This window comes from Tympanuchus pallidicinctus, unplaced genomic scaffold, assembly GCF_026119805.1.
Source record: "Tympanuchus pallidicinctus isolate F22 unplaced genomic scaffold, pur_lepc_1.0 scaffold25, whole genome shotgun sequence".
In the NCBI taxonomy this organism is placed as follows: domain Eukaryota; kingdom Metazoa; phylum Chordata; class Aves; order Galliformes; family Phasianidae; genus Tympanuchus; species Tympanuchus pallidicinctus.
In genome coordinates this window covers 9,434,769-9,505,879 of record NW_026294742.1, presented here as the reverse complement: position 1 = coordinate 9,505,879, position 71,111 = coordinate 9,434,769, and the positions used below count along the sequence as shown (strand labels likewise).

General features: G+C 47.5%; 1 long non-coding RNA gene across 2 annotated transcripts; it reads left to right on the top strand.

Annotated features, from left to right (window-relative positions):
• The first annotated feature begins 19,341 nt into the window (after nucleotides 1-19,341).
• On the top strand, nucleotides 19,342-42,809 carry LOC128083938 (uncharacterized). 2 transcript variants are annotated; one of them, XR_008208257.1, is made up of 6 exons: nucleotides 19,342-19,464; nucleotides 19,816-19,948; nucleotides 33,870-33,987; nucleotides 41,004-41,042; nucleotides 41,771-41,884; nucleotides 42,327-42,809. It is a non-coding gene; the product is annotated as an uncharacterized LOC128083938 (long non-coding RNA). The 2 variants fall into 2 exon arrangements; XR_008208256.1 differs by having other exon boundaries at nucleotides 41,771-42,809.
• Nucleotides 42,810-71,111: the final 28,302 nt, after the last annotated feature.

Genomic DNA, 71,111 nt, shown 5'->3' with positions numbered 1-71,111 from the left:
CCTCTGCGCGGACCTGCAGTGCTGGTGAGGAGGCAGAGCAGCTCTCGTGTCACCTGAGCTGTGAGCACTGGGTGCCCTGTGTGCCACCCTTCGCTCCAGGAGCTGTGTCAGCACTGCTGTGCTCCAGCTGGGGAAGCAGCAATGAGGGAGTGCAGGGCTTAAACAAGTGACTGAGGGTTGGAAGGGACCTGTTGGAAATGAAGGATCTGTTAGGATGTGAGTGAGATGCCCAAGGCCCTGCGGAGAGCTGTGAGAGCTGGCGCTGTGTGCTGTGATACGATGGGTGCTCCACAGAGCTGTGCTCCAGAGCTGTGTGACAGAGCTGGCTCTTACAGCAGTTCCTGTTCTTCCTTTCGATTGCTTTCTGCGTAATGGGTGCATCCTTTAATCTTCTTTTATGGTCTATGAGTGTTTGCCCTAACAATATTTCTGTAACTTTTAGCCTCAGAGAGACTAATTGCCTTATTGCATTTCTTTCACTGTGTGTTTCAATATCTACCTCTCAAATTCTTCTTCCTCTGCTCCCTTTTCTGGCACAATGCAGCAGCATGGGCAGCTGTGTGTAGATTAGAGCATCCAGGCTCCCAGAGGTGTGGGATAAGTTTGGTGATGTTTGGTTCAGCTGTGCTGTAGGTTCTGTAAGAAATGGTCTTTACAAAATATTCTGCTTATCAGAAGCTTCCAAAAGGCTTTTTAATTGAGATGGTAAGTAAGACCTGCATGTTTATTATTCTGAGAGGTTAAAAAAATGGATGAATTGTAGTATTCTTTCTTCTCAGTTCATTATACGGTACTCTCTGCTTACTGAGGAGGGAGGCTCTGTCTTTGTCCTCCCTGAGGCTGAAGCCAAAGGATTTTTGCAGTAGGAGCACAGAATGGCATGGCAGTGAATTGTAATAAAGCCCACGCACACCTGTTTGCACACAGTAAATATATTCTGCCCACTTTGTGTATTACGTTTTCTGCTGAGCTCTTATTAAAAATGGGCAGAAATGTAAGGTGCAATGCCCATGGCAGAAAGCATCTTCAAGATCAATCTCGAGTGTTTTTCAGTTGTAGCTGGTGAAACCTGAGTGTTGTCTGAAACTTTACAGCGTGAATTCCAATTTCATAGTTCACCTGTATGGGGGGAGTTAATGTGAAAGCTGAGCAGCGCTGATCTGATCAGCAGTGCAGGTGCTCCTCTGGGAGTGGGCACTGTGTGCAGCACTCAGTGCTGTAGCTCAGCTGTAACAGAGATTTCCCTCATATGCAAGCATTTCTAGCAATGAGTTTTTGAATGGAATATGCCTAGATGTGTGCCTACAAAGACTCAAATGTTACAAGTGAACTGGACAGATCTAAAATAAGCATTTGACTTTTTTAACTCTTCTTGTTCCTGAACCAAATGCAGCCTATGGGGTACCGGCAGCGTGAGGGTGGGATGAGCAGGGGAGGGGATGCTGATGGCTCACTGCTGCCTGACGTCCTCATGTCCTGCCAGGGGAACTGCTGGGCAGTGTGGGAGCACCACGCCTGCTGCAGCACCCTGGGTTCAGTTCCTGTGGCTGTTGGGTGAGAGAGCTCCTGGGAGGGATGCCTGCGGGTTTGTTACCTGTGCCACGATGCACGCAGATGCGTTTTACGCCTCCTGCAAGGGTGCCAGCCCTTACCTCCTGCTCTCCTGTGGTACTCAGATAGGAGAAAGCACACCTTGATTTTGGGGTTTCCACCAGGTGCACTCGGTTCCAGTTTGTCCACGCCTAGCAGCAGATGCAGAATGCCCATTTGCATTTATTTCTCAGACCGCTGCCTTTGTGCTTCCAAGATTTTATCCAATATGACTTCTTCTAACCTTGTAGAAATTGCTGTGATGGAAGATGCTTCAGCAATTTTCGGTCTTATTTCTTTTCCAGTGATTCCTATCAGCTCGCTTAACGGCATAATGAATGAGTTCACAGGTGCCTTTCTGCTATCGTTCAGTTTGAGAGGAGCTGCGTTTTGGTCAATGAGATAGATGATAGAGATGAAAGGTGAACTGAAGTTTACCTTTATTTTGTCTACGTCTAGCAGAATATGACTAAAAGTTAAAATACACAGTTAATTCTGTGGTGTTTACTAGAAGAAATTTTTCTGAGGAGTGGTTGTTATGGAAACAGCAGCCCTCTGTCCTTCCAAATGGAGAAGATTTATTTTAAGGGAGCAAAAATCCCTTAAATATTCAGCGTGTACAAAAAGATGAGATTGTGACATTCCTGGTGTGTGTCCTCTATGGAGCTCCAGAAACTTCAGTGGAACGAGGAGATGGCATCAAGCAGTGAGGAGAAAAGGCCTGCAGCCTATTTCTAATGTGGGGGAGTGGAGGGGGGCTCCTGAAGAAGGGAAAAGGACATTCGTCAAGCAAAGGAGACTGCTCAAATATGGGCAAATCCGATGCAAGTGCTGCTCCTCTCCCAGTGCAGGCAGTAAATTCCACAGTGCAGGGAGCCTGGGGGAAATGGAACAACCAAATAACCAAACACCACCAGAACCCCAAACCTGCTTTCCGTGGGTCTTTGCTCTCACCAGGGCACTGGCATTTGAGGCTGGCTTTCACAGTTGCACCAAGATCAGGGTCTGTTTATAGGGGCTCTGTGGGCCATGGAACTGCACATAATTTACATCTGAACTGGGTCCTTACAGCGTTTTTCTTGTAGAGTACCTGCAGACCCAATCTCTACTGTATGAAAGACATTTTAGGCTCAGCATAGCAGATCTCTGCATACCGGTGGCTCCTGTTGACAAATTAAAATACTCTGATTTGCTGATCAAAGACATGTAAAAAAAAAAATAAGAAAACCTGGAATTAATTGCAAAATAACACAGCCAAAGCTGCAGTATATAGCAGGAAAATTGTTCCCTGAAGTACTTTCGTGTTGAAAATCGCACATCAGCTTCACCGTATTCCTGCTGCTTTCAAAAAGCACTGACAGCTCAAGTATAGAATGAGTGATTTTTATTTTCTCCTTTGAAGATGAATTTTAAATGAATCCCAAATTTGAATTTTCATTTCTTTAATGGTTTTTAGCTACAGAACGCATTTATTGTTTCTGATACTGTCGTCGTAGTATCGCTTTCAATGCTGGATGCTTTCAGGTTGCAGCTCTGACATGGCAGAGTTGGAGTACTACGATGAAGTATTAATATTGCATTCATTTCGTGCTGGAAGAGCAGAGCAGGGCTGCAGAGTGGCTGCAGGCACTGCTGGAGGTGGGGTGGGCAGCACAAGGAGGAAGAGAAGCAACCTGCGGTGAGAAGCACAGGGCTTGGAGTCACGTCCTCCCTGGGGCTGTCACTGAACCTTGGCAGAATAGGTAAAAAATACACGACCTCAGAGGAAAGGAGCTGCCTGGCCTGGAGGGCAGCTGCTTAAATGTGGACCAGCATTGTTTTTGCTGGGTTCCATGTAGTGATGGTGTTTCCATAATCGTGCAGGAAGGGCCTCATGGATGGGTGGACTGTCAGACTTCCAATCAAGATGGTCTGTTTTACTTCTTTTTCGGTGGAGTTTTCACTAATATTGAATTTATATGCCAACTCTAATATTTTCCTATGCAAGCATATTGATTGCAATTAAGTAAGACACTGTTTGCAAACTTTCATCTGAATTTAACTCGCAGTATTTCATTGTATGCCAGAAACAGTTCATTAGGCTTGCAGATCAAACAGGAGCTAACATAGGCAATGGGAAATCAATGCAGTTTTAATTAATCTTTTGTTTTTTGAGGAGGGGAACGTGACGTTCAATGAGGAAAAAATGAAATTAACCCCCTTCCAGAGACGTAACAGCAGGGCTTTGGTAGGTAGTCCAAATACTGCAGGTGCAACAGGAAAAGAATGAATGGTGGCATGTCAGTATCCAGAGTTTCGTAGTCAGGAGTGTGTGTTCTCCCTGCAAAAATCAACACCATTCGCCACAGCAAACAGGGAGTCATGTGGAGCCACTGTGCCGACTGGGGCTGTGTGTTGTTTGCTGTCTCTTTCGTTTGAGTGAAAACTGGGGGTTTGCAGAAATCACTCATAGTGCTCTCTGTCACTTATCTTCTATCTTGCTGCTCCTTTGCAAAGAGTGACTGCCACCCTTTGTACACAAACTCGTAGGCTGGCTGGGGAACGAAGCAAATTTAGTTCTACCTGAGATGCACTGCGTTCTTCCCCTTGGAGGAGTTGTAATGACGTGGTGTTGTCCTTTTAGACCTCACACGAGAGGAAACAGTTTGTGCGATGTTAAGGGTCCGTTCTGTAGTTCCAGCTGCTTTTAACCACAGCCCCTTCTTTTTAGGCTGCATTCCTCTGCCCCCAGCACCAGGCTCAGGCCCGCAGGCAGGCTGCTCCCCGGGGTTCCTGTGCTTCATGGTGGGCTGCTGTGTGCTGGCCATGAGGTGCTGTGTGTTGGCTGTTGGGTGTTGGCCATTGGGTGCCAGGTGCTGGCCATGGACTTCTGGGCCTGGTGGATGCAGGACTGATGGGGACTTGTGTCAGTACTGGTGTGCCTAAAAAAGTGTCTTGGGAGTGGATCTGGAATGTTGTGCCAGTCTAGCCTGCATCCAAACAGATCCATCCAGGAGGAAGCTGTGTGCTGAATTTTGAGTTGCAAGCGGGAAAATATTATTGCAGAGCTTTTCATGAATTTCATTGAGAAACGGGGAAATGAATTGCCAAGGAGACTGTAAGCAGCACAAGGATGCTGAATTTAGACTTTTCCAAAGATGTGCACGACACTAAAACCACAATGAGTCTGGGGCAGGGACAGCCCCCAGGGTGCCCACAGCCACTTGTGAGCTGGCAAGGGCACGGCCTGTGCCAGTGCTGGGCTGGGTGCTGCGTGTTGGAAGTGCTCACACACACAGCCCTGCATGGAGGAAGTGCTCCAGTGGGGAAAAGGGCTGTGAGGAGCTTGCTGCCTTGTGCTGGCAGGAGACCTGGTGCGTGAGGTGCCTGCGGAGGGATGCAGATGGAGGATCAAAGTGGATGCATGCACTGAGAGACCCCAAACTCTTTCAGCCAGCTCTCAGCGACCCACTGCTCATCCTGTGCTGAAACTGGTATTTATCTCCTTTTGCACTTGACTGGTGGGTTCTGGGGAAGGGAAGTTGCAATTAAATAGTTGCCATGAGGAGCTCTGCCTTAAAGAGGTGGCAGATTGCATTTGGACTCTATGCAGGCGGTGTTCAGGGACTGCTGCCCTGGATCATGTTGAGGCTGAGGCTGTATGATGACTCCTGCAAGCTCTAGTGTGGCTTTTGATTGTTCTATTGGCTTTGGGGAGGGAATTTGCCATCACAGGCAATCCCAGAAGTCCTCCTACTGTTGGCAAGCCCTGAAACAGTAAGAGATCCATTTCCACACGTAGTTCTGTTCTTTTAATAGCGCTTCGGATCTACCTCCCTGATTGCCTGGGCTCTCCTCCCCCCTCCCCAGGACCTGCCCCTCTCCTCTGCCAGCATGCCCCTCCGCTGCCTTTTGTTAATGGTTTGGAGTCCTTTTCTTAATGGAGTAGGCAATAATACTCAGAGGTCAACCCATGAACTTTTCCCAGGGCTCTTGAGAAATGCAGAGCTGCTTTGGAGATGCTACAGAGTGAATGACAATTACACCCAGATCTTGATCTCTGAACCCTGCAGGCTCTAATGAGCGTTTCTGGGGAATTGTGCCCTTAACGAAACAGCACTTTCCAAAGGGAAGTGATCCTGAACACATCAATGGATGTGTGTGGGAGCCCTCAAGGAGAGAGTCTGAGCCAAGCACTGAAATATCCTGAGCTCTTTTTTTTCTCTCTGTATCTGAAATGCCAGTGCAGACCTCTAAAGCACCTACGCTCACATTTGTTGCATTTTGCATAGGTGAACTGCATGCTTAAGCATTTATAAAATCTTTATAATGCTATTTTCTGCAATATTTAAAATACATGAAATCTCTCGAGTCCCCAAAAGAACACTGATGATAGGCAGTGAAACGTTTATGTAAGATGCGTCTCAAGCTGAAAGTTTTGGGTCAAGAAAAGCAGCTTTGCATTGAATTAAGTAGGTGAATTTATTGCCTGGATGTTGCTGCCTATTTTCTCTCCTGTATTCCTGTGTGATGACTTGCTCTGCAAAGATAATGGCCTTGGCTGCTGCTGGGGTTGGCTTCTGCAGAGCAGGTTGATCTTCACAGGCGGTCAGCACTGCAAAAGCAAATTCTGCCTCCGGACTCCACTTCTGCAGCATACTGTGAGAATTTTACAGTCCATTTCTTAAACTCCATTTTAGAAACTTGAGAACAAACGGCTTTTGTTTTACATTTTGATTTATTTTACCAAAGGCATCTTCCCAGCCCCCCAGTTTGATGTCCTACCCCAACTCCAGAGAAAGATCCTTACAGAGAACCCCTTTGCGTCAGGAGAAAACACTTAAAAAATAAATCAAGCCAAACCTGCAGAGCAGTGAAATGAAACAAAACTTTAATTGCTGCTACCCACATCCTCTCCGAAACATGTTGAATTTCGAGGTGCATGGGATAGCTATAGCCCTCACTATAGGTGCAGGCCAAGCATAAAAATCATTTCATTCCGTATGTGTACACAATACTTTTTGGTATTTTATGTATCACCCCAGCCCAGTTGTCTTTATGTACACTTAAATATGAAATGAAGTCATCGAGAGATGCTTTAGCTCTTCCAATTAAATTTAATGGGGTGCTACTTTCAACCTGATTGGATCATAGCCTGGGATTTGAAAAGTAGCTGCGCTTCTTAATAAACCCTTACAAATCTTTTTCTAAGTGGTGCACGTGATTTGTCAGACTTGGGCTAAAGAAGAGCTCACTGCATCAATTTATCCTGACAGCGTGTGTCTCTGATGTTTAATTTCATTAATAGAGGAACATTTGCACAGAGCATTCAGAATTGTGTGGGGCTGCTACAGTGGCAGAAAGTTAATAGTCTTGAAATAAATGATTGCTTCAGGGCAATTGAGGAGCGAGGGGGGAGGAGGAGGGTGTTTGGACTGTAAGCAGTGGTCTGTGTGTTGGCTGATCTGCGTGTGGTGAGGAAGCTGTGCTGGGGATGTGGTGCAAAAAAGAAAAAAACCAGGTTTTTTTCTTTCTTCACAAAAGTGGAAATAGCAACAGCCTGTGGGATCCTCAAAGGCAAGGGATGGTATCACAGGGAGACCCAGCTGAGTCAGTTGCTGTTCTGTCCACTGAGAAGAAAGGCTCGGGACCAGCTACGTTGTTTTAGCACCAGAATGGATGCTAAGGGCGCTTTCAACCCGAGCATCTGGCACAGCCCTGTTCAGTTTGAGGTCTGTCAGGAACCCTGCATGAAGTCTGCTGGCTTCATGCAGATGATCAGTGTGAGCGTGGTCTATAATTACTGAAGATGTTTATCGTGCAAATTAATGGAAGCGAAAGCTTTACTTGTACCATTGAGTTGAAGCATGCGGGTGGGTGTTTATGTGCAACGAGTCCCAGTGTTTCATCATGCAGGCACGCATCCCCCCCACACCGATTTGGGTTTGGATCTGGTTGCTGCTGCGATGGAGCGGCGTTCGATTTCCCAGCATCTGTTTTCTGGCGATATAATTACTGCCGCCGTGCTTTGCATCCCACAGGGCTCGTTCCTATCTCCCCGTGCTCCTCGCAGCTCCTGCCACGAAGGCACTGCACACATCTGCTCCAGCCGCCGTGCGGGCAGAGGCAGCGCAGCGCAGCAGACAAAGGCTGTGCGATAAGGAGCCGCCGGGCCGGCGCTGAGCTCTGCTAATCTGCGCTGCAGCTGGCGGGGCTGCCAGGAGAGCAGCACTCCGCAGCTCTTCCATTACTAGATTAAATTTCCAAGGATGCTCAAAGCTATTTTTCTGTTTTATCTATCTTATTTTGTGTCAAAAAGTGGGTGGAGTGGGGGAAGTTCTCCAAAGTTGATGCGTAGGACGTATTTATAATCCGTCCTGATCTGGCACATGCTTTGCCTTGGGCAGTCGGGAGTATTTTATTAATCTTAGGGATTTGTATCCTCCCAGATAAGTGCCTCATGCTGGAAAGGCATCGTCCAAGCGCCCTTCTTGTACCATCATTGTGAATGGTTGTTCCAGAAGAAAATCACAGAATCATAGAAAGGCTTGGGTTGGATGGGACCTTCAAGATCATGTGGTTCCAACCCCTCTGCTGTAGGCAGGGATACCTCCCTCTAGACAAGGCTGCTCAAAATTACTGAAAAAATGAAGCTCAGAATGAAAAAGACAACAGCAGTAGGCTCTCTGATAGGAAAAGAAATAGATATCTATTTTAATTCTACCATTCTGTGATAGTAAAATATGTCCAAATAGAATTTTGACTGTGACTCAGAGAACTGGGAGGAATTCTGAAGCACTGTAAAGACTTGGCTGTTTTGTTGATTTAACGGGAAATGGATTTGGAGGAAAACATTATGGTGGGGTTAGAGGAATCACTCTTAAAAAAACAACTTGAAGCAGAGTTGGGTAAAGAATTCTAAAAATCATTACTGCCTCATCTGCAGCTGGATGTCACACTGCCAGTGCACAAGCAGGTCTCAGCCTTGGACTCTGTAATACATGCAGTAGGGCAGCAAAGAAACCAGCCAGCAGGCAGCAGCATGCAAACGAGCACTGGGAATGTCAGGGGCGATTGTAGCCATGGCCAGGTGCTCACTTCACCACAGCCTTCAGCAGGCAGATAACACACCAGTGCTCTGGGTTTGGGGGTAATGTCGCTGGAGTCCATGGAAAAAGGACAAGGAAAAAAAAGCTGGTGTGGAAAATGAGCACCTTGAGCTTTGAGGTGGTTCTTCTTAGGAAAAGCTGCTTCTCCAAAGTCCAGGCAGTGGGGGATTCGCTGTCTTGGGGGGATTCAGAACATGGGGATTTGGCACGGAGGGACATGATTGGTGGGCTGGGGATCTGAGAGGTCCTTTCCAACCTTAATGGTTCTATGATTCTGCTTCCTAGTGATCTTTTCGTACATCTCTTCCCTCTGCCCTCACCTTCCTCCTTTCCTTTGGTTTTGTTTCCAGTTTCCCTGGTTTTGTGGTGATGGCTGTGCAGCCCCCAGCACACCCATAAATCTGAGTGTGGATAGGGCACGTCTCTGAAAACAATTTTAGTAAGCAGAACAAAGTCCATTTAGTCTTCATTACGTACATTGCATTTCCTGAAGAGACTGTGGCTGGATTTACTGTGTAGTTTAGTGAATTAACTTACATGTTCTTTCCACATACCTGAGCCTGGGGAATCTGAACTCATCCCACAGAAAACTGACTGAAAATCAATCAGCTCAGATAGATGTAAAGAGCTCACTGGGGAAACGCAGTCAGGCAACTCCATCCTGAACTACTTATGGTATGACAACAGCAGCCTGCATTTCCACTAATTCAGTTGTCTCCAGGGCATTCAGTGTAAAGCGGGTCCAGGAAACACATTTTTAATACCGTGGCTGCACAAATGGCTGCAGCAGGAGGCACGGCGAGGGGTGGCTGCTAACTGCGTGCCGGGGGCACTTTGATTCACTGCTGTCCACCCATGCGTGCCGACTTACAACAACACTGAGTGAGGCCGCTGGCACTTTGCAGAAATACAGGAATATTTATCAGTTCTCCAGCCTAAATTGTCTTTTCTTGCATGGTTCCTGAGACAAGGAGCTTTTTCTTCATAAAAAAAGAAAGGGGGGGGGATGTACAGGGGGAGTAGCAACTCCAGTTGTCTCCATCACTTACCTGCTGAAGAGGCCAATTCCAGCAATGAGTTATGGAGCCCCGTGCGCTCGCTCCTTTGCTCTATTCTCAGAAACTATAAATATGCTTTCTGCATTTGACACGAGATGCTCTGCTATTATTTCTGCTCCCCCCTCCTAACCAGACCCCCGCTTTCATTCCCGTTTCGGCTAGCTGAATGCACCACTCAAAGCTGAAGAGGTTTCTGTGCCACCCTCCGCCTTTTCTCCCTACCAGCAGAACTTGCTGTTATGAAATCGGTGACCTGAGGTTACACAGAGTGTGTGATGTGTATCAGGAAAGATCTCAGCTGCAGCGTTGGGAATTGGCGCGCAGCGTTGGTCCTCTGGGTGCAGTTCTGAGTACGCGGGTTTTCCTATTTTCCCTTCTTCCACCTCTCTCATAACCACCTCGCTGTGAAGGAGGTGAGAACTGATATTAAGTCCACCCTGCAGCCGGGTTTATTAATCAGGACTTGGTTTTATGATTCTGAGCAGATACATCCTTCCAGTTTGACCCAAAATTTACACATCTGTGGGTTAACTATGGAAGTGAACAGTGTGGCTGTGAGAGCTGGTGGTTCTGCTCAGATGTGCCAGACTGCAGTCCTGGGAGAGCCATGAAGTTTCTCTTTATTCCTAGCATTCATAAAACAGGCTTGTTTGCAAAATAACCCAGAGGAGCAGAGTTAACGTTTATTTGGGTTGACTGATGCTTTGCAGCCCTGTGGTGAAAATGTGAGCGTGAAAAGCTGCTGTTAGAGGTGGGATGCTGGTCTGCACAGCCAGGGCTTGGGATGGCTCTGTGGGGCTGCTCTGGGCAGCAGCGGGGGGTGAGCATGGATTGCTGGTGGAGGGGACAAAACAGTGGGGGGACGAAGTATAACAGGGAGAGCAGAGCTGAGCTCCTCCAGTGGGTGGGCAGAGCGTGGTGAGGTCAGCATGGTGCTGCCAGGGCTCTGCTGCCTTCAGCTCCTCTGTTACCTCCTGCCCACAGACAAAGCAACAGGCATGAGTTTTATCCTCCCTTCCCTTTGAACATGAGGTCAGGTGATTTCTCTCTAATCAAAAATAGATCCCTCATTCCTGGTAGCGAGGGTCAATAATGAAGGGGTTGAATTTATTTGAAGTAGTACTTCCACACTATGCCATGCAAACTGCTGGTGATCAGAGGTTTAAAATAAGGAGCCTGGGTTTGTGCCAGGGTGCTATTTTTGAATCCCATGTATTTATAAGCACGGTGCAAGCTGTGCAAACTGATGGGCTGTGTCCAATGCCAAGCCTGGATGTGAAGGGAGCTGCTGCAAGGTGCATGATGCAGAAGGAAGTGCAGGAATTGCCTGTAGAGTTGTCCCTAGTTTCCAGCAACCTCACAAACAGAGCGATTTGAAGCTGCAGTTTCCATCTGCCCACACAACTCATAGGCACACTGAGGGGCGTCCACCAAGATGCAGTTATGCAGGACCTGGAGTCCATTCCATGAGCAGCAGGTGGAGGAGCGTGAGCAGACGTGAGCAGGGCTGTGAAACTGGCAGCTCCTGTAGCTTCCCCCAGTGCCTTTGCTGCATTTTAGCAGAGCTGTGGTGCCAGAGTGTTGCAGAAGTCTGTATTTCAGAATGTGTTTTTAGGAGGGAAATTAAGAGGGCAGGAGAGCTGCCAGCCACCCGTGTATGGGAGCTGAGGAGTCACGGCCTCACACACTGATTGAGCACCTGGAGAAAAGACCCAGCCAGCCCTGAGAGTACAGGTGAAGGTAATAGAGCCAGGCTCTACCCCTCCTAGACCTCCTTTAAGGGCTGGCTGCCATTGAGGAATGTTCTCCTGCTGGTGATCTCTCCTTTGTGGAGTTTTTTCTTTGGAGATGGGTGAGTGCTCTTCTTTTTGTAGCATCTTTCCATTACGTTGGTCTTGGTGCTGTTACACACGTGCCATTAGGCAAAGGGACAGGTGAAGGCAGGAATCCATCTTACTGCTGCGAGGCATTGAGCCTATTGGGAAAGGCTGTTTTTTTTCTTCTGGTGGCTTGTCCAGCGGGCTTCTTCCATATTGATTTCTCAGTTATCAGAGAGAGAAACACAAAGCAGACAAACCAACCAAACCTATGCTGAGGCTGAGGAAGCCCTCCCTGCCACGTACCCAGGCAGCTCTTCCACCCTGAGCCCATCCCAAACCCACCCACGTTTCTCTCTAATGATGAAAGACGTTTGTGAGCTGTGATCATTGACCAGCTGACGTGACTGTGTGCTGTAGGGAAGCTGCTTCCTTTTCATTCTTTGCTCCTTCCAAAATTGCCCTTGAGTTAATTTAGGAAGGAGAATGTTGTCAAGACTCTGGAGGTGCAATGGTAGCAGAAGAATAAAGGTTTGATTTTGTTTTTCTTTCTTTTTCTCTGTTATGTGAATGTGCTTTCTGTCTGCTGCTAACTGTGCCTTCAGGAAGGTGAAAGGTTTAAGTTGATCCCATTAATGTATGTAGAAGTAAATCTTTTCTGTGGTGGGTGTTGAGTGAGAAGGAAGAAATTTTTATTTCTTTATGGCAGGCTGCTAGATTGGTAGGTAATATGGGCATGGATCTTTGTGAAATAATGTGGGAAAGCAGTTCTTCACTTTCATCTTCTGCACACAAGTGGGGAATGTTTTCTGTTCCCTCTTCCTTCAGTGCAGCTGCTGCTGAGCTCTGTTGCAACGAACACGCGGGTTATCAGATAGAAGTCAGCTGAGGTGAGGATTCATAAACACTGGAGACCAAAGGCAGAATATGGAAAGCAAGATTTTTATATATACTCGTGTATGTGTAATATGTATTTGTTGTGCTTGGCAGAGGAATCATTTTTAATGGCTTCTTAGTTTTTCCTATTCGGTTTGGTTTTGTTGTGCTCACATTCTTCTATTTTTTTTGCAAATCTACCATGAAATACAGAAAAAGGATGCTTTGGGGTGAGAGAGTATGAAGGTGTCTCGTTGCGGACTTCAAACAAACTCTGCCATGAGTAAATCCATATCAAATTCATGTAAAATTGGGTTGGCTAGCACGCTTTTGATGTTCCTGAATTACTGCACAAAAACGTTCAGCAGAGATTATCTATTAAGATTTTTAGTTCAGTCAAGCATTCCTTTAACCAGACAAAAACACCTCACCCTGGATGAGCGCCGGGCTCACAGCTCTCATCCCACTGGCATCGAACGGATCGGTTGGCGCCTTTCTCGGCGCTGACATTCTGATCGCGTTGTGACCCCGGGCTGCTCCCACATGGCTGCCATGGCAGCGCGCCCTGCACTGCCCCAGGCTCCCAGCTCTGCGATGGGGAGCTCCCTTGCTGCCTGGGTGAGTGCCTGAGTTCATTCTGGCTCTCCAGCAGACAGGTGTGGAGGTGCTGGACTGGCGCGGGGCTTCATCCCGTGGCAAAATGAAGGCGCTGCTGCGTATTTGTGTTCTGGCTGCTTTTTCCTTCTTTCCATGATGTCAGAAGTGTCAGAGTGGGCTTGATCTTCTGTATTTCGAAGGGAAAATCAACACTGCATTCAACAGAATTCTGATAATTTCGGACATAGTATTTCTGCTTTGTTAATTGTAACAGATTGTGATTAACTTCATTTGCTATAGGCATGTGCGTCTCACAGACCTTCTTCCCCCACTGAGGATGGATGGGAGGCCAGTTCAGAGCTGAATTAACACTGTGATGGTGAATGGATGCCCATGAACAAAAACCTGAGCTCCTGCACAATGGGTGGGCACCAATGGGGATTGTGCTGGTGCTGGGTGTCAAACTGGCACAGGCTGTGGGGAGAGGGGGAGCTTTCTCCCCTTTGTAAGGAGAAGTGTCATTCAACCCAACTTCAGCTGACTGAATTTTGTTTATGCTTGGAAGAGAACAGCTCCTAAACCAAACTGTATGAAGCTGAGACGGTTTCAGCCCTGTGGGATGTTTGGGGGCTTGCAAGCAGACAGCTGCAGGGAACAGTCACGCAGCATTGCTGACGCTCTGCTGAGCACGGTGCTGTGCTGTGGGTACACTGGTAGTGCTGCGGGGAGATCAGGGGAGCAGCAGGGCTGGGGCCGTGGAGCCCACAAGCCATGGTGCCTGTGGTTTGTTGTGCCCACAGCTGGGCTGGCCTACTGGCTGCACAGCCACACACAGCCCTGCCTGCTGTCAGAAGTGGCTCAGTGCCTCGAGGGGCTGCAGGAGGAGATGCTGGGGGCTGTGGGTCGTAGGAAGCTGGTAGGAGCTCCCATTGCCCGCAGTCGGTCGGCCATCCCAGGCTGCGTGTGATGGTGCTGGCTGGGGCTCTGAGTGGTGATGGACATCTGCAGCCCCCAGCTGACCCCCAGGGCCCTGTGACTGATGCTCCAGGGGTGCAGGAGATGCTCTGGGAAATGGGGACCTGCTGGACCCCCCTCCTGCTGTGCTCTGTGACATTTGTTTCCATCTGCCTGTGCTGCTCTTGCTCTGTTACATGGTGCCTTGCCTCCAAGCTTGAATTATTGCCTACATGCATGGGTAGAGCCTTTGGAAAACAACTGAGCATGTAATTAAGAGAGTCAGTGTGTTTTATGGGGATAGTGACGAAAGGAAACAGCTTTTCACTTTAGTAATTGTGAGTGCCTGTCAGAAGAGATTTGTGGCAGAGGGAGGTCAGTGGGAAGAGAGCTCCCGCTGCACAGAGTGGGCTTCTTCCTCGAGTGGTGTAGCTGCTCATCACTTATCAGCCTTCCATCCGAATTCATCGGGCTCATTGCAGATGCAGTGTGTATGCATTGGCCGGGTGCTCTCTGGGCACACACAGCCTGCTTTGCAATCTGAGCTCAAAAAGCCCCCAAGCCCCACAGACCTTTCTGGATGGGGGAGTGTCAGAGGGTTGTGCACAGCCCGGAGTGCTGGTGCCAGCTCGCTTCTGTGAGAGCAGATTGCCATTGCTCGGAGGCCTGGGCGCTTTGGGACAGGAAGGGCAAGGGAGGATTTTGCTGATACTTGGATTGTTGCACTCTGCAGATACTTCTAATCAAGCAGCACATTAATGTATCTCTTGTTTTCCAGTAAGTCATTAGTCGCTTAAGTGAAGTTGCTCATGTCAGTTTTCCCTTTCATTAAATATTCATATTTACTAATGGAAATTGTCTTGACAAATTGGTCAAACTGAGCAACTTAGGAATTTATGCCGCAGACTAAAAAAAGTTGTTTGGAACTCCCAGTGAGCAGAAGTAATGCTTGAAATCATTAACACTTCATTGATTTTATAATTAAAAATCCGTAGAGTAAATAAAGCATCCTTTAACTGTGGCATAGCTGTTTATCTCAATGCTTAGTATTAATATTCATTTTTTTTCCCTGCGAGTATCCATGAAGTTCTGAAGGCCCTTTTCCTGTCCCTATGGGTGCTCTTGCAGCTCCTGGTGCTCCCCAGTGAAGGAAAAGGCCCTGTAATGCTGGCTGGCTGAGCTAAGACAGAGCTAGCATTGCTTGAGGCCACAGCAACCAGTATTCATGAATGGATGTCTACCTCCTCTAAGCAAGCTTATGTGGCCGAAGGCTTATGATGAAGTCAGATGGGAGCAATCATTCATGGAGACTAATTCAGCCCACTGACCAATAACTAACAGCCTATAACTAGTTTCACAGGGAATTGTGTTTTTATTTGCTGCCCCAAAGCGTGGCTGCTAGAGAATCTGAAGGAGAGAGAGGAGCTCTGTAACACAGACACTTTTTTAAAAGAATGAGCTTCTTTTGGCAATGACTGTGCTGTTACAAAGACGAAACAAATAGAAGGGATTGAAGTCATTTCTCGGCAGTGAAGCCCTGCGTGCAGAGAGCAGTGACAGGCAGCACAGAAGCACTTGGGAGAACATTAACCTTGGAGCCCAGGACCTGTTGGCCATTGTGGCACACAAAGACCTGGCTGCAGCTGCTCTAACAGGATGGCATGCAACTCCAGTCCACCTGACTGAAAACATCCTATTTTTAGTATCCTTAACTATCAAAGATTTAGGCAGATTTCTGCCTGGTTTCAAAAGCAAATAACAGAGCAGTGCTATTCTCTGCTCACAGAAGAACTCTGCTTCTAATTGTTACTGAACCTGCAGTTTTGTGAATGGAGATGGCAACTCTGGTGTGCTGTGAGTGTGGGGCTGCAGCCAGTGCCTGTGTGCAGTGGGAGCATCTCTGCCCCTGCCTTGCATCCCCGGGGGGAGCACCTGCAGCCCCCTCCCTGCATGCAGGCAATGAACAGGAGTGAGCCGGGAGCCTGGTGTGGCATTTTGCAGTCGGAGCACTCTGCTCCTGTGGCTGGCAGCTCAGGAGGTTTGGCTGTTGGCAGCAGTGCAGGGCTGCAATATAAGATGCCTGAAATCCACGTCTGCACAGCTGTGCAGATGTCCACGGGACTGGCATTTCAACTGAGCAGGAGTTTTTTCTTTAAGGAGTTCACATTTGATGCTGTTTAACATAAGACTGGAGGGCAAAGCATTTAGCAGTGAGATGGATGATTATTGTTTTAAATGAGCTCACAATCATTTGATGAAGTGGAAAACAAAAAATGTGTTTCCGGCATGTGATCTTTTCTGTGTTGTTTTTTTTTCTGCCTGAGCGATGTTTTCTTTCAACACTTCCAAGCACACACGTGCTGCTGTACCACCATTGTGCTCCCGCTGTGCCCAAAGCTGCGCTCCTTCAGGCCAGGGGGCAGCACTGCGGGTGATGCTGAGCGGCTGCGTGCTGCGGGGGCTCCCAGCTGAGGGGGCTGAGCTGTGATGAGAGGAGAGCTCAGGAAATGTTCACTGAAAGAACAGGTCAGCCACGTGCGGCCAAGGCAAAGCAGTTCAGTTCATGGGCTATTAAAAAAGGAGAAGGACTTAAAATTAATCGAGTAAACGTTTCGCTTAATAATTTATGTAAGAACTAATTGGCTTAGTAATGCCTCCTAATGTGCTGTAAAAATTCACAGGATAATGCGTTAGAGGTGAAAAGTGGTTGGATGGTAATTAAGGTCTCTCTTGTTGCCACACTCTTCAGAAATTCTTTGCTTGTCTGCCCTGCTTTGGCCAATAGTAAAGGTGATTTTTGGTTTCATGTATTTGCATCACATTTGAAGTATGTTATAGCACTTCCATTTTGATTTGAGGTAATTTTGTTCCTTGTTTATGTGATTAATACTTCATACTTAATATATTATATACATACTATGCTTTTAATATAAGTAGAAATATAAATAAAACACAAAAAGCTCTTCTCTTTGTGCACTGCAGTGCGCATACCTGGCCCCTCTATGTTGAAGTAAGGTAAAGCACTGGAAAGGTGTTATTGCAAATGGGGCTTTGTGCGCTGCACAAACAATGGGGTGGGAAATACAATGAAGCTGTGGGTTCTCTCATCAGCACGTGTGCTTCCCCACTGCTGAGAACAATACTGGAAACGATGATGTGCCATAGGAACGTGAGCCAGCAATGGGGGGGAGGGAGGGAGCATCGCTGTGGTTGGTAATCTCTCCTGTGTTGTTAGGAGATAACTTCTGGGTCCATAGGGAATGTTAGTTTGCTGCTCTAGAATGCAGAATTGAGTTAATATCCTTAATTAATAGATTTAATTAGAAGCTTTAACATTCTAAGATAACCAGCTACATCTCTGTGTAGATGAGTGTCACATCACTTAAACTGTAGAGCACGCTGATTGGAAAATGATTTTGGCTTTGTCAAAGGATTTGATTTCCCTAACGGTGATGCCCCATGCAGGAGGTGTGTGGGGGCTGTGTTTGCAGAGCTGCCCAGTGTGGGCTTCCACCGATGTTCTGCACTCTGTGTAGGAAGCACTGCTGCCAGGCGTCAGCTGTCTGCGTGCCTTGAGGAGAGCGCTGAGCCTTTGGGGCACCTGGGATGTCGGTGGTTGGATGAGATATTCGGATTTTGTGGGGGAAAGAAAACTTCCTGCGATGTTCTCACCTGTTTTCCAGAACCTCGTGAGCAGTGCATCTCTCTGAGGAAGAGCCCTGCCTCGATACCTGCGTTAAGGGGTAGCAACACACATTGATGGGAACAGAGCTCTGCAGTCTGACAGGAGCGGCCGCAGGGGGATCTGTCCTTCCTGCTGCCCGGAGCTGAAGCTGGGCCTTGTCGCTTGTATCGACTGCAGGTAAGCGAGGTAATGTGGAAATAACAATCTACAGGGCTGAAAAAACCTTAGAGAGAGGCTTTTTCTTGGACAAAAATCATCAGAGATAACAAACAACCTGTAGTGTGTATGCTAAGAGGCGAGGCTGCTATCTTGCTGCAGATAAGTACTGAAAATACCTCTAAAGATCTTCTGTTTCATCTCCTCTAACTGCAGAGCTCTGTCTAACTGTGGGTGAGGATCTAATGGATATTCACTGCTTTGGTGAGATGGTGGCTCTGGCTGTGCAGTGCACTTGGGAGCATTTCCAAGATAAAGATGCCAAAATTAAGTACGATATTAAGCTGTAATTTCTGATACCTTATAACAGGATGCATCAGGATTTAATCTCTTTGATTAAATCGGGACTCTAAGGTCCCACAGGACTCAATACAGTCTTACATTCCGCATCCTATTTCTTCACATCACGCATATTCCCATGATTCGTCTTTGTTTCTCTCTGTCTGTGTTTTGTGGATCTTTAGAGAAAGTACTTTGCTAAGCTTAGTTTAACTAGAACAATTCCCATTAAATAAAATTTGTTCTGGATAGAAATGTGTCAGAGAAGGTATTTATTGCAGCAGTTCTTATTTCAGGGTCTGTTAGCCACTAGAAATGCATACATGCTCTTCAGGGTATTTACCCAGGATTCTCATCTTGGCTGGCTTTTTCCTTTCAGAAGGAAGAAAAATTTTCTGAGGAGAGACTGTACAATGAAATAAGAGGTTCCACGCTGTGCAGGAGCCTGTGGCAAAAAGCAGATGATGTTAAAGTAGGTGATTCCCTAAAGCTGGGCGATCAGATCGGGTTAGGATACTAATTGTCCTCCTAATCGTCTTGGCTGTATCTTAGGGTGATCTAAGTTACCTAAATTAGGCATCAGCTCCCCCCTGCTGACCCTGTAGAGACCATAGTGATATCAATCTCTACTTTAAGAAATAAAGGGCAAAATTCTGAACCTAATGATGCCAGGTTTATCTGTTTGTATTACTTATAGCAAGGAGCTGAAGTGGAGGAGGGATCTGTAGAAAGTAAATGAAGGAAAGGCAAAGATGCGGGTTTTTACCTAAGAGCTGAAAACCTGAAAGTCTTGCTGAAGGCTTTGCTCCCTCTTTCATGAAGTTTCTCTCTGGTGGTTGTGGCTGAAGGCAGCAATGAGGCTTCCAAGGAAATTGTTCTGAGATTCATTGGTTTACACACGTGATTTTGGACAGTGCCCCAGGAAGGATCAGCTTTTATTGCTTTGCCCTGAGCTTGTTTGTGAGTTCTTTTATAAGCTTTTGCCTCATAAAGGAAGATCAGTTGGAGATCGATGTTGCTGTGGTTTGTAGGTGCAGAACAGCCAGTTCATGTCTTGATCTGGTCCCATCTGAGTAAACTCAAATCCAGAAGCCACATGGGGACCTCGTATGGCACCTAGATTCATACTCTGTACCAGAGTAGACTTTTTATGAAATAATGTTGTGTTATTTCTCCTCCAGCAGATGCATTGTCTTGCTCTGGGTTCCATCACACTGTGAAGTGGAAGTGGCATCATGGAGCAACCCTGCATCACCTCCTGGCAACCAAAGCCCCTGCTTGGCAGATTCTGTGGAAAGCATCAGGTCAGGCAAAAACAATGGATATGGAGTGAGAAGTTAAATGTTGGTCACTGGCATTAAATCGTGGGATGCCTGATGAATGAACGCTGTATAAACATTGAGGACAATAATAAACTCCATTATGTGGATGATTAAGGAAATAATTGGAGCAGGGAGGTAGAGAAATGCAAGTCCAAAGAGCCTATTAAAGTTGTGATGGAGTGAGCAACTCCTTGTGATCGATCTGAACTCAGGAAAAAACTACTGAGGCACTCTGTTCATCCAAGCCCCAGGTTTCCTAGGAGATGGCAGGCAGTTTAGATAGGGCTAACGACGGGGCTCTTACTGCTCAGCTAAAATAACTTTCTCTGCCAGTCCCCAGATGCTCCGGGTTCTCCTCAGCTCTGTGATAATGAACGCACACCCAGCAGACGAGCAGGCAGTGCTGCTCCTGCCCAGCCTCGCTCCTGGAGGTGGCTCAGTGCGTCGGATCCAGGTCTGACCTGAGGTATGATTATCTGGCAGCTCACGCTATGCTACATTGATTGCTTCCCCCCCAGTGACTACAGGAGTTAATCTACTTCAGCAGTGACTTGATCAACACTTAAATCTTAAGAAAAAAAATAGAGAATTCAGGATAAGGTATAGGAAACTTCTCTCTAGATTAAGCCACTAAATGTCAGAGCTGTGTAAAGGCTTCGTCTGGAGTAAATCAAGTTGAAAACTATATGAAATTTCTTGCATGCTATCTGCTTTAAGTTTAGCCAGCTCTTGCTGTTACCCAAAGCTAATAATCCTGGGCAACCTGAGCTGAGAGTGTGTTGGTCTGTTACTGAATCCAGCTGGTGTCACTCTGGAAGTGACACTTGCACTCTAAGGAGCCCTGCGCAGCCATGGGACACCACATGCACTCAGCATCGCATGGCGGGCCCAGGATTTAGGCAGCTGTTGTACATCACTGCCTGAAATACAGGTATGAGGCAGAAATACTCTGTTTAGCCTTAAAATTGGCTATTGTCACTGAAGTCTGGCCTGATGTTAATGCTTTTAGTGCCAAACGTGACAAGATGCTGTATCCAGGTTTTGCTGAATCTTCCCATAGCAGCGTGCCTGTCTGCCCTGGCACTGCTTTGCATGTGTTCTTACACATAGACAATATTCCTGCAGTGCATTTATGTTCATCTTCTTGAAGCCACACAAAGCAAACAAGGGACAAAACTCCTGCCATATCCAAATGCTACTTTGGGTGACTCAGGGGACCTAATGGCAAGTTGTCTCTTTCAGACAATTGTGTGCTCCCTGGGACCAAAGCAGACACTTGGATGGAGAGCTGTGTCTAACTGTTGGCTGATTTCATGTGATTTAGAGATTTCCTTTAGCTCTGTTATTAGCTTTTATGAGTCTTAATTGAGTAGTTTACTTGCAATACACAGTCCTTGATGTGCTGGAATATATCCTTAAATGTGCATATGTACTGAGAAAATGGTATTTTTACTTCTAAAACTGAGAGCGATGAGCAGGGGAATAAGTCCCAGTTCTGGCTGCAGATATTTGATGGATCAATACAGATTTAATTGTTATTCTCTTCTGTATTCTGTGTCTGCTACACTGATGCAACAGGTATTCTACATACTGTACGATTTGCAGACGTGATTTTAGTACAGTATTCCCTGCACGTTTTGTTTTGTTATTTCTTTCCCTTTTTCACTCCAATCCTTTCTTTTGCAACAGTATGTACGTTTAAGGTAGCAGGTAACACAATTGCCAGGACATCTTTGGTAGCTGCTTGAATCTCAGCTGAGTACGCCGACGAACGGCGCTGACATGGGACTCAGATTTCTCTTGCTCTCACTGCTGTAGGGCTTTGTGGTTTCCTCTGCCTGGGGCTCAGTTTCTGTGCTGGAGCCACGGCTCTGATGGCACTTTGGTGTCTTCTGGGGACACAGGTTGGAGCCAATCCTGGGGTACTGGGAACAGCACCCACGCAGATCTTGCAGTGGTACAGCTTACATAGGGACAGCCTTTGCAAACTAAGTAGTGCCATTCATCATAAAGCATCATCTAAATTTGTTGCAGAAATGCTCCTAGCCACAGGGAATTTGCGTTATGGCTTGAAGAGCAGCACGTCTTTCAATGCCTGTAGTAACGGCTGTCGGCTCCCTGAGCTTAGAGATCATTATCCAGCACTCTCTCATTCAGCATAACTTTTATGTCTAGCAGATTAAATTTCTGGGCAAAATAATTACATGTAAAGGCTGCTGGCTATTATTCACAAGGGGCCAATTTTCTCGCCATTTGTTGGCATTTGAAATGCCAAATTTATGGCGCTGCAATCTATACAACATATAGTTCAAAAGTGGATCGTGAAAGGCTCCAGTCAAGTCTGCTGATGTAAATTCTGAAGGTAGCTAGGCATCAGAGAGGGAAAATTATCTAATTGAGGCCAAATGGCTGCTTTATTCAGGATGCACTTTGATGTCTGTTCCCTGCCCTGGATGTTGCTGAGCTCCTGGTGCTGTGTGTGGCAATGCCTGGCTCTGAGCTCTGCTCTGGGCTCCTCAAAGGAGGCCTGGTGGTGCCTCCTGGTACCGACTGCCGCTGCTCTTGTCTTTGAGACGGAGATGAGGCAGGACATGTTTTACTCCTGGTGTCTGATGAATTCTTTTGCTTTCAGTTTTGTGGTCGTCACCTAGTGTGAGGAGTGTGATTGTGCTATATGGAGAGCAGTAATGCCGTTGTTTGGAGCTCCTCAATTCTTTCTTACAGCATGAAGTTTTGTGGGTATATGGTCATCTTTCTGGTATCCAGATCAGTGTTCTTGAACCTGTTTTAGGAAGCAGTCAGTGGCTTTCATTCAGGTAGCCTCTATTGTTGTCATTTTAGGTCCAGAAAAGATTCATTTCTATCTAGTTAGGATTTAGTTTAACCATTCCCTATTCCGGAAGTAGTGCTTGATGAGCAGCACAGAGCTGACAAACTTGTTTCAGCATAGCGCTGCATGACTTTATGCAGGATGTGCTTTGCTCGTGCATGTTGGCATTACACACAGAGATGCACTGGAGGCCTCCTGTGAATGAAGACCAAAGGGCTGCATGTGGTTGTGTGCACTGGGCATCTCACTCCATGCTATCTCCCCATAAAGGCTTTGTTAACAGACACCCCTCGCTCCTGCTTATTCTCACCGTGCTCTTGAAAAAACAATCAGTGTAAAACCCCATTGCCTCCTCCTAAGATGGATGACTAATGAGCCGTAATTGCTCCCCAACCCTACAGGAGGCTGACTTCATGAGGAGTTAAGGATTATCTAGCTCTATGTCCCTGGGAGGTTATTATTCCAGGAAATTAATTTAATTAGATTAGACCTATTAGAAATATAGAGAGAGCACTGAAGATTGGCAGGGCAGAGCAATGTGCTTTTTAAAAAATTGTAAAGACTGCAAGTAAAAGGGGGTAATTTTACATTATCAGAATTACTTCCATCTCCTGTGGAGCTTTATTGTTCTGAAAATAACACTCTGGTGGACCTTAGGGCAAACAGCTCCATCCACATCCATGCAAGAGGTGGTTTCGTGCACGCGGTGACCCTCGCTGCATTTCTCCTCGATTGTATTTGGGCTGTGTCGTTTGCTTCTTCGTTGTACAAAGCCCGACTGCACCTTCAGATGTCCATGTTGGAGTAAAGCACTTTGCTGTGGTGTCAGATGAGAGCTTAGCGCCTTCATGGCAGGAGCAGCACTGCTCCCCCAGGGTGCGCTTAGCGAGCAAGTCTTGGCAGTGACAGAGCAGTGCTACAGATGGTTGTTAGCCCTGCCCTGGCCTGGCAGCCTGATGCTGTGTGTTGCAGGGCAGAGCTGCCTTTGTCTGCTGTGGACCAGAGTTGTCCTGCCCAGATTGCAGCACCTGTGAGAACCGCTGAGTGCTGGTTGCTCTCCTGAGGCAGCTCTGCCCTGTTTGCTGGCTGTAAAACAAGAACTATTTTCTGCTTGTGGCTGGAAAAGCAATTGTGTCGCACAGCACAGGTGTGTGCTGCTGCTGAAGTGCTTGCTGGCCAGAGATGTGCTGTTGTGGCAGATCTCTGCCCATCCCCAGCCGGGGTCATGTGGGGTGGGGGGCACATCCCAGGACAGAGCACTGCAGCTGGGAGCAGCTCTGGGTGCCCAGCAGGATGTTTGGCTGTGCTGAGAGAGGAGTGCAGTGCTTCTGCTCCTCCATGAGGAGTGTTGGGAAAATAGTGAAAAATATTATCCGTAATTATTTTTAAAGCATATGTATCTGTGACATAGCGTATGTTCCCGAGGAAAAATGTTCCACCAAACACCAAGAAATGCTGCTGCTTGGGAATTGCCCATTGATGCTGAGCAGTGAATCTGCTCTCTGATGGAGGGCATGCTGCCTGCGGGAGACCCAGCATCCTGCAGCCCCAGACACCCACCTGCAGTGCAGACGGCTCATGCCACTCGCACTGTGGGGGCTGCAGGGCTGGGCTGCAGGGTGCTGCCTGTGCCAGGAGAATGGGAGTTTGGGATGATTGCTTTTCTGGCAGGAGATTTACGCAGCATGCTCAGGCTGAGGTTATCTCAGCAAGTGGGTGATAGGCCCTGGAATGGATTTTCATACTTAAAGGTTCCAGGCAAAGTGCTATGTGGCTTGCAGTTTGTTTTGCAAATCCTTATCATCTAGCAGCTCTTGCCTGTGAAATGGAGCACAAAATAAAAACCACGAGGAGCAGTCACAGGGATGCAGCCCACTGCTGCCCTGTGAGCACAAATGTGCTTCCAATGAGCCCCCAAACCTGGACTAGTGTTCACTGATCACTTTGCTGGGTCAGCCTTCCATGAGCTCTGCCACTGGGCTCCTGCTTCATGTGAGGTGTGTGCAGGCATTTTGCTTCCTGGGATCCTCCAGATTATTGCATGTGAATCCAGGTTTCAGAGACATTGAGAACCGTAAATAAAATAAGAGATGTGATCAGTCTCTCTCTGCTCTGGCTGCTGGCAGTCTCGGGAGCTGTGGATGATGGCTGGTAGAGGCAGGAGAGCCCCATGAGCCCCTTGGATGGGCCCCTGCTGTGCAGCAGTAACAGTGACTGAGCTTGTGTGGAAATGCAAGCTAAGCATTTATTGTAAGTAAACCATATGCAGTGTTTCTCTATAGATGGGCTGTTCTTCAGGGCAGGAGGGATTGCTGATTCTGTTGATAATAATTATATCTATTTATTGTTAATAAAAAAGACTTTCTATTTATAGAGTGGCTCCACGTTTCTATAGGGCACATAGAAATTTTTGGAAGTAGAACAGTGTGGCTTTTCACAGAGCACAATTATGGTGCATTTTTTTGCAAATTCAATTACAGAACTGTAGAAGCTTAGGGGGAGGGCTGTGTGGTGTGCAAGATCTTTGGCTCTTTTCTGCTTTAATCTCTCCAAGCTGGTGAGTCTGCGAAGAGCTTAATTAAAGTCAGTGCAAGCGGTTCTGAAAACAGAGGCTCGTGGAGTGCTGGATCTGCTGCTCAGTCTGGCCCATGAGCCACTCTCCTTTCCATGCACTCTTCTCTGCTTCCTGTGCCCGATCCTTGGAGATGGCAGTGGAACCAAAACGTGAATTAACTCCTGGATGGCCTCCAGCAGAGCAGGGTCTGGGCCAGGCATTAGGGCCAGGCGTCAGGGTGCCATGTGCAGGCTGTGCCCTGTGCCTGCCCTGTGGCTGTGTGAGAAGGCTGCATCCCTCAGAATCCATCCTCAGTGCCTGTGGGCAGCTGGCTGCAGCCAGCCTCAGCCCTAGTGGAGCCTCTGGCTTTGGGAGATGCAATGCAAGCTCTGCCTGCAGGGCTCCGTGTGCCTGGATCACTGTTCCAAGGCTCAGCAAGAGCTGTAAGAGGGAGATTTGACCTCAGGAAAGTGATTAATAATAGAAGAGGAGGCAGACAGCCTGTGATAGGACAGGGAACTGGAGATGGTAGTGTGTGGAGGGCAGCAGCTCATGTTTGAGAGAAAGCAAAACCTGTAGACATAGAAAGGATTTAGAGGTGCGCTGTGATAGCAGTGAGCAGTGAGGCTTCTCCAGCGTTGTTAGCAAAAAGTGCATCAGGCACAGAAGCAGAGGCACATTTCCCCTCCCTGTACTGCTTTTCTGCTCCTCTGCCAGCACCAGCCACTAAATTATCCCGCTCCCACCTGTTACTGGTTATTGAATGTTTGGATAAGATGGAATCAAATTATATGCATGTTCAAAGAGGGAAGATAAAACCAGTCTGCAGCATATTTTATGGCTTTTATAAAATTTTGATGTATGTTGTTGGAGTAGATGGGAAGCCACCACCACAGCTTGAGGGCAGAACTCCTCTTTGAGAACCTCACCACTGAATTAATGCAAGCAAATAGTAGACAGCAAGGATGTGCAGAGGAGATTGGAAAAATAAATGTTTTTTTTTTTTTTAATGCTTGGACTGCCAAGGAAGGGAGGCCCCTGATCACAAAGTCCTGATTTTGGCACAGCTCTGAGGTTTTACCTTTAGTGTGTAGTTCAAGTGTGAACGGCTTCTCGTTGACATCTGGAAGGCAGAGAAATGGGAAAGAGCAGCACTGGGCAGCAAAGCAGGCAGGTCAGCTGTGTGGCATTTGGGTGTGTGTGCAGGTTTTTAAGTGCGAGCTCAATACGTGCTTTTTGTAGAACACGATTTTCCTTTGGGACTGACGCTGCCTTAATTCTGTTGTCAGCTGTCAGCTGTAATTATTTTGTCCGTCTGTCTGCCCAGAGGTCTCCTGGAGCACCAGGTTGGAACTGAGGAGCACGCTTGCATTTTGAGGCAGTTATTTATGGCCTAGGATTCATCTGAGTAGAGAAGCCCCCCAGAATGCCAATTCTTCTCGTGTTGCTCACCCCAAACAAGCAGGAGGGCAGGACAAGGCTGCTCTGCCAGGAGTGCTGGTGGGCTCTGTGCAGGGGCAGCCGTACCCCGCAGGGCTGGGCACAGCTCTGTGTGCAGCTGCATCCTGCCTGGGTGAGCAGATGATCCACCAAACACGAACCCACAGCTGCATGCTAAGAGCTTCCCAGTGAATGAGTCTGATTTCTTTTATGGATTCAGCCTTAATCCGCTGGTGTTATTTACATATCTGTGTGATGTGACATGGCTTTGAGTCTAGCATGACTCCTTTCATTAAAAGCCTACAATTACCTCCAGATAACCTTCTTTATTCCATCCTTTTCTTCGTGACTTTGACATTCTTGTCTGGCGCGCTTCAAGCTTCACATGGGTTTTGAGGAAACAAATCTTTGTGCCTCTGTGTAGTGATTGCATCACATCAGTATTCCGTGTACGTGCACCAGTTTGCAGCTGTATCATTACAGGTAGTGTCGAGTAAAAACTGTTTGACTCATTGCAACCTTGCAGGCATTTTGTTCCTCAGAGCTGGTCTCCTGTCCTTCACAGCTCCATGTGAGGAACGCTCTGCTCACGCTGTGGTCTGCAGCACCTATTTGTGTTGTGGCAGCCAGGTGCCGTCGGGCTGCTGGGATCTCAAGGCTTGCAAATTGTGGCTTCCTGCACTGCTCCTAAGTGCTCATGTGGAATAACTCCATCTCCAGCACGTCGTGGGGAATATATTTTGTGCCTAATAAGATGTGTATGTCCAATGTTCAATGTGTCTGAGTATCATCCTACTTAACATGCTTTGGGTGCAGTGAAGAATAAAGTCATATTTTGCAGTTCTACTGGAAATAGCCTGAACACCAACCTATAAACAGGCATTTATGTATCTAATGTGAGTGCTGCATCTTGTCATTATACCTGCACTTATTCCCACACAATGTGTGCATGTTCAGTTGTGCTGTTGTTCTAAGAAATAGTACTGTTACGGGCTCATACGGATTTGCTAGGCTGCTACGTGCTCCTTTCAGGAAAGCAACTGGAAATAAAATGCTTGAGGATGTGTTCAAACTCCTGGAAAGCAACAAGAGCTACAAATGCATTGCAGCCTGGAGGCAGGAGATGAGCACATACATGATTTCTCATACACTGACACGTATGTGAGCCACCTCATCATCTCTGCAAGAGTTTTGAAGATAAATTTCTCCTGGTTGCAGTTGCAGCTCTAAGCTAACAGTGCAGCTGTCTGCACCATCTCCATCCCTTGAGGAGGAATGCAATTGCTTCCACATTAGGGGGAAATATGGGGATTTGCCACATTGCATTATGCAACTCTTGTGGTGGTTTTAATGAATAGATTCCAGAGAAAGCTGTTATTAATTAAGCTGCAATATGGCTTGGTCAGCTAGCAATGAGGAGATGCTAACTGGAGCTGAAGGACCCATCTGTGGAGCTCTTTCAGAACCACAGCTCAGTTGTTGTTGTGCAGCAGAGGGAATCTTTGGCAGCAATTCAGTGCATTCCTGTGCCAGAAAGGTGCCTTTGGAAGACAGAAATAAATGGGAAGCATGGGGATGCATTGTGATGCTTGCCACAGGTAGGTAGCATGGGGACAAGGCCCAGTACTGTGTATCAGTCTTGGGTGTGAATAGATGAAAAGATTCAAGCATATGGTAAGCTATTCTCCATATGAATAACAGCTTCTAATTTGCTCGACACTTCTCTAATCATCTTGGCAGTCTCTTTCTTCATAATTAACATCTTCATTCAGCTGCTTGGTAAGATGCACTGTGTGTTTGGGCTCGGAGCAGCTCGTCCATGCAGCCAGCCTGGGGTGAGGTCAGCGCAGCGTGGTGTAAAGCAGGTGGGTGAGATGGTGCTGTTTGCTGACTGATATGGAGAACAGAGCTCTGCTTCTGTACAGGTGAACGTAGGCTCTGCCTTTGGTGTATGTGTATTATTGCCTGGATAGATGTTAGGTCTGCATTATCTGGGCTGTTACTGCTGGATCCTGAGAAAAATGGGAGCTCACAGCTCTCGGGTTCCTTGTCACTGTTACAACCTCAGGCACCACCTTGTGCCACAGCTTCTGAAGAATGCTGGATCTCAGCAGTTCTCCTTCTACACAGAAACAAGATCTAAGGGTCAAATGCCCCTGGAGCACGATGCAGCACATGGCCCAAACCAAACGGATCCCACCCTTATGGCGCTGTGCAGGGCAGCAGTCCCTCCCTGCCTGCTGCAGCCATCCTAAACGCGATGGTGGTTTTCCTCCCACAGCTGCTGTGTGTGACCTAATTATTGCCTCTCAGCACACACAGAAAGCCACAGGAGAACCAAACAGGTATCTGATTGTACAAGGAATGTTGATTACTATTTTAAGCCCTTTATTGTGGAGAGCTCAGGCTCACTCCTCACTGACAGCAGTGAGATAACTAGAAAGGCTTCTCCCCCTGCCCTGCAGTTCGACAGTGCTGGAGTTTCAGGCAATTAAAATCACTTCACACGTCTCCGGTGTATGTTAGCGCCTGTATTTGCATGCCAACAATATTCAGACTTGAAATAGCAAATTATCTTATTTGGAGGAGGTGTTTTCTAGGTTATTTTACTTAATTGCTGTGAGGTGAATATTTCAGGTGGATTAATTTAACTAAATGATGCTTGAGTGACTGTATGGCTTTGGGACAGAGGTGAGGAAAACCCCTGTGCCAGTGACTGATGCAAATAAAGAAATTGTTTTTTCTTCTAGCCCTCTAAGGGAAGCTTCAGCCGATCCCCCAGCGGGTGATGGGTGCACTGAGCATCCAACATCTAGGACCAGTAGCTCCAGTGCTGTCCTGTGTGCGGCTCAGGTGGGTGCAGGGGGGCCAAGTTTTTTTCTAGGACTTCAGTGTGCGTGTAAAACAGGGCTGCTGCTTGAAGTCTTGATCAAGTGAGGTGTGCTGTATCTGCAGTCCTGTTGCACGCTTAGGAGCTAACCTGCAGCTCCAGGTGCAGCTCACCTGGTCTCTGTGTCTGCAGTGCAGACCAGTGCTGGTGGCTGCTGGGCTCTGTGTTCCTCCCAGCCTGGTGTCAGAGTGGCACACGAGACCCAGAAGTGAGAAGAGTGCACTGCACCCTCAGATTTTCCTTTCCTGAGTACTTCCTACAACAATTTACAAAATATATGCGGTACGAAATGTTCATTTATCAGTGTTCCCCACTCTGTATTCTGGGTGAAATCTCTCAAGACTCAGCAGCTGATAGCAGTAAAGTCAGCACGTGTTTGGTATTTCTTAGCTGGTTTTGAAAGCTGTGTGAGGATCATCCAAAAAAGTGAAAGCAATGGGCACAGCTGCACAAAACTCCTTTCCTGTCACAACTTCATTAAGAAAAGTTAGTCCTGTGAGTTCCTAAAAAAACAAACGTTGGCTGGCATCAAAGTTAGTGAACAATAACCAGAGCTGCTATTTTCAGCTCTATATTAACCCAGCTCAGCCTAACATTGTGCTGCATCAAACTCAGAATGCAAGTAGGACCTGCACCGACTGGCCATCTGCATCTCCACCTGTGCTCCGTGTGTTGGGCTCACACAGCACGGGGCCACCAAAGAGGTGGGCTGAGAATCCTGCCCTGCAGGACCTGCAGAAACACTGCTGGTGTTTAACAACACCTTGAGATGTCTGTTGGGAATTTCCTCTGGTTGTCTCAATGGTTACCCTTTAATCATTATCATCAGTTTTATCGTGTGAAGTCGTGCTCTCTCCTGGAATGCTGTAAGAGAGGAGAAGCACAATGCAAACTCAAACTCAGTTTGGCTTTGCTCAGAGCAATGGGTGTAAACTCAGTGCCGACTCCTGAGTTCTGCAAGTTTTGTTTTCGCTGATCCCCTTTTCTGAATTTCAGGTGTTAACAACTAACAGTAGCTTTGACGTGAAGTGCATTGCTAAAACAATTAGCACGCATAATTAAATTGCTATTCATACTGATTTTTCTCTTCTAAGGAGAAGCTTTACTTCAGCTGCTCGTTGTTTTAGAGCAATCTGTGAACAGAAGTATCATTGGGAAAAATAGGTGGGTGGCATTTCGGGTGAGCGAAACGCACCACTAAGCAAATGAGAAATCAGTGTAAATTTCTTCCCTTTGACTTCATTTGCTGCAGATTAAGTTTGTTCCTAATGGTGAATATCAGGTCAAGCTTTTAGAATATTGAGCTCTTCCCATGCAATGAAACTGAGCGAAAGTGGCAAAAGTGAAACCTGTTTTTTTTTTCTGAACAAAATGGGAATGTTTTTAGCAGTTTGTTCTTTTTCTCTAGCAGCCAAGGTGCAGCACTGTCTCTGAAAGCACTGTGTGTGTGGAGCCATCTGCGGGCACTGTGGGCAGCAGGTGGGGTGACCCACAGCCATGGGTGGCATTGGGACCCAGCACTGCTTCCTGCTGGGTGCTGCAGGGCAGGCACGGTCCAGCAGAGCAGTGGCAGCGGTTGGGATTGATCTGCCCGGTGCCTGGCAGTCTGCTGCTTTGCACCGTGATCATTTTGCTGTGCTGTGGGGTGCATGTTGAGGCCTTTTCTCGGTGTGATTGCTTCTGCTGGGCAGCTCTGATCCCAGCCCTTCTCCAGAGTGTGTGGTTATACTCATTGTGAAAGCAGTGGGTGTGCTTTGTAATATGGTGAGTGTAGGAGGGCTGAAGAGAAAGAAGTAATGAAATACATTGATTGCAGTTACTTACCTGCCTGACTGCAAAGGACACAGCAGGACCACACAGTAGGACTGGGACCTTTTCTGTGCCTATCCCACAGAGCACTACGAGTCTCAGACGCAGTGGGAAGTGCTGGAAGGTGCTGCAGGAGTGGCAGACAGATGTGGTTTGGCTGTGCTGAGAGCCCAGTTGCTTGGAGGAGGAAGTCCTACTGGGGAGGCAAGATTGAGAACGGGCTGGAGATAAAGCAGCAAAGTGCTCAGCGCCTCCTGGTCAAAGAGCCAAATACTGAACCTTTGCTTCACTGTGCTCTGCTTCTCTGCCTTTCCCAGCCCTATCCTCCCTCAGCAGGTAGAAATGGGGTGCTTTGATTGGAGAATGGGATGTAATGATTGAAAGAGCAGTGAGCGTGTGAGCATGTCAATAATTAAACAGTTCTAAAATTAGAAGGAAAGAAAACCCCAAAGAGTTGAGAAATTTGTATTAAAGCAATAGAAGTCCTGCCCCATAAAATTACTCTGTGCAGCCAAAAGCAGCTGTCTTCACCTGGTGTCTGCCACGCCGTATCAGGAGTGCGAGGTGACATCATGAAGTCTGCAGATACATTTTCATGTCATCGGGCTGATTTGTGTCATTTGATAAATTGCATGTTTGTAAAATCAATGCTCTTCACCGTGTGTGCTCTGCTTTGCAGTGTCAGTTCTCTGCTGGAGACGGCAGCAGCTCATAAGAGCCATCGCTCCATGGCGTCGCGCTGCCACTTCAGTCAACAGCCTGCATTTTCCAGCAGAGTTGATGTAAAAGATTAATGACTTGCACGAAGACGTGTAAGGTGAATTCTCTTTAATTTTGCTTAATGACATCTGTGTGGTTTTTTTTTTTTTTTTTTTTTTTTTTTAGCAGGAGACAAAAGGGAAAATTAAATCCTGGCGAGAGGTGAGAAACAGCCACGTTCTGTACTGGGCTGTGCTGAGCTCTGGCTATGAGCTGATCTCTGTGCCTTTACCACCAGGGAAACTGTGCTGCGGTGCTGGGAAAGCTGTGTCCCTGTGTGGTGTGCAGGTGTGGGGCTGGGCCCATGTGGGCGCCCCGCATAGTGACTGATGGGCAATGTCTTCTGTAGGTGTGTGCAGTGACGAATCCTCTGGAGGTTTAGAAAGTGGCAGAGCATCTGCTGCCCTGCAGCTGGGCGTTGAGTGGGTGTGCTTTTAAAATTCCCTTAGAAGGTGCTGGTGATTTTTAACTGTACTGAATTATTGAGATGGAGCCTTTCGGCCCCTTCGATGCAGCACAGAAGTGCTGCCATAGCGTTATTTCTCTGGGCTGCGCAGCGACCTTGGAAGTAAGGAACAGCGACCTGCTGCAGTTTGTAGCTGCAGGTAGAACTGTTCTGGCAAACACGAGGTGAAAAGAACATCTTAATGAATATTAATGTGTCAAAACTTACGACCAGGAGTTGTTCACAAGTTTAATGATGGCTCACTGCTCAGCGCACGTGGCTGGAGACATGGATCAGCATTGCTTGGAGCTGATCTCTACCCCAGAGGAGCTCCTCGCTCCTCCTGAAGATGCACTGTTGCCCACAGCCCACACTCAGCACCTGATGCACACTGCTGCACCATGCTGTGTGCTGTGCTCTGGAGCCTCCCTGGCAGCACTGCGTGTTGGAGCATTTCGTTTTCTGCTATGATGTCAGAAGTGACTCTGCAGCTGTTGGGCATAATGTGAGCATTAACACCAGCATGGTGTGTGCCCAACCATGCAGGGCTGCCTCACTGCCTCCAGTGAGAAAGCCCAGCCCTCCTAACTGCTTGGGCTGAGGAACAGAAACACAACACGTGAATCAGACTTGCTTCTTCTGATCATGTATTCTTTTAGACGAGAACCATTTATTGACATAGATTTTCTTGCAGCTCATTTTGCGTTTTCTGTGCCTGAGGTCTCGTAAAATGAGCTGACTTTGAGAGGAATGTTCATCAGTTCTAATTTAGTTTCATATGCAAAGTGCAGTGGTTGGTTTTCCTGCTGTCTGACTCATTTATTAAAGAAAAAAAAAAAACAAAACAAAAACAAAAGCAACCCCATCAAACAGAGCTAAAAAGCAAACTATAGATGCATTTCTAAAATAAAAACAGGCCACACAATCCTTCTGTGAGACACTGATAACACGTAGTGCCAAGCTGGACCAGTCCTGTCTATTAGGTAACAATACTGTGCAGCTCCCTGCTCCGTTCCGGCCAATTTGCAACACCCCAGTGACTGATGTAGGATTTAATAGCCTCTCTCGAGTTGTACTGTGTAGTTAAGAGCACATCTGCTGAGGGATAAATCATCCCTTTGAATAGCCCAGATGAATAGCCTTGGCCCTGTATTGTCGTCTAACTCAGCTTTTCAGATCCCCCCAAAAAGGGAGGGGAACAGAATGAAAATCTCAGGAATGTGACATTGCATAAATAAACTTGTTTATGGCTGTGCCCCTCCATCTGTCCGTCTGTCAAATCCTGTGGCCTTCCTCTGGAATGGCAGAACTTCTGTCAGCGCTTTCAATGCCAACGCTTTGAATGTTCGGATGAGCTCTTCTGGTTTTGGGCTGGGGGGGGGGAGGAAGGGGGGCAAACACTGTTGCTGAAGTCATTGCCCATAACTGAAGCAGGTGAAGTTTGCTTGCTTTTGTTCCTTTTTTTCCTTCCTTTTTTTTTTTCTTTTTTTTTTTTTTTTCTTTTTTTTCTTTTTTTTTCCTTTCTTCTCATGGAAGGTGAGAAGAGGAGGGGAAGATATTAAGTAACATGTCTTAAAATGTATCATCTTGACCTGACTCTCACAGAGGGAACCCTTTGCAACATCCACCAACAACCTCTGATCAGTTATTTGTCCTGCAGGATGCAAAGGCACAGAGATGCTCCGCTGCTGCTTTCAGGAGCTGAGGTGTTGAAGACATAAATCCATACAACGGAGGAGCATCGCATGGGAAACACTGCCTTCAGGAGAGTTGTAATGGTAGGTTAAATTCTCCTTCTAAGAGTGATAGTGGAATGAAGTACAACATAATTATGGATTACAGGTATTAAGTGGCGGAGCAGTGCAATTGCAGTTGTCTCTCAGCACACATCTCCTGTCATCCCCACGGGGCTCCACTCCTCCTGCCAGTTCTGGGGAGATGGAGATCGTTCGAAGAGCAGCCGAAATGATTGCAGCCAGGATAGGATTTATGAGGAAAGGTTGGAGAATTAAATATGTACGGGCTGCTAAACGGTGACTAAAGGGGAAGCATAACTTTTTATGAGAGTCTGAAGGTTACAAATATCCAGGATTGAAAGATCCATTCTGCATGGCACAGGCAGGATTGCTGGGTGTGACGGGACAGTGCTGAGAAAAGGCACTTTTTCAAATGTCACTGATATAATTTGTTCACATTAATGTAAAGGAAAAAAAAAAACAAAGAAATAATCCCAAGCAACACAAAACCTATGGGGAAAATGACTGGAATGGCTCCAGTTCTTGTCACTAGAGTCTTCCCACTGAGTCACTGTGCATCAAACAACAGTGTGCACAGCTCCAGCATGGAGCTCTGCTGTCATGGGGAACTTCCCTCTGCTCCTGAGGCATGGAGAGAGGTCAGCTCTGAGGGTGGCAGATGAGAGCTTCAGTTGTATGTAAAAGTGGTAGATGTTGAGTGGAAATGGGCAGGGTTGGTTGAAGAACTGTCCTCAGATTGGTGTTACCCACCACAGCATCTTTCTGGGCTGCAGACTGGATGAGCTGGATTGATGAGAAAGGATGCCAGAGTCACCACGGTTAACTTTGTTTGCGGAAGCCGATCGATGTTTCCATTGAATTGCAGAGGTTTGGGATTAAGCCTGCTCTGAAAACATCCCGTAAAAAGGCCAGAAACTGTTAGCAATTATTTTCTCTTTCCTTCTTTAAATCTCTTTTCTGTTGAGGAGCCTTGCTGCAGTTTTCCCATGGACTTTCCTCATGTCTCCAGGCCATGGGTGCTGCAGGGATGCTGGGCACTGCCCAGTGGTGCTGCCCAGAGGAGCCCAGCCCAGCAGCATCCCAGAGCTGGGAGAAAAGGCGTAGGGGGCAGCAGGGGTGGCAGAAAAGTATTTTGCACTTCTTTCTTTGCACAGCCAGTTTTTGACACAATTCTGTTGTCTTTAGAAAAATGAAACCCCAGGAAGTGATCCTGCATCTTAACAGCTTTGTCAGCAAACTTTCATTCTGGTGTTCTGGGGCCATTTTTCCTGAACTGCCATTGTAATGGATGGTGAATGTTTACATGCCCGGTGTGAGCTGCTCAGATCCAAAGTCATTCTGGAAATAGTCTGTCTGACAGCCATTCTATTGGCAGAGAAGCTATTTAAATGTGCAGGCTGTGCATGAGATGAACTGGCTGCCCTGTGTGATGGCAAGTGGAAGCTGATGGATTCTGTTTGGGCCACCAGGTGACCTTAATGCTTTCCATTCTAATTACTTTCCTGTCAGATGTTCAATTAGAGTGACAGGGTCCCAAATTCCCAAAGATCTCTGTTTTGTCTTAGAAGATTAAAGGGTGGCAACTATTTTCAATATGATTATCATCATTATCTCTGGGAGATTTTATACTTCAGAAGTCAAAGTCATAACAGCCTGGCTCACCGCAATTATTTGCAAATTGCCTTAATGTATTTTCCAGAAGCTCTTTCTGCACTTTGTAATTTATTTATTTGCTAAGCCAACAGCACATTAAAACGCTGAAATGTCTCTGAACCTACATGAAGCCTGTCTGATGGAACCGGCGCAGACATCGCCAACATCGCCTTGACCACCAGCAGCCTTAGCTGCACTTTGCTGGAATGCCACCCAGGGGTTCTCTTGCTCTTGTTGGTAAATACCCTGAACATTTCTCTTCTTTTTCCCCTGTTTTTCCCCTCTTTTTGGTGATGTTGCAGTTCTCTGTGCTGGTGGAAAAGTTTGTGGAAATATACATATGAAACAGTGCAGGAAAATACTTACATACACACACAAGCTTCTCCAAGCACAACTTGCCCCTGAATGCACATTGCAGTGGTGCAGGTGTGGGATGGAGAGCAGCACACAGAGAACCTCCAGCAGGGCTCTGCTGTGCAGCAGGAGGCAGCAGGGCTGCAGGGTGGCAGCACAGCAGGCAGCAGTGCTGAATGCACTGTTAATATCCTGACCATTTCTGCGCCCTTCCTTCTTCCTGGGGAGAAAAGATACGATGTGTCCTGTGTATTAAATGGAAACTAACTCACACGGCTTTTAAAATACGCTTGGCTAATTGTTCGGGAGTAATTTCCAGACCGAGAGTTACATTGTAATAATTGTGAAGAATGACTGAACCACAGAAAAAGGTAGATGGCTTGCAGACATTTTGTGAACAGAAAATGAGGCTAAACTCATTGAATAAATTAATTGCTATGGATTATTCCCTTGGCTTTAATCTGCCGCCTGCTGAAAGAAATCTCTGCAAACAGAAAAGCTGGTCCGTAGCTCTCATTTTGAAATGTGGCTGCTTTGCACTGAATAGGAGAGAAAAGAGGCCTGAAAGGCTTTTTTCTGTGTTGTAATGATGTATCACGCTTGTAACACAATTTTCACCTTCAAAGTTTTACCTGCCCTTTGGGATGGGGTAGTTTTATAATCCCATTTTATTAGCAAGCAGCAGATGGAGAGCCTGCAGGGAAGAGAGGCCGTTTCTCCCAAGGCCACACATTGTCTCCTTGGCAGAACTGGAGCTGGAGCTTGGGATTTTGCAGTCCCTGGTTGATGCTTATGAAATTCTTCTGTTTGAAGGCTTCTCCTTCCTTCAAAAACATGCATACTGGGAGATGAGCAAAACAGCCCTAAGCTGATTTGAGGCTTTGCCAATGAGAATACAAAGAAAAGAAGAAATGAGAAGACAAGTCCTCCAGTCCTCCATTTGAGAAGTTCAATCCTGGTAAAGAGGAATTATATATTAAGACCCAGACAGATCCTCTCAGATTTACTATCTCAGAGGACAGCAGTGAAAGCAAAATGTTTTCCTCTGAGGATTATGATTACCTGACAGGGCTTTATCATTACCAGGAGGAATGACCCCAGTTTAGGAATGATCTGTTTGTTTATACATAGCTGTTGCTTTTTAATAGTGCAGTCTTTTCTTGCTGCTATGAATATTGATAAAAATAAAACTAGGGTCCATGTCTTTACTTGGATGAAATCTGCGATTTAAAGCATACTTTGAAGAGCCTTCAGATCAATCCCTGGGTTTTATGAGCTGCTGGCAGCGATTTATGTGGATGTTAGACCAGAGGTCCTTCCAGGCACAGCACATGAGCTGTCTGTAACACATCAGCTGAAGGCAGCCTTCCTCCCTGCTCGGTTTGGCGTGGCCGGGGCCGGGGTGTCCTTGAGCTGGAAGTGCTTTGTGACAGCCTGGCAGCTCAGGACAAGCCCTTTGCTATTAATGGGGCTCGGAGTGGTGTCACTGTGCTCAGATTTATGCACTGTGCAGCTCATCCCTTTGAGGAAGCATTGGCATTTCTCCTTGTGCTGGGGCTGATGTCCCCTGCTTGGTGTTGTTTATGGCTGGGCACTGTGCCCCTGCCTGCTCACACGGCAGTGGGAAGCAGCTCTGTGCTTCGTCTCCCTGAGCTCTGGTCCAACTCGCACTGCATGACCAGCAGCTGTGTGCTGCAGGGCTGGGTTAGGGCTGGCGTTGGAAGTTTGCTGAGCAGAGTGCATGTACCCCATCTGGTACCACTGCATCCGCTCAGTTGATCAAAACGGATTCTTCCCCTTCATTTGATAAAGTCTAATGGAGCAGAACAAGAACCAACACCAACGTGAGCTGTGAGACAGCTAAGCTGTCTGTTGCAGGAAGCATCCAAGGGCTGCAGTCCTTTCCTGCAGGTTCTGTTCTCTGGCAGCCCCTTCAGAGAAGCCATTCTGCGATTATTGCTGCTGGAACAAGGAGTAACCAAATCCTGGCCTTTTTTGTGCTGGTTTGTGCTGCTGGTGGTTTGTTCATCACATCCCTCTGTGCACACCTCAGCTCCCACTCCTTCCAAAGGCCTTTTCCTCCCATGGCTGCCATTCCCACAGCTGCCCACCCAAGCCCCCCCAGCACACTGTTGTGCAGCTGCTCCAGGCCCAGTTCTGCTCTATGTGGGGATTTGTCCCTCTGGTTTCTTACTAAGAAAGCCTCCTGGTTTCCTTCTGCTGCTTCAAACACTCATTGACAGTCAAACTTTCAGCATGAAATGACACCAATGGAAAGAAACAAAAGTACCTGTCGTTTCCTGATGTGCCTGAAGCCGTAAAGTGATTTGTATACAAATGAAAATCAAGATTAATCAAAATCTCTTTCTGCACGTTCAGGGGGGTGAAACCTCCAGCAGCAGTGGCAGAAGCACACTGCACTGAGTTCTGCAGAACAATGTCAGTCTTTTTTATACAATGCTGTTCATTCGAAGTTACATTTTCATCTTCTAATTTATTTGCATGAAAAAGATGGCATGGCATAAATCATCCTGTGTAGGTGGCTGGGTTATTTGCATTTCAGAGGTTGTTTTTAACTTTGTATTAGAAAGGAATTTGCCATTGAGAAGCTTTGGAACATGCTGAATTTTCTGGCTGGTGATTCTCAGGAGGTGATGAAAGACCTTCTATCTGCTTGGGACAAACCTCTTGGAGTCTGTATCTTTCTTAAGCAACAGCAACAACAAAAACAACAAAACAAGAAACCAAACTACTCACCTACAGCAAAGGCCAGGAGCAGCGGCTCTGCAGGTGGCTCCATGGGGTGTGGGGCATCTGGGACTGGCACTGGGACCCGACAGCATCCCATGGTGTTCCCAGTGCTGCTCCTCCTCACGGATGGGCCTGGGGCTCTGGAAGGCCTCAGTGAGGCTGCACATGGCTGTTTCCTGCTAAAGAAGAGTGATGAGAATCTGTATCTTAGATTCAACACGGCATGGAGCACAAAGGGACCAAACCAGCAGAGTCAAACGTATTTTATTAGTGATGAGCTGAGGCCGTGCATGAAAGAGCACATCTGACATGTTAAATGTATTATATTTCCCTTCAGGAAAGGAGTACTCAGAGGGACGAGGGTGACGAACTGAGCTGATTAACTCAGCCTGGCAGTGATGAGAGTGGCATGGACAAAAGGTCGGTGGTGGACTGGGGATGGAAGGGGCTGGGGAGCAGCAGCCCCTGCCTGCAAGCAGGACAGAGCTCAGAGCTCCTTAAAGACACGGGGAAATTGATCGCTGCTTCATTACCCTCCTTGCTGATTCATCTGCCCATCAGCCTTCCAGCAGTTTCTTACTGCTGCTCTCAGTTTACTCTCTATTAGAATGGATCTGTGGTCAAGTGGTTCTTAATGATACACAAACATCCTAATACCTTGTAAATTGAATCCCGGAGCTGGCTGGGACTGCCTCTAAGTGCTTGAGTGGGAAAGCACTTCCTGAGCCCGGGGTGCCAGATAACGGTGTGGAGAGATGTAAAGTGACCATTGCTGTTCTCTCTCCTTAGAGAGAACTGCTCCTTTCCAGTTTTCCTCTTGAGACAGCTCCCTTAGCACGAGAGGCAGTGCTTTCACCAAGTGGGACTCTGACCTGTTTCTGCTTGAATGAGTCCTGTGTTTGTTGTTCTACCTACAGCTCTTTTTCTTTATGATTGGACAACGACCCTCCAGCTCTTCAGGAATGTTTACTGCATCACTGCAGTATCTGTGTTCATGTCCTGCATACAGGCAAGTGGAGAATGATATGGCACACCATAATGAATATCCGTGTCTGTTCTGTCATATCCTTATGATTTATTGGTTACCTTGGGATATTCACAGAGATGCAGGTGTTATTCTCCTATTTTTGCAACTATCTGTTTTGGTAGAATCAGTACTTGCTGTGTTGAGGTGCTTTCTGTTGCCTAGGGCTATTGCACTTTGGTCTTTAATCTCAGATTTTGCAAGCTGAGTGAGTTGGGGATTGGCCAGAATGTGGGTGAGAGATTTATAGGAATTCCATGATGCCGAGAGGAATTGTTTGGGACTGAAGATGGCTCTTTCTGCTTGGAGTCAATGCTGGTGTAACAATAGGGGCACAAATACCCTGGCGCAGGGGTGTGCAATGCCGCAGGCTCCGACTGCAGAGGAGCTGCGAAACACATCCTATGAACCTCAGAGTGCCTCAGCCAAAATCAAATGTATGTAATCAGTCCTGCATTCAAAAGCTTCAGAGGATGTATTGTTACTTTTCACTCTCTCCTGTAATGTAGCACCGGGGATTTCAGGGCACAGATGTTCTGAGGAGGATGGAGGGGGAGGATTGTCCGTACAGACAGCGCGAAGCCAGCACCCCTCACATAAGCCTGGTGCCCTCTGTGGTGTGCTGGAATGAAGCAGGAGCCACTGCTGGCCTGCTGGGTATCTGTGAGCCCCCACCTGAGCAGGGTGTGTTGGCACGGTGCGCTGCAGCTGTTCCTTCCCATGGGGATGCAGCGCTCAGTGCTGTGCCCATGGCTGCTGCTGGGGCACTCCTGGGGCTCATGGGAGGCACCTTGGTGCTGCACCAGAACGCCCCGAGTTGGGAGATTTCCCTGCAGCAGTGTGGAAAACAATGGTGAAAAACTGGCCATCGATTTCAAAGCATTGTGGGACTGTGAGAGCAATGTTCTCCAACCGCTCTCATTTGCCATTAGTGAGTGACCCCTTAATCACACTGACAAGTAGTCGCTCGCACAAATAATCCTATTGACAGCGGTTGGGCTGGAGCGCATCGCTATAATTTAGCAAATAATTACTCCGTTGTTTAGAATATAAATGCTTCTAATTTATGTAGGAATGGGAGGCGTTTCCATCTCTTTCATTAAAGAAAACATGATGTGAATCGTCACTTACTGAACATGTCCAGGAAAAGGCAGTTTCAAAGCAGCATAATGCAATAAATAGAACGTCTCTTTTTCTAGCACAGGTAATGTGAGTTTCCCAGCTAACATCTCCTGTGTTTTTCTGTTGCCTAAAGGGTAAACTCGGGCTGAACTGAATGCTGGCTTCTTTCCAGGTAAGTCACCCTCAGCAGCGAAGCCCATTTGTTTTGAACGGTGTTGTTTTTTAGCTGGTGGTGGGTGGCTCCATCCTGCAGAGCTGCCTGTGTTCATAGAGCTAATGTGAGCCAGGAGAAAAGGAAAGTTCTGCCAGAGGCTTGCTGATACAATGCTCGGGTCATTCACAGAGTGCTGTAACAGCTGTAACAACCCATTGTATTTCCTGCAGACTGAGGTATGACTCTGCTTGTTTGGATGCCTCTGAATTCTTCAGTCCTGCAGAATTCCAGTTTGGAACCTGGCTCCCCATCCCTGGGCAGTCCTGCAGTTCCCATCAGTGGCACATCACCTCCCTCATGTTTTCCCGAGTAGGGATGCAGCTCTCAGCTCAGTGCTGCAATGCTGTTTTTGTCTCTTCTCCATTTCTTCTTATTGCTCAGTAAATAGTAAAAGCATTCCTAATTGGAAAAAGAGGCTTCAAAGAAGAAATTGCTTCTTATTCACTGCATTCCCCCACACTTGGGATATCGATGTACTTTTTGGTAAGCCCCCCCTCTCCTTTTTTAAGGAAAAGTGGAATTCCAGCTTCTATTTGTGTGTAATCTACTGAGCAGCAAGGGGAGATGGCATAAAAAGAAATCTCTGGAGTAACACAGGGAGAAAAACAAACTGATAACTCCTGACAGATTGATGGCTCCTTCCTTCATCTAAATCTTTACAGATTAGCATGTCTCTTCTTTCACAGATATGTTTGTTTGAACTATGTCATCTAACCTAATCTGTACAGGAAGTATATTTATCCTAGAGCAGTGGGGCATTTGTACTGCTTGCTTGTCACCAAGAGTAATGAACAGGAGAGGTAAGATAATTTCAACCACATTAAGGGCTGAGAGTGACTATGGGTGTTTTGATAATGGGATGCTAGGAGTGAATAAACTGAAGTGCTTTTGTTGTGTATTTTGCTAATAATAGACCTTTTGTTATGGATTCTTCCTGTGTTTCCTCTGTTCCACTGCTGAGAGGGGGCAGGAGGGGCACATGAGGACGGGGTGACACCGAGGGCTGGCTGGGAGCCCCCGGTGGGGCTGACCCAAGGAATTAGGCATCGGTGTCTGGGACCCCCAGGCAGGGCTGGCTTGGAGCCTCCCCAGGTTGCTGCCTCCCCCAGAGCCTTCTTCTGCAAATAGAAGGCAGCACTGAGTGAGGGGAGACGTCGCTGGGCACATCAGCACCAGGGATGAGGCAACGTTCCTAGTCACAAATATGACCGTTAACTGGGACTTATTTTTATTTTCTTCTAGTGTTTTGCTGATGAAGCTGACAATCTCCAGAAGCTGCTTCCTGCCTTTGTTTGGTGACCAGCCCTCCTGCAGGTGAGACAAGTTATCCTCTGCTGTTTGGTATTCAGCTGTGGAAGGAGCCCTCCCGCAGTCCTGCTAGGTGTCCTGGTTTCTCTGAGTCTGATTCTCCCTTTTTCAGTAACTTTGGTTACTGCCTTTGCTACCTTTCATCTACCGATTTCATAGCACTCTACAATTGTCAGGAGTCATTTGAATTCTGATCCTGCCCTTAGAAGTCCCTGCAACCCTTCCAGCCATCACCAATTGTATCTGTGTCACCTCTGCTGCAGCACTGGAGCCTGCACAGGGCACCTGGGAGCCATTCAGCCACCCTTTATCTTCACAGGGGGCACTCGAAACACTTTGGTGATTTTCACTGTATTTTTATGTTAATTTTATTTAGACTTTGCTTGTTGAGCTTTACTTGTGAGCCCACATTCAGGTGTTGTGTTTTGGCAGCAATGAGCTTGTTTTCCCCCCCCAGCACATTCCCTCCCTGCCATGGCCTGACCCTGACCCCTTCCCTGCCCAAATCCTCCTGAGGTTTGACTTCTTTTACTATTTATTTCCTCTTGAGAAACGTGTAAACTCACCTTGGCTACACCTCTTGGGCCACTGCCTGTCTCCAAGATGACGACAACCTGACTGGTGAGTCATAGAGTTCAGTACCTTTGAAGCTGACATGGAGAGCAGTGATTTCTAAATGCATCCCTTCTGATGGGAGTGGTGCTTGTCCTTCTCTGGGATTTTGTATTTAATCCACTCTGCTGTCTTTCCACTATTGAAAACATTTTCCATCGTAATACACAACAGACATGTTCAGTAATTGGACGCTTACATAGTGTAGAGTGTAAATTACGGAATCAAAGTTCTGAATGCTGTAGAAATTCCACCAGTGATATTCCTGGCTGGAGAATATTTGGAGGGAAACAACTACAGCCTGCTGGCCAGGCTCACCCAGGTGTGCACACTCACCTCTCTTCTCAAATCCGTCTTCTTTGGGGTGTTCTAGGGTCTGTAACTCCATTGCTGCTCAGGCAGCCTCTCTCACGCTTCTCTGCTGTTCTTCCAAGTTCTTTACCTCCTACTCATCTTGTTCTTAACCCTATGGGTTATAACTCTGCCCCACACTGTTACTGTGAGCTGCCTTTCCTTGCCCTTACATGCAGCATGCCAGCCTGCAACCTTCCCCTTATCCCAGAGCAGAGCAGTTCTGCCTGTAGACCCATTGCCATCCTGATCAGGCATTTCCTTCCATCAGCAGGTTGTTGAAATTAAAAGCCTTTTCAAGAGTGCTGTGACACTTAATAAATCATACATCATATGGACTGCTTGCTGTACACAGATGGCAACAAAGCCATTTTTCAGCTTGCTGGGGGCTTTTCCTCGAGCTCCTGCACACCGTGTCACTAACAAGGCCACGGGGCAGCTCAGAGGCACTACCTCACTCCTTGTCTTTTCCTCTTTTAACCCTTTTAGGATTACTGGTGTTACAAGGCCACGTGAAACCAAATCTTTCCTGTGTTGTAGATTTCACTGAAAATCTAACTTGAAAATCTAATTTGCTGCTGAAAAGATCTTACAGAGGAGATTAGTCCTGTTAAGAAGTTTTTGGACAACTGTTTACCACATCCAAGGCAGAGAAGTTCTTTGGGATCCTCCATGTGACTTGAGTGGGAGTTCAAGCAAACCTTCTGCCATGAAGATAGCCAAAATCAATACTTTGATTCATCCCAGGGAATGGAAAGTGTGATAATGTGCTGAATGCTACTTTGGCTTCTGATGTACTTCTTACATTATAAGAACTGATGAAGCATTTAATGGGAGAGTAGAGAAAAAACAACGAATCAGGGAGTGTTCCCCTAGGCTGCTGAGTACATGTGGTGTGATAAAATGCCATTATTAATCTCAGCTGGGGGCAAATGATGGATTCACAGTAGAAGGAATCAAATCCCATGCAAACAAACCACAAGCACTTGGAAAAACATTTCAAACATAAATGCAAAAATTACAGATGTTACATGAAGCTCTGTGGGAAGTGGTCCCGAGTACAGCCAAGCATTGAGCAAACTGTTGAATGCAATTATTTCTCTTCTTTCTCCTTCCTCGGGTGTCTCTCAGCCAGATGTGCTGTTCCCCATTCCCAGTTGCTTTGCTGCACTGCTGCTCCCCTTTGCATAGCCTGCAGTCTCTCCCTCGTGTCCCGCTTTGTTTACAGTGCAGGAGCCAGGGCTGCACATTGCCTTCCTGCAGGGGCAGAGGTGGCAGAGCTCCCAGCCCCATGGCCACGGTCCCCCTGGGCCTTGGGGAGCTGTGGGTCTGTCCCTGCTGGGGCTCTGCTCAGTGCTGTGTGCTGAAGAGCAGCAGCTTGGGAAGGCCATCCAGAAAAGGTACTTCTGCAATGCTGTGATTAGTTTGGGCTGAGTACATATTATTAATTTAATCTTAAGTCAATTTAGAGCATAAATAACGAAGCACCTCTTGGGCCAGCTAGAGTCGAGGTGTGTAGTGCAGCATATGGAATGGAAAGAGCAGCTCCCCTTGTTGTGTCAGTTCCTTGCAGGGCAGCAGTAAGTCACCCTTGTTGCTGGCTCGCACTGCTCTCAGATCCTTGGAGTCATCTCCCACCAGCTGAACATACACCACTGTTGTCAAAGCAACGCCCTCCTCTTCAGAAAGAGCACCAAATTTCTGCATTGCTTTTAACTTCAACAAAAGAGGGTGCTGCAAAGAACAATAGCTGGGGATGGAAGTTACTCTTCCACTGACTCAGGGATGAACTGCTGCAAAGAGAAACCTCCGAGAGCCGAGGGTTCCCTGTCTGCAGCCTTCTGGCTGGAGCTCCGAGCTTCTGCTGAAAAGGAGCTGGGTAAATCTTCCTTCATTCCCGTGCAGATATCACCTCGTATTTCTGATCTGAATTTCACATTCTGTCTTCTGGGAACTGTGATGCTTTTTTGCTCTGGAATGATGCAATTACAATGATATGTGTGCTGCTACCGCTGCTCTCCTGCACTGAGGGCCACGTTTTCTAACTCCTGAGACAATATGGGGAGGTTTAGCACAATTGCATCCAATAAAACCAACCGCTGCTATGATGGCAAAGCTCTTCACAATGCCTCAGATCTGTAAGTGATACATGAAGCCCATCAGTTTTCTGTAGCTGTTGGATGGGAATGAAACAGAGATCAGTCATTCAGCACAGCACCTGACAGCCCGCTGCCCCTCCATGGAGTGCTGCTCGCCGTGCTCTGGCCCACCTCATCTTGGGCTGCGCATGTGGATGTGATCCCCTGTGGGGTGTTATTTCACAACAGGAAATTCTGTGCTCTGAACAGCCAGAATCCCTCATCAGCACACTGTTAAGCAAATACAGTCTTTTTCTGATGGTCAGATTTATAAGGTTGATTGCGACTGTCTGGAGAGGGACTTGAGCTGTGTGAGCTGTTGGCTCAGTGCTGTTGCTCCTGCTGTCCCTCTCTCCTGTTTTCCTTGCACGCAGGCAGCCTTCCCTGTAATGAATGGCCCTGTGCCCACCATCGCTTCGTTGCAGCATCAGGAAGAAACAGATAGATGTTGCCATTTACCTGGGTAAGATAAATAGTGATTGGGTGGTGGGTTTCTTGTCTGAAGATGGATTGAGCAATAGAAGCCATTCTCCCTTGCACTTCTCTTTTCAGGTGGCTGAGAAGCAATTTCAAGCGATGGAAGTTTGGGCCCAGCAGTGTTCATCATGTCGGCTCTAGGAGAGAAATTAGTCACAGTGTGAGTAAATAATGGAGAAGGTGCAGAAGGCAGAGCGAGGCAGCATTTTTCTCCACCTTTTGATTGCTACAGTGCAGAAGGCATTGCCATGGAGAAGTGCAATCTGCACTGTGGCTCTTTCCTCTGCAAAAAGGTGGCCCTGGGGCTGGGCTGGAGATCACCAGCTAGGAATGCCTTCTGGTTTTATAGCCAGGATGCCCTCTGATTTTATGAACAAATATTTCCCACAGCTCTGTGCTGTTTCCTATGGACCAGGCTGTGCAGAAAGCTGTGGAAGCAGTGGCACATTCAGGCTGCAGGACAGCATGGCTGAGAGTTTGGAACTCTATTCCTACTCCTGCTTTTCTGATTGAAAGGATGGAAGTGCACGACATATGCCTTCAAGGTCTGGAGATTTCTCTGAGTCAGCTTAATGTAAACTAAAATTCATTCCTTAACCTGCATGGCTTCTGCTGAGGGACCACTGCTCCTCTGCCCAGTGCTGTGACAGAAATTTCCTGTACTTTTTTGGGATAAGAGCAAAAATATTTGAGTTGTTCTTGCATGTGTACTGTTTGCCCATACTGATGGAAAGAATGTTCTGTGCTTACCATAACTGCTAGCAGCACAGATTTTATAGGATGAAAGAGCAAAACAACACAGAAGTGTCGGGGGTTTCAGCCGGAGGAGACTGAACTCCATACAGAGAGTTCTGTAGGTGTAGCTCCCAGCTATCTGTTGCCTCATCAAAGATGCACTGTACAAAGATTTCTGGTCTGTGCTCTGGCCTTGAATGGAGGTTTGTGGCTGCCCGTGCCATGCTTCCCTTTCATCTCAAGGTAACAGGAAAATTACTTCTGCTGCTCCTTCCTCTTCATATTCATTCATCATTTCCATATGGTAGCTGTGCCGTGGTGCCGCGTGCTGTGCAGCTCAGCTGCGCTGGGAGCTGCCAACGTTAGAATCAATTTTTGCTCTGAAGCAGCAGTGAGGAGCTGCTTCGTATCACGCTGCAAGGAAATGAGCACTGGCTCGAAAGCAGTTGGTTCTGTTTTCCCATTCCTCATATCTCCTTGGGATCTTGGAAAGTTTTTTTGATCATCTTGGACTGAAAGTATGAGCTTTTGATGATTTTCTATGGATACCATTTGGGGGTTACTTTTCTGTGTATAGCCAATAGCGTATTTTGGGGGGTCACAGAAACGTGTTTCTGTGAATCAACTTACTTCATTTCTGCCACTACTGAGTCCAAATGCGAGGAGCTGTGTGATAATTGCAGGGGGGAATGGTAAAGTCTGGCACAGATCTGACTTTTTATTTTCCCTGTTGTGTGTCACAAGTCAGTCTAACTAACATGCAGGTGTTTTGGTCTACAGCTGGTGGCTGCCCTGGTGATGCCAAAGGGCTCAGATCTGCAGTTAATAAAGACCCAGACATGGGTCGATGGAGCTCTTCTATCCCCTCTGATAAAGAGACACCTAGGAGCACAGCAAGCTTCTCCTGCTGAGACAGAGAAAGTGGTTGTGGAAAGTGGACCCTGAGACATGACAGTTGGGCAGGTTTCTCAGTTAATGAGATTTTTCTCAGCTAACAGCCTGCCTGCTGAGCAGCCTGACCAGCCCACCCCTCGTACACACTGGTGGCAGAGTCCCTGCTGGGAGGGGACACAAGGCACGGGGCTCAGATCTGCATGGGGCAGCGCCAGCACTGCTGCCAGGAATGTGTGTGGTCCTCACCCAGGTGTGAAGGGGTGGAGGGAGCAACACTCCACCAACTGCCTTCATACAGAAACACATCTGAATGGGCCTTGGGGGTGATTTGTTGGGTTCATGCTTCAGAAACCCTGCAGTAACTAAAACTGTACCTTTGCAGAGCTGGCACTAAACTTATGGAAATAACTCATTTCAGAGAGCCGACTGGTTCTCGGCTACAGGACAAGTGAGTGCCCAGCTGGTCTGTCTGGGCCAGGGCAGCAGTACCCAAAGGTTTCTGTGCCTGGGCAGTGGTGGTAGCAGCAGGTAGGGGCATGTGAGCCCCCATCACTGGGATGGGCTTGGGTCTGGGCCAGGAACATCCCAGGACAGCTGCCCTGGAGCAGGAGGTGTTGGCTCCAACTCTGGAGCCAGGTGCTGTCTGGGGGTTGATGGGGGGAGCAGCACCAGCACTGGGCCAGTTTGTGTTTCTCACCACTGCCAACAGACCTGCTTCCCCACATCATGCTGTGCTGGGATCCCAGCTCTGTGCCACAGCCAGAATCCCACTGCAGGAGAGGGGGCTGTCTGACTCCAAGAACAAGACTGGCAGCGCTGAGGCGGCGGCTTTCCAAACCAGAATGTTACTGACTGCCATGTGGGAGCTCAGCTCTCCTCCAGCCCTCACTGCTGTCTGTTCCTCTGGAGCACTCAGGAGGCTCTGCAGGCTGTGCCCACAGGAGGGATTGCACTCATGGATCAGATGCCACAGCACAGACAGGAAAGCTGGGCACAGCAAAACACGGAGAAGCAGAGGCAGAAGATGTAGGGAAAAAAAGAAAGATATTTGAATTTGTTACTAGGAGGAGTGAAATAAACATGGGAACATTTCCCAGGAGCAGAGCTTGTTATGGTATATCTGTAAAATGGCAGAGGGTCACATGGATGGTATTTGCAGAAACATGTCACTCTCAGCCATGAGCTGTGGTGCTGCTGCTCTGTGCCAGCTGGATGAAACACACCAAAGAAATTCACTGCGCAGTGCTGTGCGTTTCCAACGTGTCATGGTAAAAGATTATTGCAGCCACAGCGTTTAAGCACAGTCATTTGACAAAGGCAATTATGAGAATATTAATTGGGAAAGGTTAACTTCGAAGAACTGTGGAATGTTTGCTCCCATCGGTATTGAAGTGCGGTTGCAGGTATCTCTTGCTAAGAAACTTGAAGTCTGGGTGCACATTAACACAAGGCACATTTCCATCTCTTCACAGCAATGACTTGGCCTGCACGATTTGAATTCAGAACGAAACACACAGAGTGCAGACAGTCACTGCAGGATGGGGCTCCGGCAGTTGGCACAAATGAGTGAGTCCAGGCTCTGCTTTCGTACAGATCCCTGGGACCTCACATTAGGAACCCCCCCCTCCTGTAACAGCATCTTCTCAGCATGTGCACTGAGAAATACCCACCTTTAAGCTGGTGCTTCCATACAGGCTCTCACACAGTGCTCTCGCACACTTCATATAAAAATGTGTCTCCATTCTTTGAGGCACAAACACAACACTTCTACTTGGTTTGACCCGCTCAGGTCCCTCTGTGCCAGGCACTACTGGAAACACTGGGAGCAGCCCATGGGACCAAGCTGTGCTCAGACGTGATGGCCCTGATGTGCCTGTACTGCCCCAGAGCAGTGCTGGCAGGGGTCTGAATGGCAGTGCACCCCTGCGTGCATCTCTGGTCTCTAATCTGTCAGAAATCGTGCATGCAGGAGTTACTAGGAAGAGTATCCTGGGGCAGATGGTGCCAAAGAAGAGTGTTCTGTGTCATGTTGCTCGTGGCTGCACTCCGTGGTTCTGTGAAGCAGAGCTGTGCTGCAAAGATGCAGAGCTAGATCAGCTCACGCTATGAGATATCACTGATCCCTCCTCTTTCCGTGACCACATCGGGGCTGCCTGTAGAATCTGGATTTGTTCTTTTAAGTCGTACTTTAAAATTCAGATTAAATCATTGTGACTTTAGGGGGATGTTGTGAAGTGTGATTCATTTGTACTTCCAAAGGATTTTTGCATCTTCAGAGAGCTTTTGTTAGTCAATGTTATTGCATAACCCATAAGTAACCCAGAAAATAATACCAAATAATACACCCCTCCCCCCCCAATAAACAAACAAACAAACAAACAAATAAACAAAAATCCAGCCCCAGAAAACAGAAGGAAACAGTATAACAGTATGAACAAGTTGTAGGTGTCTCACCTGGTGATATTTTCCTTTCTGAAAACCTCAATACAGAAGCAGGATGTGGATCTCCAGTGTCTGCAGCCGTTCCCTTGGGAGCACCAGCCCTGCATGTCTCTTGCGTGCTTACTGGGCTGGGAAAAGCAAATAGGAATTGGGCCTTTAAAAGACCTGTGGGCATCTTGGGACTCAGGTACATTTCAGATGATGTGGATGAGCAGCACAGAGTCCTCCAGCAGTTGTGTCTCAAGGGCAAGCATAGCTTCCAAAGAGCAGCAGGTATTTGCAGGTTGGTGGTACTGAGCTGTTGTCCTCGTCTGGAAAGCTTTGCCATAGCAATAACAAGAGTACCAATGCAATATATGCTTCAGACATACTTTTGAGTAAAAAATTGGCTTTTGATCAATGCATTTAAGTAGGTTTATAGAAATGCCCATGGCTGGATTGAGCATGGCTTTTTGAAAGTACTGCGGAGATTCTTTAAGTCTCCTCAATGAAATCCGATCTGTTGTTTTCCTTTAGGCGTTAGGGACAAAGTGGATGTAACAAAGTTTCTTTGACAGGGAACATTGTCCCATCTCCTGTTAAGCACGGGCTGGACGTGGGGCAGAGCAGGAGCCCCAGCAGCCGCGGTCCATGGGAGCTGAGGTGGCAGCGCACAGCATGCGGCGCATGGGCAGAGCGCACACAGCCCAGCGGCTCCTCAGGGAGACACAAACTGAGACATAGAGCAGTCCAGCCTCCCAAGGCATGCACCTCTCTCTTCATCTCAGGAGAATGCAAGTGTATAAGACAAAAAATACCATCTGGAGAGACATGGGGCTCAACCCTGGTTTCTTTACGTATCCTTTTACTCTGAGTGCCAGGGCTACAATCCCAGCAAGGTGGAGATGCAATGTTAGCGCACTCACCTTGAGCAACAGAGGTGATCCAATCCCTAGCTGGAAGTAATTGTTACATTGAAAAGTGACATTTGGGTGACATTTTCAAGATAGCAGAAGAATAGTAATTAAGAGATTTTTATGGAGTAGCGCTGCTTAACCACCCATTTCCATGCGCCTTTGAGAAGTGCAGATGTGTCATCACCCTCTGACAGAGGCTTGGCAGAGCTGGAAGGACACTGGATGATGCCTTCAGCCTCTGAGCCTTACATCTCAGCGCAGCAAAACTCAGCAGATACTTTGAGTCCCTAAGAAACTTCTGGGTATCTGACAAGGAGCTGCAGGGCTCATCCTCGGACTGTGGTGCAGCATCTTGACCAGCACAGTGTGCACTGAGGATTTCACAGTTAATTACTTACTGCCAAACTCACTTTTTATTGAGCAGGGCTTGCCTCTAACTCATTAATGGAGACTTGATGAGATAAATTTACAAGAGATGACAATGGAATGAGAGCTGTAGCTAAAGATCTCGGCCTTCTGCAGACACCATTATGCTCTCTGATGAACAATTTCAAGACATGTCTATCAGCTGCTGGTAATACAGACTGAAAGCGAATGTCTCTGCATCAAGACTGAGGAGGTTAAGGCTTTGGCGAGTTAACATGCACTCTTGTCCACAGGGTTACATGTCTACGCTAAAGACTATGAGATTCGACAGCTTTTATTGCCTTTGACATCCACTGTTGGTCCATCACTTCTTGGGAATAAGGAACGTGCTCTGGCTATCAAAACCTTCATGGTCTGAAACACTTTCTGTTTTCCAAAGAACTTGTACTCCAACCAAAATGAGGTAAAATTGGATTGTATTAATGCCAAGGAGCTGAAATCAAAAGAAGGTCATTTATTGTTATATGTTATTAAGGCAAAACTGCAAAGCCTGATATCCAAGAGAAGACATGGTTTGAAAGGTGACCCCTGCACAGTGTGCGTGCCCAGAAATGCTCTGTGCAGCGTGCTGTGAGCAAGGTGCATGCAGGCTGCCCGAGATGGCCGTGCACACAGTGTGAATCCCTGCACCCTGTGGCTGCTCTGAGTGAGCCATCGTCACAGCTGCACTGCAGGCACTGCACGCAGCTCCATCCGCCCCGCAGCACTGCCAGCACAGCACTGTGCTCTGCCTGGGGACGTGCGCACTGCAGGTTTGGTCTCTTCAGACCTGGGTTTTTTCTGTAACGTGATGTCTGTTTCTTCTAATTAGGCAGCAGAGTTAAATTGCACATTGCTATTATGTAAGTGGCTCCAGGAACTGAAACTTCAGAGTGCACGGTCTGAAATGCTATAAAGCCGTGGCTTGGGCTGTGGGATACAAGGAGAGCTGGGAAAGGTCAACCTCGAGGTCCGACCCTCACAGTCGTGGCTCAGAGAATGGACATTAAGGCACATCAGAAGGACAGAATGAGAACTCAGCACTTCTTACCCAGCTTCCCAGCCTTCACCTGCGCCTCTGCACAGCACCCCATGACAGCCTTTTTGCCAGGGATTTGCCTGCTTGTTCTCTGGACACCTTCACACTTTGTGTGCCTCCATGCATTCCATGGCAATGACTTCAAAATTCTATCACACGTATTTCCTTTTGCTTGTTTTCAAAAACCACTGCAAGATATTTCAGTTGATCTGATCCTTGTTCTTACATCATGAGGAGGATTTCCCCTATTCACCCTTAATCTGCCATTCATGTTTGTATATAACTTGTATCCTCTCCAATAGTACACAAAGGACATATAAATATCACAATTATTTAGCATTTGACAAGCCATCAAAAGTTAAGAAAAACATCTTCCTCGGGTACAGCATCAAATCAAATCCCCCCATAAGGGAATGGCTGCAGGAGTGCTGACCACAGCTATGTGGCCAATAGCAATCAGCCTTTGGGCAGATCTACACCTGCAATTACAGAAATAGATTTCTGTGTGTGTGCTGTTGGGGAAAATGAAAAGTAATTCCTGATCTTCCTCGGCAGGCAGCTGCTGTTCTGTGCATCACAGGAGTGGCCCTGCTTGTATCTGATTTCCTTTGACGCAGACATGGGGCTGAGGAAAGCTGCTATAGGAAAAAAGTGAACAGCACAAACTACGATGAATTTGAAATAACTAATGGGGCTGCAGCTCTGGAGGGTGATGTAAGGCTCTGAGATAAGAGAAGCACAGATCTTTCTGTTTGTTTGTTTGAAGTGAAGGACCGCTTCTGTGTAAGTTTCTTATTGGTTTGCTGCAGGGAGGACAGCTCCATTTTCTTGCTGCATTTTGTTTGCAGATGTTGAAAAGGATGACCCTCCAGGTTATTTAATGAACATGCTGAATACCTAAATATCCACCATTGCTTTTACTAAAGTGTTGGCCTTGGTCTGAGCTGTATTATGGAAAGAGGAATTTTCAGCCAAATCATTTTTTTTCTAAGATCAGTTCAGTGCAAGACACAGCTGGGCAGGCAGCTGCACTGCTGCAGCACCCGTGAGCTGCGAAGGTGCACGAAAATGTTTGCTTTGAAAAATCAGGCTGACATTTTTTTTTGTCTGCTCAGGTTGTGATTGTGATGGGTGAGAAACTGCTTTGTCCCCTGCAGAAGAGTTGTAGCTTTATCCTTTTCCCTGCTCAGCAGCACAGAGCTGGGACTTTCCAATGGTTGTTTGGGAACACAGGAGGAGGGGATGCAGTCTCAGGAGTGTGGGTGCTGCGCACTGCAGGTCCTGAGAGCCCTCTGCTCCCTGCAGCAGTGATCCTTTAGCATCATGGGAAGGGTGGTTCTGCTTACAGCCAATGGGGTTTTAATGGAGAGAATATCTGTCTCCATTCAGAGGAATATTTGCTCCATTGGAGCTTCAAATGCATGTTTGGAGATAGCAGAAACCCAAGGGCACACGTGGGGGCTCAGTTTGAAGTAGAGCTTTACTGGAGGTGCATCTCTGAGCTGGCACTGCGCTGTGCACACAGCTTTCTGCAGAGCCATGCACGGCATCATTGAAGTGTGCTGGGCCTGAGATGCAGTGCTGTGATCTGCTCCTTTCCCACACACAGGGCTGGATTCAGGATTACACGTTACAGATACGTTAAATGCACGGAAATACACCATCAAACCTACTGCAAAAGCAAAGCGTTTTCTGTGCTCTGGAGTAAATACAGTCTGACAGAAAAAGAGGGATTTGCTGCCGAGTCTGGACAGCCTTCCCCCTGAATTACAGCTTTGTATGAAATGTGAAATCCCGAATGTACTCATTTACACCAGCAAGTCTGGTTACCCCTGAGCTACTGCTGCGATAAGCATTCACAGATTGCTGAAGTGCTTCCATTTTAGAGAACAGAACTGTGCAACTTTCTGATCAGAAACAGAATTTCTCTGGCTGCCAATGAGAGGAACACACTTCAAACAGGAAGGTGTGCATCTTTCTGAAGGCCAGAGGAAAAACATCACAACGGTAGTAGAAGAGTGAGAGAGATTCTGTGTTTATTTCTGAGAAACAAAGTGGTCCATCTGTACACTGATTGTCCAGGCTGATCCCAGCTGTGCAGCAGCCAGGCTTTGCAATGCCATCTCTGTGCTGCAGTGTGCAGATGTGCCTTTCCTAGTGGAAATCAATGCAGCTGCAGGATGTCTCCAGTGCTGCTACTGTCCATGGCTTCCTTGATTAAGCTCTGCTAAAGCCTAATTACCTGGAATGCTTTGCTATTTCCTTGGCAACTCTCACACAGTTGCCAGAGCAGGAAGCATTTTATCAGGACATTAGAGCCACACATAGCACACGCTGCACAGAGAGAATTACTGTCCCCAGGGCCAGAGGACATCTGTGTGCCATGCAGTGCTGGCATCCAGCAGGAAAGCAGCCCCTGTTGTCCCGGCACCAGCCCTGATGTCAGACAGGCTCCGTGTGGGTGCAGGAGCTCCTTGCAGGCTCTCAGGGCAGTGGGTGTGGGGGGGCTGGGTGTCCCATTCCTACCTGGCACTGCTGCTCCATTGCAAGCAGTGACAAAACCCACGTCTGTGTGACATTATCCGTTGGCAATCCATGGCTCGTGCCTTCTCCAAGCAGGGAACAGAAGGAGAGCTGTCACGTTAACATTTCAGCTGACTCCAACCTCCTCCTTTTTTCTTCTTTTTCAAGCCTGTGCATGAAATCCGCCTCTCCTTCCCCACGCTGCCGGATGGAGCTGTGGCACAGCAGTGTGAGCAGTTGGCCATCTGAACTCTCCCTCTGCCAGGAGGGGCTGAGTCACAATGCAGCACAGGACAGCGGTGATGGATCCGGAGAGGTTCTGATCCTGCAGTGCTGCACCAGACCAACTCAGTTGTTCTGAAGGATGTTTTCTCTGCAATGTAGGCCCAGGCTGTCCCATGCCAACAGCTGCTTCTCAGCCCCTTCCTTGCTTCTGGTGCTCCGTACAATCAAAGCTTGGGGCACAGCATTTCTGATTGGAAGGGGTAAACTTGGTGAGTGGGAACTGCAGAACGGCGCCCACAGAGGGCAATTCTGCAGCATGGAGCAGGCAGCTGGGTGCTCTGCCATCCACAGTTTTGCATCAGGCTCAGGACTGCCTGGGGGCTTCTGCAGACCCTCCTCACCGTGCCAGCTGCTGCAGAGGGAGCTCCACCATGGGAGCTGATGGGCAAACAAACTGAAAGAGGTTACAAATTGGTCTGTAACCACCGGGAAGAAAGAATGTCCTTTGCAGCCATTAAGTTACTGTAAAAGATGTGTAGGGAATTCTTTACTGCTGAGATCCCTTCCTTTCTTGCAGCCCCTTGCTAAGCACTTCCCAATCCCTGGTGCCCACAGGGGAAAGACCCCGTGCCAGAACCAGAGCTCTCTGCTCACTTGGTGGTGCTGGAGGAAGAAATCCCAATGCTCGTTTTGACCTCACGATTGTTCAGATGGCCAATAATGATGGCAATGATAAAGAACATCTAATAAAATGCGGGCTTCCAAAAGACGAGGCTTTTGCAGTCTGCTGTGTGTAGATGATGAAAATGCTAATGATAGCTCATGAAGTTCGAGGCCAACCCGAGTTACACCTCTTTCTGTGAGATCACACAAGCAATTGCACACAGGCGATTCAGCCACTGCAGATTTATTGCCAAATAAGAACACAGCCTCCCCAGGCCACACTCAGCATCCTGCAGCTGTTGAAGCTCTCCAGCCCTGTCCTGCAGTAGGAGCAGGGCCTTGCACCTACCTGGCCTCCTTACAGCCAGAGCAAACAGTAGCAGCTGAGCTCTGCAGGAACAACACTGGGAAGTTCTTTGCATCCCAACCAGTTGCCTGCGCTGCCACATAGTCAGGTTTGTCCTTTGCTAGTCATATTTGCAAACATTTCCCAGGGCTTTTTTTTTAAATTTTGTTTTTCAAACAATGTTTTGAAAGTAGCTCCTTTGTACAAGGAGCTCCATTCGTGTATGACTGCTAGAAATTGTAGACAAATAAGGCTGTCTCTAATCCATTTGTTATGAAACGTCATAAAAAAACAGCAGAGAGAGAATAATGCATGATTTCTACTATGGGCAGTCCTCCTCTCTGGGTGCAGCTGTGCTGGGGGTGAAGGTTCTGCCCATTCCCAGCTGCTGCCCACCATCTCAATCTGCCACAGATTCAGGTGTGACTACTTTCTAATCTCTTTCATCAAGAACGAACCTGATAAGCAGAGACCTTCCCTGTCTAATGGTTTGAAGCCCTCTAGCTTGCTGTGTTTGTTCCTATCTGTATCAGGTGCCCAAGCAGCTCTGGGGGATGATCTGAGCAAATAATTGCAATGGAGATGAGCAGGTAGGACTGTGTTGGGAGTGTTTTCCTTCTGAAATGGCGTGGCTGTATGTATAGGAGAAAGCTTGTGTGTATGATAAAGTGGTGCTCAATGGTCCATGATAATCAAAGAGACCATCAGAGATCTATTGATGAACTCCTTAGCAGCCTATAAGGAAAGTGTGTGCCAGGAGCTGAGCTGAGCCCACTGGAAGGTGCTCTGCTCTGCCCTGGCTGTGCTCTGCTCTCTGAGCTGCATTGGCAGCACGGTGCCTTGGCTGGCAGCAGTGCTGCAGTCACTGAGAGCTGTGCTGCTGATGGTCTCATTTCTGTGGATTCTGTTGACACTTTTGTTGTGACTCTGGGCTAGGAAGGTGTGCTCTGTTTTTGTCTGGCTTTCTTCCTTTTGTTTTTCTCAGCCCTTTTCTCCAGGGTGAGGGATACACGCTCCTCGATTCTCTGTTCTTCTTTCTGTAAGCACAGTAGATGGGAACAAACTGTCTGTTGTTCTCTTTGCAAACGCCGGAGTGCTGAAATGAGCCCACAGATAACAGATTGAAGCAGCAATAATTGGGAGAGAAGAGAGAAATAGAAGGAATGTAAACAAGTCACTGCTGTGACAGTGGAAGCCCCAAGTAAATGTATTAGGCAGATAGAAATCCTCAGCTTTAATGAAATAGTCGCTGGAGGTTTTCTAATGCTTTTGGAATATAAACCCACTAAACACCAGAAGTTGCCCTTGGCTACAGAGCTTTAGGGCAAGTTTCCCATTTCCAGTGTCACTTGTTTGGCACTGAGCTTGATCTGGACCCTTCCTTCAGCACATGGCACACTCTCCTAATCCTTGCTTACAGCTCAGTAAAGAGCACGCTTCAGTATTTATGTTTCTGGGGATTACCTGCTCTAGTAGATGTGCTTGCTTTGCTGCTCCTTGCTCATTATAGATGGCCAGAGCAGATTACAGCCACGAGACCTTTCATGGCTCTAATTCCTATGTCCTTTTCCTTATCGCTGTTTAACTTTCATACAGCCGAGTTAAAAACTTTGAAGAAGAACAAAGTGGAGATTGAAAGCTCCCCACGCAGGGGGAAAAGCTCTGGGGAGCAGCGGCTGCACAAGAATTTTAAATAGAAATGCTAATTCTCTGATGTCAGCCCCTGAATGGCGCTGCCCAAACCCTGCTGTGCCCTCCCAGCAGCTGCTCTGGGCAGAGCCGTGCTCCCCAGAAGGACGGGTGCCTCTTGAAGAATAAATGCACGCAGACTGAAGAGCAGAGGATTCCAAATCTGACCTATAATTGGTGCTGAGTGGGGGCTGCCGCATGGAAAGGTTCAGCCATCCTGGAAAGGAGAAATTCTAATATAAGAACTGCATTTCTAGGGCTCTGTCATTGAATCTAGCTGTCAAAGCAGTAGATGACCTAACAAATGGCCTGAGATGCTGTAAGTGGTAGCTAGCAAAACTTAGTAAATAAACGGAGGTGATGATTTGGGTGGCAGCCAGGTGTTGTGCAGCTCTGGCTGGGTACAGAAATAATGGTTTGTGTCAAAGTGTAGCTGGAAGAGTTGCTTCTAAATTGCACCATTTATTTGTGGGAGTGAACAGGACGAGTCAGGACTATTGTAGGTCGTCCATGTCTTATTCTGTGCTGGCAAATAGAGATGGATTTCTGGGCACTGGGGAAAACTTCCCTATGCTAGCAGCACGAAACCTATGTGATCTTCTTTCTAAAGCCGTATCTCAGGGATATGCTTCCCCAGTTTCAAATACTGTCCCCATAAACTGTGGCTTGTTACTCTAGGAAGCATCCATATTCTTTGTATGAGCTTTGGAAAGATGTGACACCTCCACATGCTGTGGGAGGACCCAGTCCCAGCAACTGCTCTCTCCTCTTCCCTTGGTATTCATAAAGCTCTGCCTGTGCTCGACTTATGGGCATGCGAAGTAACTGTGAATTGGGAAACAAAGGGAACTGTTTCTTTAAGCCCTCTTTTCACTGGCAAAGTGGTGTTTGTGGTCTGGGATCTTTGGCCAGAAAAGTTTGGAGAAGGGAGGGGCAGAGCCTGGATTGTTGTGGCAAGAATCTTCCTTAGAGGTGCCGCAGTTTTGGATACAGCTTTGCAAAGCCAATGCTTTATTCAGAAGGCTTTGAGATGGCAAGTGGAAGTATTGCTCTGAGCAGGGAAGAGAGGAATTAGCAGCTCAGGAGTGTTTCTCTTATTAATTTTGCAGAAGCACTAATGTTAGAGGGTCAGCCTCCTGATGATGGGCTGTGGGATCCCAAACCTGCAATGTGAACATTAAGGATTGTGTTGGGTAGGAATAAATGCATCGGATACAGCTGTTAGCATGAAATATGTATGAATGAGGTGCAGCGGATGTATGGCAAGGTGCAAACTGCTGAAGTCTTGGAGCCTCCAAACTTCTTGGCTAAGTTAAAGTGAGATTTCTGCTGCAAGATGCGTGCATTCTATCCAAATAACACTCCAGAGAGAAGTGCTACTGTCTCCTCCATTTAAGCTAAATGCTCAGAATTCATTAACTAAAAAGTTCCATTCTTTTCCACTCTCCTACACAGTGACCTTCTCACCCTGCTCAGTGTGCTCTGCTCTGCAAGGCTGCCACTGAACCAGGGCCCATTCCCATCTCTATTACTGACCTGGGTGACGGGGCACAGCAGCTCACCCCAGTGAGCTCACGGCACACTGGGACCAGCTGGGAAGCAGCTCTACAGATGGGCCTGAGCTTCCTGGTGGTCACCACGCTGAAGATGAGCCAGCAGTGTGATAATGCTGCAAAAGGAAAAAGTCTGGCTGTGTTAGTAAGGATACTGCAGTCCAGGTGAGGGTGATCCTCCTGCCAGGGCACAAGGAAGCTATTTATGCTGAGTTGGGCCAAGCACTGGGGTGGGCAGCCTGGAGAAGCTGTGGGGCCTTGAGGAGATGCACTGAGTGCTGGTGGCCAGAGGCTGAGTAATCTGCTGTTCTGGTATGGCCTTAGCAGGAGGTGAGCCACGTGTCTCCAGAGGTCCTTGTCAGCCTCAGCTGCTCTAAGTGCTGTGAGCTGGTCACTGATCAACCAGCAAAGAAAGGAGAATGTGTGGCCTCATGTCCTCTAGACTGAGATCAGTGACTCAGTGCTGGCGGGCAGTGCGTGTGCTGTGGTTCCATGAATGGAGAAAACCAGATGCAGTAGAAAGAACAACTGAGAAAAGGTATGGAAAGGGAAAGGAAATGACTGTTTTTCTTCTTTTTGTGGCATTATGATGCAAGAGAAAGTGGGAACTTATTTATCACCTTCCAAAAACCAAAATGAGTATTCTGCATTTATATTTGAGGCCATTAATTATCCTCGAACAGCACAGTTGGGTGACAGAGCAGTGAGTTACTGTGTGGAGCTCCAGGACAGTTAAGGCATCGTAATGGATCCTATTAAAGGGAAAGCAGTCTATAAAGTGATGAACAGTGCTGGTTAGGCCAGGTGAATGATGTACCAGCCACCAGAGCATCACCAGCCACTTACCATATAGGAGCAATTGAGCACAGGCTGTGTCATGTTGGGATGCATTCAGATAATCCAGTTATATATAAACCATACTGGTGGATATACACTGTGCTGTCTAGGGATGCTTTATGCTGTGGAATGATGACATAGACTTTATTTTCACATTTGACGTATTCCTCTCTGTTTCCCTCCTGATATGGTAGTATTGCAATGGGAAGTAATCTTTCTTCTGCAGCAAGTGTTTGGCTTGAGTGACTTTGAGCACTGCTGGGAAGTTGCACCAACTGGTGAACACTTCCCCTCCCGTCCTTTTGTCTGTGTGGAAATGAGGAACGCAGGCAGATTAATTAACACTGAGCTCTGCACAGAGCAACGTGCGAAGCTACTCAAAACTCTGTGTTGAAGCAATAACAGTTTGCAAGTAATGCATTTTGCAGTGATCAGTATCAATGGAAAAAGGGCTGTTCTTCCATCATTAACTGCCATAAAATACTGCCCACAAGGTTAAAATATTGCAGTGGAACCTGAATTTTGCAGATTTGCTCATCATACCATCTCTACTTAATTTCAAGCCAGTGCCCCACCAATCGTTGCAGTGGAGATGCCTGTTTATCCTCACAAGCAGCATCCTGCTTATGGATTTGATCATCCTTTGTGGGGATCTGAGCCCTCTTGTTCAGTCACAACATTGAGAACCACTCTAACACTCACTTCTGTGCTCGGAGCCTCCTCCTTTCCTCCAATTGGGAGACAATTAACCCAATCCCTAGGAGAAGACAAATAAACTCTGATATCTTGATGACACCACTCAAACAGCAGCCAGAACTTTTATTAGTTGTTTAAGCCAGTTTTAAAGAAAAAACACAAATCAGTGAGGTGACCGTGTGAGAAATCTTCTGTCCCCTTCTACTGGGGAAACGAACACGGAGCCGACAGAAGTGCTTCTGCTGTGTGCTAATGGATACTTGGCTGAGGGCGAGGCTGAGCAGTGTAATTTCTGCTTTGCGGAGCGATCCCTTGGGGTTCTGCAGGTGCACTGAGCAGGCTTAACTGAAAGCCATGCTTGCCATTAATTCCAGCTCACAAATCCCAGCCCTGAGAGACGATGCTGTGAAAAATGCAATGAAACTAAATGGTTGTTGGGGTTCTCAAGAAAAGTGACCACAAGCAGCAAGTTCTTGTGATTGCCTGGAGTCTATAAAGAGCTGCTGTGCTGAGATGCCTGGTGGCACTGAAGTCAGTTACCAGTAAGTTTTTTTGGCACTCACAGTGAGTGGCTGCATGGCTGAAGGAGCGCTGTGCAAACGCCATCTGTGTGAGTAACGACCTGTGGCTCTGAACAGCAGTTTGTTCAGTTATGTAAACCTAAAAGGCTCAGCACGCTTCTGGGAACACCAGGAGCAGCAATGGTGTGGTGCTGTGGCCAAGGTGGGATCTGGCCATCAGGGGTTGGAGCAGAGCGGTGCTGCTGGCAGATCACTGCTCAGCTGCCAAACAAAACTGTGTCATAAGGACAGCAAATGCTTCTCTGAGCTCCAAACTCCTCACTGGCAGCTCGGTGCCATGGTGCACAGCACTGCCTGTGCTGTGGTCGCTGTGGCTGTGGCAGAGCCATCACTGCTGCAGGTGGGGGGGCTGGGGAGAGCTGCCTTAGTGCTGGGCTGTGGCTCTGTGTGGTGTCAATGCTTGGGGTGAGGGGCTGTTCAGGATGGTCAGTGCCTGCATTCCCAGAAGGGTAATTGATGCAAGATGGCCATTTCTCCTTTTCTCACTTGAAATATTTCAAGTGGTCACAGATTAAGTAAATAAGATTGAGAACAACTTTGCCTTCTGTTGATTAATATTCTACTTAAGGTGTGTAATTTTTCCAGTGTTCAGCGTGACTCATTTTCAGCCTTGGTGTGATTCTTTCCTTAGCTCTGAGCAAAGGGAGCTGTGGTCCCTTAGTGCTGGGGGAGCTGAGCTGTAGGTGTGGGCTGCGGCACCTGCAGGAGCTGCTGGGGCACAGGGGGCTCTGGATGGTTGTAAGGGATGCAAACCGTGCAGTACTGTGTTGTGTTCCAGAGGTGGAACAAACCTACCCACAGCAAGGGGAGGGAGCAGCCCTGGGTGTGGGGCGAGTGGGCTAAAACCACTGTTAGCTTCATGGCAAGGTTCCATTAGCTGCTCTGAAATCTGCTTCGTGTCCTTCTTATGGGGTTTACAGTTCTCGAATTGGTCCCCCTCTTGGGTCTTAGAATTTGGGGTAGAAGGAAAAAAAAGGAGATTTGGCAGGAAAGCAAAACAGAACCAAATAAATGACCAATCCTGGCAGCAATGCTTGGTTTGTTCACAGCCGATGTTTTCCTCTCACTTTATTTCCTTAGAAATATGACTAACTATTTTTTTCTCCCCTGGTTTTGTGAAATCAATTTGCAATTGAGATGCGTTTCTGCGATCCCAGCAGTGCCGGCTCCGGCGTCGCTGCTCTCACCGAGCACCATATGCTTCCTTCTGTTTGTTTGCTGCCTCCCAAACACTCCCAGATCATCTCATTGGTGAGTGCATGACAAAGTACCAGGAAGATGCTGGCACACAATGCTGCCGTTCCTACAAAAGGGGAAGAAGTGAAAAAATGCTTTCATTTTCTGAAGAAAAAGATAAGGAGTTGTTTTGGGAACCCAGCTGACAGTTGTAATAGCTGTTAATGTTTTTCATCTTAAGAGCAAGAATTTCAGGGGAGGCAGGTAAACTCTGCATTAAATCTTCATTCAAAAGAAAGGCAAGCACCACCAAACAGAAAAACCAAACAGCACTGCACCTGACTTTCAGGAGGTCTCTTGTCAGAGGTACAAGGGAAATGCAGTGGGGTTTTCAAGAGTACCTGGAAGTTAAGTGCCTAATTTGCATCCACCCACATTAGCAGGAGTTGGTCCTAGATCCCACTCTCTTATGTGAATATCTTTTGTCATGTGAGTAGCAATACAAAATAGAGAATAGACATTATTCTGCTGTTCTGGGAAATACTATCAAAACAAAACAACCCCCCCCACATTTGAGAAGTGTTTTAGTAAGAAGTGCTCTTGCTCAGCAAACCAGCCTGTATTTGCTGCAGATATCATCTGTGTTTTTGGGGACCATTTTGGATATTGGGGTGCAGTGAGAGCCACTGCTTTGTTCAGTTTTAATGTAAGCTGATCAGACCCTGACAGTGCCTCTCCCCACTGTGCTGCTCTGCAGCAGAAGGAGCTCCTTGCAGTGTCCTACATCCCATTGGGCTCCTGCTTGAGGCCATTGCACGCAGCCTGCCCCACATCTCAGCTCTGCAGGACAGTGGAGCTGTGGAAAATTGCTCAGTGCATCAGCATTACTGAACTCAGTGATGGTGAATCACCCCCCATGCACCCACGGGAGGGATCCAATGCAACTATCTACCTTCACAGACCTTCTGCTTCCCCTGCTGCTCTGATGTCAGCATCCTGTGTGCACCAATAAGTCACTGTTGAACACGGAGGGCTCTGCCACTGCATGGGGGGGGGGGGGAAGCTTCTTGCTGCTGTTACTGATCCATTGCATCCTGCAGAGTGTGGTGGAGATCACCTGAATCCTTAGAGCTGGTGTAGCAGTGCTGCTCTGTGCTCATTGGCAGCAGCCAGGACTTCAGCCATAGCCTTACTACTGATGGTTTGTCTGCCAACTATCAGAGCTTCACCTTGCTCTTTGCTTCCCTTGGCTCAGCTCCTCCATGTCAGTATCATTCCTCACTCACAAGGATGCTCCCTGAGCCCACCAGCAGAGTTCTTACATTTGTAACCTGAGGGCAATCTGTTCTCAGTGACCATCAGTCCTGTGGTGCTCCAGGGAGAGGTGCAGGGGGAGCTTCCTGCAGCCCTTTCTGGATCCTGCAGCCTCTTCTTCCTAAGAGGAAAACTCCCTGAAGCCCTCCCTGAAAAGAATCGAAGGAATTCTGGTTTCAGAGGCATTGTTTGCGTAATTTAAAATGTTCACTTTGCAAACGGTTTTGTTGTAAGTTTTTAGAGGCTGGGACTTGCAGAACTGTCTGAGTGCAGCTCTCAGACACTGTGGTGCTCTGGACAGCTTAAATGGTTTTTTCGCCAGGACGGCCCCAGTTCTGTGAATCAGTGCTCCCTGGGATGCACTCGCCCAACCTGGAGCCCCGGGGCTGTGCAGGTGGTGGTGAAGCCGGGCTGTTCTGTGTGGCCGTGCTGACATTTCCCATCAGGTTGTTCCCTCCGAGTTTACAATGTTTTTCTTTCATGCAGCTGTTTACCATTAAATAAAATTGATGGTTCCCCTTGCAACACTGTTGTCATTTCCCTTGTTGAGTTGTTCAAACCAGCTCCCTGTGCTCACATCTCTCCTCAGGCGACTTTCTTTTCTATGTTTCCTAACCTTTTCCTTTGGACAGCGTGATGATGTTTGTGCTCTCTGAAGGCAGTGGTGAAGCAAAACAAATGGCCCTGGTGATCCCAGCTCAGGGGGACTGTGACCCTTCTGGGCTGCCTGTGCTGCGCTGTGCAGCTGCAGGCTGTGAGCCCGCTGCCTTCCTGAGGCGCAGCAGCTTCTGTTTGCACAACTGCCTGCCTTCTAGACAGAGTCACATATGTATGTGTATGAAACATTTAACATACATAAATCTGTGTGTAAATAGGAATGCCTGCACCCGTGGAAGGAAGCAGGCTGCTTTGCTCTGTAGCTGATGGAAGGATCAGTTTTTTGTTGGAGCAGAGCACGTTAGAATGCTTGGACCTGGCGACACCTTCATTATCTCTTCTTTGTTGCAAAGAGCAACCAGGAGGCAGTCTGTAATCAAAGCAGGTGGAGCAGAGAGTCCTGCACTGCTGGGATGCTGCGTGGCATGGTGTGTGTATGTGTGTGTGTGTGTGTGTGTGTCTGGTGGTATGGGGGGCTCTCAGTACTTCCCTCATCCAGGACATGAACGGCCACTGAAATTGTACAGGCGAGGGATGAGAGCTCTGCCTGCTGAGCTTAACCTTTTGCAGAGCTTTTTCTTTCCATCTACATGTGCAAGGCAGTGATGCTGAGAACAGCTGGGGTTCAGTGAGAGGTGTGGCATGCTCCCTCTAAGGTGTCCCTTCCCTGCAGATGCTATGGAGCAAACCTCCCCTGTGCTGCTGCTGCTTCCTCTTCTGGCTCTGTCCCCCTGCTCTGATGCCCTGCTGGCCCTGCGCTGAGGTGCAGAGAGCTTTCTGACCACCAAGCTGTGTCCTCACTTACATCTGGATGGCATAGCTGTACAGGTGCATAGATACACAAAGAAATTCCTCAATTATTGCTCTGTAGGGCCTCACACAGCACTTCTGCCAGTGGTGGTTTGGGATACAGCAAATGGCCGTGCTGCAGGTGCAGGGAGCAGGAAGCAGCACTGTGTCTGGCTGCTGGGATGGAAGTGAGCTGGTTCTAATAGTGGGATGTGTTCAAATAGTTATGGCATCTTTTTTTACTCCCACTTATTACTATTATTTTTATTTATTTGCCACCAGGCTGCTTTCTGGGCCTAATTAAATGCTCTGCTAATCCAGAGCCAGGTTTCAATTCACAGAGTTCAATCTGGCCCTTTTATGCTCCTGGCAGCAAACCCTTTTGCTTTGACAATGCATCTTCCCAGCAGGACCAGGAGGTGTTCTCCAGCTGAGATGTTCTTTCCCACCAGGGACTCATTTTCTCTTGCACTCTCTGCCATTTTTCACCTGTGCTATCCTTCTGCTGGAACTCAGGCTTGCAAATTCCAGTTCCTTTGAACAGCTTTTTCCCCCCTGGTAAGAAATGCAGATCCTGCAGTCCAAAAATAGAGGTGATTCCAAGAACGTATCAGCTGTTAGGGCTTTCTGCACTCCTGGATTCTTAAGGATGTTTTTAGGTTATTCTGTTTCCTATTCTGATCAACAGTGTTACTTTCCCTACATGCCCACATTTCTTACAAGTTCTCCTATGATGCTCCCTAATTAACACCCAGCACGTTCACAATTAGCAATCAGTTTTTACCCAGTTGAGTTTGTTTCAAAATATACGTTGATATTTTAGCATGCTCAGTAATTCACTAAAGATGCTGAGAAAGCAATGGGGCTGAGATAACTGGTGGTTAAAATACAGTGCAGAAAAGGACAAAAGACTGCGTTTGCTCTCTGGTGGGGCTGCCATGCTGTCACACTGCCTCAGCCCCCATGGCTGCGGGGAGCAGCACGGTGCAGTCTGGGTGCAGAGAGGTGCTGCTAATTGCAGCCCTGCAGGGGTGGAAGTGAATGGTGAGAGCTGAGATTGGGCCGAATGAGGATGCGGCGGTGCAATTTTGGTCCTTCTGGCTTTGACTTGCTTATGGCTGCTGCCAATTCTTCCTTAAAACTCTTTCTGCTACAGATTGAACATTTTTTTCCTGAAGAGCTTGCCTGGTGGAGCTGATACCAATGCCAGCAGGACAGAGAACTGTTTCAAAGACTTCAATGTTTTTCCTGCTTAGAACTGAAAGCACTGCTGAGAACATCCCTTTATTGCAGTCTTTACTTCAACACAGGATTGCTTTTTTCCCCGGGGGTTTGTTTTGTTGAGTGCCCTCAGTTTCACTAATGAATGAAGTGCTCCTCCTTAGTCGCTGCACTCACTTCAGGATGCTGCTGGGACACGGTGTGACACAGCATGCAGAGCTCCCTGTCACAGGGCTGCGGCTGCTGGTTCTCCCGCAGCTGTCGGAGGGCAGCGAGAGTCAGATCGCTTCCTCCCAGCAGTGGGGCATTCAGGAAGATAACGCGAGGAGAAATAACCGCCGAGGCCGGAACTAGAAGCTTAGCGAATGTAAATCGGGGTGTGCTCTCAGCCCTCCCGGCTCTGTGCCTGAGCCCGGCCCCCTCCCATCGTCCCTTCTTCACTTTCACGTTGGTTCCCTGCAGTTTGTGTTGCTGGTGGCTCAGCCCTGCCCGGAGCCCCAGGCGAGGTCTGGCGGCGGCTGCTCTTCGTCTGCTCTGCAGCAATTCGAGCAGCCTGCTCAGTTCTGCTTGGACTGCCTGCAAAGCTCTCCTGGTTTTGTAGAGTGCAGACAGCCTGTTCTCTGCAAACCGACCCAGTGCCCTGACTCAGCAGTGGTTACAAGGTGCAGTACAGGCAGCCTCTTCCCTCCTGTTTGATAAAGAGAAAACAATTAGCAAGCCAATAGTGCTCTCGTGTTGCCAAGATAGAAGCTGTTAAATTGGGGCTGAACGTTAAATTGTTTTAAATATGCAGTGCCTCAGGTGTTGCAAAACCAGCTTTGCAGGAATTGGCTTCTTGGTAAGGGCTGCACTGTTAACAGCACACCAGGTCCTACTGAGCCCATGCTCGCTCACAGCCTGTTTCTTTTTCTCTCCTATCCCTTCACAGGTACCTGCTGACATGTGCTCCCCAGCTGCAAATGGCCAACCCTGCCCTGGCACCTCAGCTGCCATCCTGCTCAGTACCAGGTGATTTCTTACAAGAGGAACCAAATAGGTGGTTTCTTTGTTTCTGGGGATTTTTTTCTACTTAAGAAAGCAAATATTTTAATAATTTTTTATGCTGACGGGGTCTGAAAAGTAAAGTGGGCAACTGCCCCAGTGCCAGATGCAGGCTGCTTATTGTCCACTTAGTGGTGACAACTTGCAGCAGAAATGCAAAGCCACAGCTTGAAGCAGTGATGGAGCACCTGGTGGGAAGGCAAGGCCAACTCAGGGGAGCTCAGCTGCATGCAATGTACTGAGTGATGGAAGGGCTGGAGCCTGGATCCACCCCTTCCCTGCCCTCATTTAAAGACTGAAAGTGGAGGTGAGGGTATTTTGCTGGAGATCCCTGTGTACCTGAGGCCTTCTGAAGGTAAGTGGCTTTTTTCTTTTGTTTTTGTGTCTATGGGTGCTGCTTTGAGTGTATCCTCATCTGCTGTAGCCAAGATCTTTGCTGTTCTGCTCTCATTGCTGTGTTTTCCATCATGTTACACAGTTGCAGAATGCTGTTGTCCTCAGGACCCTCTCACTGTGCAGTCTGGAAAGTGCAGCATGAAAGGTTTGACTGCTTTTAGGGTTTGACTATGGCAGTAAAAATGAAAGGTGTTGTGAGTGAGCGAAGCAGGATGAAGTATTGTACTGCAGACTGTAGACACACCTGAGGAAAGAATTAATGTTTCATCAGCTGTTGTGCACTTGCGTTTCAATTCAGAAGTTTATAATGAGTGTTTTGATTATTTCATTTTTATGAATGTGCTTCTACTCCATGTTCTGGTGATACAAAAGGAATATTCTATCTTATAAAAATGGAGCAGTTTTAACTCATATTGCTGGCAGGAGTGAATCCCCCTCCAGCCCCCTGTGTGTGCTGTTCTGTGGGCTCTGCTTTGTGGGAATGTGAGTCTGTCTCAGGCTGATGGATGAAAGAGTAATGTGCTGATGGGCAGGTCTTGTGGCAGTCCAGCAGGACACAGCAGCTCTCCCTTTTCTTTCTCATTGGAACCAGTGCTTAAAAATCTGGTTACTTGCTGTGACTTTGATACAGAACACCATGGCCCTACCTGGGAGCTGTGAGATGTACTTTTCCAGTGTTTTTTTTTTCCAGATTCTTGAGAGTCCCCACTTTGTTCCACCAAACCCTTGTGTAAGAACCAATGCCACGAGGTCCTCAAATGGTGGCCACAGAGGGAGGGATGATGAGGAATGGAGGCTGCTCCTCCTGAAATGATGCTGGGATCTCAGGGCTCCATGCGCTGCCTGCAGCAGCCCCCCCACAGTGCTTGTTTTTTTGTGCTGTGTGTTTTAGCACATTTTTTCTGTCATTGCACTGTTCCTGCCTCCAATAAGGGTTGTGTGGTTGTTTTCTTTTTTTTTTCTTTTTTTTTTTTTCTTTTTTTGCACCCCAGGTCCTGCTTCAGAGCCCAGTTGTGCTGTGTGCCTGTGGCTGTGTTTGTCTATGCCTAATTTAGAGATAATCCCATGGGACGTGACAAAGCCAGGGTGATGAAACAGCTTCAGCATGTGGTCAGCTCTGCTTAACCGGGGTTGATGAAGAAAGCACGCAGCAAAACTTGCTTCCCCAGCAGGTTCTGTGAGCAGCAGTTTGTCAGGTTGCATTTCTCAGTGCCGTCTTATGTTAAGTTTTGCTGTGATTGGTGCTGAGCTGCAGGAATGTGGCATTGCCTCAGAGCTTTGGCAGAGCCCTGGAAGCTGCTCCCAGCACAGCTCAGGGTGGGAGGCAAACAGCCCCTGGTGCCAGGGTGGGAGTGTGGGTGGGTGTCTGTGGGGCTCCAATTTCGTGCACAGCCCCTGGGCTCCTACATGCATGCAGTGCAGCCCCAGAGTGACCTGCAGCCAATGGGACTGAACCCAACAGCAGTGCCACAGTGAGATGGGCAGAGCAGCACTGCTGGGTTTGTTCTGTGTAAGCACCATTTCTGTGATATTTGCTCAGTGTTTCTAAAAGCCTGTGGTGGCCGTGAGCTGCAGACGTCCTTCTGAGGCCTTGTTATTTTCTTTGCAAAAGCACGCAGTGCCTTATTTGCTAGTAAACTTGCTCTGAGTAATTAAATCTAAATTGCAGCTGTCAAAAGGAGAGAACAGAGCAGTGATGTTTTGTCTTTGCTCTCTTTGGATGAGATCGCTGACATGTGAACATCCATCCTCCCTCTGCTCTCTGTGGAAGGATCTCTAACAGACGTAACTGGAGTGCAGTGCTGTGGGTTGGGCTGTGGAGGCACTCGGTTGCTGCCGCGCTCTGCGGCCGCTCCATCGCTGCACGCTCTGTGCAAACCAATTAGTGTGAGCAAGTGCACTCCCATCTAACATCCCAGTCATTCTTTGGCATGCAATCATTCACCATAAATGCACACGAAGCTGGAATTCAATTAATCAGCCTGTACAATAAGCCTGTCTCTTGCTATTTTTTCCCAATACATTTTTCTTTGAATAAAAATGTAATTGTCAGTGCAAAATATCAGACCAGAGCCACATAACAAATAACTATGGATTTGTAATTAAACCAGTAAAGCCTAAGATGAAATACAAAAGGCGGCGAGCTAAAATCCAATTAAAACTTATTATGAGAAATACAATGCCAGCCCTTTCCAGGCAGAGCGCTCCGTACCCTGGTTGCAACAACAGTTACTGGGTTTGATAATGAGCCCCGAGGTGCAGCTTGAGGGGTCTGCAGGAGGAGGCGGGGATGGGGACGGAGCTTTTGCCTCCATTAGTGCCCGCTGGCAGGCACTGCCTGCTGCCTTTGGTCTGGAGAAACAAGCTGTGTGCAGGGTCAGCCCCGTGCTGTGCTCTGCTTCCCTGTGAGAGTTGCTCTGTAGCAGCAGTGGTGTATGGCTGTAAATGTTTTTTTTTCTTCACTTTGTTGTCAGCCCAAAAGCTCCTGAGGCGTGGAAGTAAATGGATGAAGTTAACTCAGATATGGAAAACAACTGGACTTTGAGCTTGAAGTGGGGAAAAATATTGGATTGCTCTTCCCAGATTGCTCATTGTTACAAAATAACTGTAATTACTCACTCTTTTTTTTTTTTTCTTTTTTGTTATTGAATTCTTCCATTGTGAAACATGCAATTCTCCTAAATAGCAGAGAGAATCAAATCAGCCCGGCCCCTCATTTCATTCTGACCCTCATCTCGTTTAAAATTTGATTATAGGCGTGACTCCCTACTGCCTATTTTGTGTCTTTGTAGCGTTAATGGCCTATTCAATAATGCCCAACAGCTTTGTCTGTGCATTTCTTTATTTGTTTCAGCTGATGGTACTGGCTCTGCAGCTCCACCCTTCAGGTTTGTGCATCCCAGTGCCGACCCGGGGCAGCAGAACAGTGCAGGGCTGAACTGTCCCTCTGCACTCCTGAGCTGTGCCCTGTGTCGCTTCTGTGCCTGTTCTGTGTCTTCATGTTCCACATACCAACTTCCACG